This window comes from Beta vulgaris, chromosome 7 (assembly GCF_026745355.1).
Source record: "Beta vulgaris subsp. vulgaris cultivar EL10 chromosome 7, EL10.2, whole genome shotgun sequence".
Lineage (NCBI taxonomy): Eukaryota > Viridiplantae > Streptophyta > Magnoliopsida > Caryophyllales > Amaranthaceae > Beta > Beta vulgaris.
Window position 1 is genome coordinate 26,870,833 of NC_079208.1, and position 72,089 is coordinate 26,942,921.

A 72,089-nucleotide genomic window follows, 5' to 3' on the forward strand; every position below is an offset into this window, starting at 1 on the left:
ACGATTGTGCAAGGTTTAGTTCCCTCTAAATACTCGAGTCCTCTCTCGAATGGTCCTCAAGAGTAATCGCTTAATCTATCAACTAAATCCTCTCTCGAATGGTCTTTAGTTAATTGATTAAGAGATTCAATAAGTTTGGAAAACCCCTAATGAAGGATCCCCTTAATTTCCATCCAATATCTTGGTATAAAATTAAGTTGATTCTTGGGGATGATAAAAGAGTTCAAAATCCGATTTAAGAACATTTGAAATCAAAATACCAAAGTATAAATGTGATCAATATCTATCCTAAGGTCTCAAAACACCAAGATCAATGCATAACCTTCTCCATACATCACAATCACATCAACATCATATTTAAAACCCTAATTCATACTTTCACCCTAACCCTAGATTATGAAACTACTCACTAATCATGGAGTTAAAGCAATTAAACAATGAATCTATGACTAATCTAAGGCTAAACATGATTAAGTAATGATTAAACTAATGAAATCGCAATTATAACTAAGAGAATAAGATCTTAAATAATACAAAAGCAAGAACAAAGACGAAAGAATGAAATAAAAACTAAAACTTTGAATTGAATTGAATGAAAAGTACCTTGAATGTAATCGAATCACAAACTATGATCATAATCTCAATTACAATGAAAACTAAAGTGTTTTCTCTCTAATACAAAACCCTAAAATATTTTGAAAACTAGAATAAAGCGTCAGTCTAAACTAAAAGAGAAAAAGGGTTTAATGAACGAAGTTTAAATTCCGGAACGCATGGTGCGGGCGCACCAAAAGGAGGTGCGGGCGCACCATGCTCAGGTGCGGGCGCACCATGCTCAGGTGCGGGCGTACCTGAGTCTTCTGTTCTTCTGAATTCCTTCGTCAAATGTGCGGGCGCACAAGTAGTTGGTGCGGGCACCAGACGCAGGTGCGGCGCACCTTGTGCTGGGTGCGGGCGCACCAAGTCGTCTGTTTTGTCTCATAATATGTCGATGGTGCGGGCGCACCAGCAGATGTGCGCCACCATCGTGTGCGGGGACTCTAGCGCACCTCATGCTCCTCTCATCCTCTAGCTCGTTCCCTTGTGCCATGTCTCGCATTACTCGCCCCGAAAAGGGTCATACCTGCAATAAAACACGAGCAAACATGGTGAAAGCATATGTGCTAGAAATTCGATCAAAATAGATCGAAAATCTAGCAAAATGTCACTATGATCAAGTATGATCAAGTGAATGAAATAGAAGGGAAAAGTGAGGAGAAAGAGGGAAGAAAAGGAGAAAAAGGGAGCTAAAACAAGCCAAAAGCAAGTCATAAAGTGCATTAGAAACGCACTTATCAGTCAAGCATTGCACTTCCTCGATCTTAACCGGTGACTTCATATCTAGAATGGCTTGGATTTCCTCAGGATTAGCTTAAATTCCTCGGTGGTCTAAAAAACCCAAGAACTTTCTAGCCATGAATCCAAGAATACACCTTTTGGAATTCAACTTTAGCTTGTACTTTCTGAGAGTCTTAGACGTCTCTCACAAATCACTGACATGGTATTTTTCCTGCTGACTCTTTACTATCGTATCATCTATATATGCTTCCATGTTTCTACCTAGTTGTGGCTGAAAAATTAAATTGATTAGAATTTGAAAGGTGGCCGACGCATTTATATACCCAAGGGAATCATCAACCAACCATATAATACTTTTTTCTGTTATGAAAAAGGTTTTCACTAGTAGAACAAAAGATTATTGTTGCAGTCATTAAGTGGCCTATTGCGGCGGTTTTGGCCGCGAAGCAATAGGTAATTAACCTATTGTTGCGATAAAAAACCGCAGCAATAGGCCAAGATATTACTGCGGTTCCTAGCCAAAACCGCAACAATAAGTTTATTTTTTATTAAAATGGTACAACATATGGTTGCGGTTTTGGCTGTGCAGCAATAGGTAATTAACCTATTGATGCGGTTTTTGACCGCAACAATCGGCCAAGATATTACTGCGGTTCCTAGCCAAAACCGCAACAATAGGTTTATTTTTTTATTAAAAAAGTACAACATATTGATGCAATTTTGGCTATGAACCGTAACAATATCTTGGTCTATTGCTGCGGTTGTTGCCCGAAACCGCAATTTTTTTTTTTTTTTTTTTTGCATTTTGCAATTAAATTTGAAAGAATAAAACCAGACAAGTAACCCATCCACTATCCACCAAACTCACAAATGAACTGAAGATGAAATAACATATGAATCTCATTAATATATGAAGATAAAAAACCTAGTTACACAAAAGATCAAAAAGTGCAAAAATAAAAAAACAACGTTTACAACTAAATGACGAGTTACAAAAAAATATAATAAAACAAAAAATATATTAAAAAAAAAAGAAACTGAAAATAAAAAAATCCTTAAACAAAACATATACAAACAGATCTTAAAAAAAGGATAAAAACGAAAAAAAGGAAAAAAACAGAAAACGAAAAAAAAGAATAGTTAGTGTCATGGTGACATGGTGGTTTCGCCAGATGAAGCACCATGTCGATTGAAGCCATCTGCGAACGGCGAACGACGAACGACATTGGCGACTGGCTAATGACGTTGGCGGAGTGGTGCGCCATGGTGTCTTGCTGAGGATGAAAGAAAGAGGTGGACCGGTGAGAGAGTGATAAGGGTCGACGGGTCAGATAGAGAGAGAGGTGTCAGCGTGTGAGAGAAACAAGCCGCCGATTCTTTATAGACGTCGGCGCCAGAATTGCAAACCTCAAAAAGTTTGTTGAAATGTAAACTCAAAAACTATAGAATATTCGAACCCTAAACAACCCCAAATTCTAGCACAAAAGGCCCCAAATTCAAACCCAAAATCAACTGAAGATTTGAAACCAAAATCACTATTTCTCTTTTTTGAAATTTAGTTGAAAAACTGGGCAAATTTGACCAAAAATCTAGGCATATTCGACCCAAAAATCTGGGCAACATCAAGCGGAATTTAACCCTAATTTGTAGATTTTCGTGAGGAAAGACAAGAATTTTTAGTGCGTGAGACGAAGTTGAGGGTGAGGCGCCATGGTGAGAACATGAGAGAGCAGAGGTGAGAGGCGTGAAAGAGAGGATGAGAGAGAATGAAAAAACCCTAGCAGGCATGTGAGAGGCGCTCAATTATAAACCTAGCATCTTTAAATACTTGTTAAGGACATATTGTTGCGGTTTCTTTTTAGAAACCGCAACAATATATTAAAATAATATTAAAAAAAATATTATTTTAATATATTGCTCGGTTCTTGCTAGAAACCGCAGCAATATGTTTGGTCAAATAGTTAAAAAAATTTCAAAAAACTTCCTTGAAACTATATTGCTGCTGTTTTCGGCCGAAACCGCAACAATATGGTTATTTTATATTTTTCCTTTTTTTAATGTAATATATTGCTGCGTATGGGTAAAAACACAATAATATCACCACAATAATAAGCGATTATTCTACTAGTGTTTGTCCTGATCGTCTAGCCACATTGGAATTCGGTGGAAACCATAATAGGCATGCATGGAGCGCAACAAAGCATAAATGGCCGACTGTGGAATCAACCAGTCGATCCAATTTGGCGGAAAGCTGTCCTTAGGACAAGCTTTGTTGAGATCATTGTAGTCCACAGTCCACACACATCCTCCATGTACCATAAGGTTTTGGCACCATGACCACAATAGCTATGGAATATGGATAATAAGTTTCTCTGATGAAACGAGCCTCTAGCTACCTTTGCACCTTTTTATCCACTACTTGGTCTATGGCCGGTCCCAGGTGCCTTTTCTTCTGACGAACTAGCTTCATACTTGGATCAACATTCCATTGGTGAACACTTATCTCTGGATCAATTCTAGGTGTCTCTTCGACACCATAAGCGAACACATCCTGAATCTCCTTGAGCAATATCATCAAAGTTCCTCGTAACTCATGGGAAAAGGAAGGTCCAATCTTGAGGGTCCTTTCTGGACGAGCATCATCTAAACATATATCTTCTAGGACATTGACAGGTTTTGGTCTTGTTCATGTAAGTCACTAAATCCACATCAGTGTGTGCACAAGCCTTCTTTATTGCTTCAAGATACCTCCCAACCTTCCCATGGTGATCTCTCATAGATCCATGCAGCTTCAGTGGCGGATCCAGGAATATATTATAGCGGGATCACTTTTTTAGCATCAATATTATTTTAAAAAATGTGTTTCGCTATTATCAAAATAAAATATCCACAAAAAAAGCACATTATATATAAAAAAATTACAAATCTTCCCAAAAACTTAATCACAATACCACATTTAAGGTAACTCCCCTATATGGTGTTTCATTTTTTAGATTTTCAGTATATTTATATATAGTCAATTGACTGCATCAATTTACAAGAATGACTCATGTAACATACACATCACAATCAATAGAAAATTATTGTACAATTAAAAGTTTACACAGATAAAACATCTAGACTAGGTAAATATAAAAAAATTACATGTGAAGATTAAAAGCTCTACGCAAGATTAGGAGTGAGCAATGAAGAGTTTTTTTTTTTGAATTCTAGCTCTTCAAGAATCCTTGAAAATAAGAAAAGTGTATGTGTAATATCAATTAACTAGCTGTAACTTTCCTAAAAAAAACTAAGATGTAGCAATTCGCCAGCTGTACGCAAGTCATGGTCGCTTCCCATTTTAGTGGGGTCCTTTCAACTGATTCTTAAGATTATTTTATCAGTTTTTATTTGCCCAAAATACTCCATTCCATATTTTTTTCCGCCAAGAGGGTGCACGTGACCCCACTACCCAAAGGGTACATCCGCCACTGTGCAGCTTCCTGTGTGCATAATACTTGACTTTATATGCAAAATCCTTCTTCACTATCACTCTATATGCTCTCCTAACAGTTTCTACTATTTCCTTAGCAAGCCAATGAGGTATGGCCTTGAATACATCTAACAGTTGACCAACCAACCATGTAGATTTGAGCTGTTTGTTCTTCTCCATGTTCCTAAGACATATGTGTGCTCATTCATCACTCTCTTGACCGCAAAAGACCCTCTCCTGGAATCCCAAGAAGCATACAACCAAAAAGGGCACCCCTGACTACACTTGACACCAATTCTTTGCCGCCTTTTTAAATTACCAACAACAATACATAAATTTCTCCCTTGAAAAATAGCAAACTTAGCTACGGCTTGCTTAAATTCTGCCATGGAAGTAAACCTCTGTCCTACCTCACATTATAACTTAGCAAAATCAATATCCGTCCTTACTAACAACCCTCTTTTAGCTCTTCTTTCTGCCAAAGATTCATCCTCATCACCTAGTGTAGGTGTATGTATTTCTTCCTCAGAATCCTCATACTCAGAAACATTGTTTCCCTCCTGTCTAACATCTAAAGTTGACCCTTCTTCTCTCCTTTGTGCAACAAGTTTTCCCTGAGCAGCCTCTACTTGCAGTTTATGTGCAAGTTCTATAATACCACAATTAAAACCATTTACTCTATCCCTAACTACCCTCTGTCATCATCACTTGTATCAAGCAAGCCCATCTTGAACCAGAAGCTCTCTCAAATATTCCAAATCTTCTTCTTCATCAGGTTCCCCATCCTCATCTATACAATCATCGTCCTCATACTCATACACATTTACATTGTACTCTAAAGTTTCATCCAACTGAAATCTGGGTCACTTTGTTCCCCACCCCCACTTAACTCACACTCACCATCCTCACCTAAGGGAATTGGGCTATCAGGCCTGTTATCTTCCTAGTCACAATCCTCAGGAACACTAGATCTCACAAAGTTATCCTCATATGTGTTTTTGGGTTGTTTTTGGCTTTGTGTTAGCTTCAGTGGGGGGTTTCTGAGATAATAGTGTCGCAAAGGGCAGGATTACAAGGTTGACTGCAAGATTTAGATGCTGATGTGGTTTATTTTTAATGCTTTTTGGGTTTGGGAGTGGGGACATGTGTAGGGACAGTATTTTTAGGGACCAGTTCAAGCATCTTGTCTGACATCAAACAAGATTCCTGGGTTGACACTGCTGACCTTCTTGGAGTCATTTTTTGGGTCTTTTGGGCTCAGTTTGTTTTCCAACTGGACTAATCATGGGTTGGGTTGTGGATCCAGTTTGTGAGTGTTGGACTGGGGTTAAAAAGCCAAGTTCATTCCCATCATGAACAACATACAAGTCAATGCATCTACTTTTCAAAACAAGCTCACCCATTGTTCTCACTTCATTGTCATCATACGCACTCCTCAATGCAGACACAAAATCAGGACCAAGCATCAAATAATAAATCTTGTACAAATCAGTATATGGACCACATTTAGCAACTAATTCTTTTAGATAAAACCAACATAATTCATCTGGGTCAACTGCAAATGTCCTACACATACCACCCATATACACCCAAACATCATTTTTCCTTTTCTTAAATGAACCACCATGACATAATTTAAGACTAACACTTTCCCAAACAATCTGATAATCAAAAAGGAGATTTTTCGCAAATTAGGATTCAATAATTCAACATAGATAAATTCGGGTTCACAAGCTTACCTCAAACACACTGAAATGCCGCAATTCTTCTGAAAAAATTCCCACCTTCAATGAATTCTAGTACATATTTCAGACTTCCCTCAATTTTTCTTTCGAAATTTTTAGTTCAAGGTGTAATGGTGTTAACTCGTTGAGGAAGAAAGAGTTAAGTAAGAAAAGGGAGGGAAAAGAAAAAGGTTAACCCTTTTTCAGGTTACCTGGAAAAAGGCGTGTTTTAAGAAGAAAGAGGTACAAAATAGGATTGTTCCGAGATTTCGAAAAGGTAGAACTGTTTTCAGAAGAAGTGGCAAAGGGGATTATTAGATTTCATTTTTTCTTTTTCGAATATCAAGGGCTTAGGCTATTGTTTAGTTCACCTGAAATTTTCTGATATGAACTTATCTGATCTGATCTGAACTTATTTTTTCTGATTTGATCTGATCTGAACTTATTTTTTCTGATTACAAGATCTTATCTTTTAGATTTTTCTCAATATATAAGAAAAATATAGTCATGTGGGGTCTTGTTTGATTCGTCTCAATGAGTACTTTATTAATATTCAATTATTATAATTTTTACTAATATGTAATGAAAGATAAAATAATTTTTAAATATAAGCATGATCTGAACTAATCTGATCTGAACTTATTTTTTCTGATCTGATCTGATCTGATTAGATCTGAAATAAACAAAAATAAGGTGAACTGAACATAGCCTTATTTTCCCTCCAAAACATTAGTAATTTACAATTCTCTCAAATTCCCCGTTCAAAATAAAAACCTGCAATCTTCTCCGGCACTCTTTTGATTACCTACATCATATGTCTGATTTTTCTAGCATTTATTTCAATGGCGCATCCTCTTCATGTTAATTTATTCGGTAATCATACTCTTCTATATAATTGCATATAGTTTCACATTTCAACTTGAAACTACAGTTAAAATATTATCTGATTCTGGGCTTTGTTTCTTTTCCTGGTTTTGCTTAAATTGTGTTTTACTTATTTATGTTGCGTGAAATTGCTCTTGTTTTCATCAATTTAATAAATATTTGTAAATATACGCCTTTGGGTTGTTGTAAATTCAAAATGGGGGTTAAAGGGTTACCAATTCGATTATTATCACTTGGTAAATTGAGGTTTAGCAGTATTGTGAAGAAGTGGTCACTTTTATCAACTCTTTCATTTTTTTTTTTTTTTTTTTTTTGCAAAGTGTGTCGCTAAGTATGTGCATGCATCTTATAGTGTTAAATTATTTTGTAAAAAAGAATATTTGAAATTATCAGGAGCTAATTTTTTGTTTAGGGTCAGAGGATTTGTGATTTTTTTGGAATTAGTTAACTGATAATAAATCTTGTAGCACTTAATTGTTTTCTATTTAAATTTAATAAGTAATCCGAAAAACTTTAATATTTTAATTGAGTTAGAAGAGATATAAGGTATTCCCAACTGTTTGAAGTTATAATAAGGGATTTTAGGACGAAACATGGGGTTTTGGAATGAGTGCTAGTTATGTGAGTTTCTGTGTGTGTTATAACTTATAACAGTTATAAATTTTTGAGTTTCTCAAAGTAAGAATGTATAATTGTTGGCCATCTTTTGATTACCAAATACCACATGCAGTGTATGATGGTCATATACTTTTGCTTAGTGCCTTTCATTATAAATTGTTGTTATACCCTGCTTGCCTCTCTCACCTTTTGGATTTTCGTTGGGGAGGTGCATAAGGTGTTAGGGGAACACTATCCTTGTATACTACTGAAATCATTCATCACCTAAGAGGAGTGTGTCGAGCGCACGAGCTTATTAATTTGCGTCTATTACTGTTAAATTCTGCCGCCAAGAAACCAACCACAAATAGTGAGCTATTGAGAATTTTAGTGTTATGTATCTATGATGTACAATCGGATAACATTATTCTTGCAGTAAAATCTTTGAGTAATAGTCCTACTAATTGTTGTATAATCTATGTTACCTGGACACGATATTTTAGCTCACATATCCATGTTGGAAACATGATCCTCGTACATGGTAGTGACTACTTGGGCACTCAATTTCAGCCAAAGGCACATAAAATGTTTTTAAGGATACTGAGTACAATCTACAGATTTACACCCGTCTCCTATACCGTCCCTCAAAACCATTTAGCTTAGTATATGATTAAGACATTGTCAGATATCTCATGTCAGTTGTCACATGTGGATAATATTGATTTGATACTGTTTACTTGACTTCACTGCCACTAGCTGTCACATTATGTTGATTAGAATATTTATCAAAGTATGTTGTGCTAAGTTGTTTTATATGGTATGTGCTGGTTGTGAATATCAGGAGGTGAAGTTGATGATGTAAATGTGGTTGATACCGAGACTTTAGACAACATCATGGATAATATACTCCATGACACTGACGTCGTTGATGACCCAGATTTTGGTGAAAATTCTAAGACTGAATTGCTGAATGGATACGATACTGAAATTGTTCCTGACAGTGATGATGACATGAAGGACGCCTATGATAGTAAAGGGTTTTCGCTTCGAAGTCGAAGTTTTGTTCAGAGGTTTGCTGCAGCTTCTTCTGATGTGATTTCTCAGTATCAACCTCCTTGCAGGGTACTAGACTATTCAAATTTGAATGCTGATGGAGGATATCTTGGAGGTATATATCTACTCTTGTCTAGTACTTCATTAACTTCATTTTGTGTCTCCAAATTTATATGAGTGTGACCTAATTTTATTAGTATGTGGTGTTAACTACTTAAATTTCTATCTGGAACATTTTTCAGCTCATGTGCACTGAATCATGCATCTCCAGTGGGTTAAATGGGAATCATATACTTCATCCGTTCTGTTTTAAATGAAACATTGGGTAAAATGACACTATTCATTGATCAATTTTGACTCCAATTTATCGCCATTATATAAAGAAAAACATAATCAAGTGGGGTCTTGTTAAATTCGTCTCGATGCATACTGTCAAATTATGACTTTTTTATGTTTTCTACGTGTGCACAACTAAAGATATTAATGATTCAAGAAGCGCGTTATGTTACGTGAAAAAGCAAACGTGTTATTTAAAACATAAAGGAGGAAGTATAATAGTTTTCATTCAGGTTTACCGAGTTTTCTGTATTCTTACGTTTTCCTTTTCCATGTTATGGTTTTAGCTTATGTTTATCAATATATAAATAAAATAAAATCTTTTGGAAAACTGCAGTTTTCGCATTGATGTGTGAAGGTATCATCTTGTAATGGAGTAGATGACTGATGCCCAAAATAGCTCCCCTCATGATTTGGAATTCTTGTGAATTGGAAAGCGCTGTGGTTGTTCTGTAGTCCTCACGAGGTTGGGCTGTAATCCCTTATTTGGATGGATAATTGTATGCACCAATGAGAACTAGTAAGATATGATATGACTAGAACATCAAATTAGCTCCTTGTAAAAACTGATATAATTAAATTTGGTTGGTAGTATAACTGTGTTAATATCTGAAAGAAAAATTTAGCTTTCGAGAATTCTTAATGGGTTGCTACACAAAAACAATGTATCTTCCTTGCGTAAAGGATTATGTCTTCCTCTAACCTTGAGGGAAAATAAATTTTGCTGAAGTACTTGATGACTAACGCGGTAACGCTTTACTGGTACCATGCTTTTCTCACTCAGGACTAGCCACGGTGTTGAGTGTTTTCCCGAGAAATCAAGTTAGCTCCTCGAATTTCCAAAATGACATGCAAGCTGCAGAGCTACATATTCAAGATAGGAAGATATCTGATGTAAAAGAACCTTGCCTAGCTGATTTTGCTTGTTGTGATGTTGGCTGTGTTGATAGTATGAAGCTAAGCGAGGGAAGTGAAATTGATGAAGATGTCAAGAGTATTCAACGTAAGACAAGAGAAGTAAGTATTGTTTACACACGAAAGAAGAAAAGATGTCATGATTCAGAAAACAAAGAAGTGCAAATATTAGAAAAATTAAACGATGACCTCAATGATTCTGGAGGATTGAGCTATGTTGGATCTCAAGAACCTGAAGATCTATCTGATGCACTTCTCTTTGTCGATCAATATGTTTATGGTAATGCCATAGCAATGCCACCCACCCCTACTACTGCTGTCATTATGAATGAGATATCACCTCCTGTATTAAGTGCAAAAGGTGTTCAAAATATGGCGAGGTTGGCTAAAATTAGAAACAGCAAGGTGAAAACTGGTTTCTTTGAATGGAATGGGAGTGAAGGAGGTTCAGAATCTGTGGCTTCAGGCAACAAAGTTGACCTGTCCTTTAAGGGCAATAGATATGGTCAGACATATGTTAGAAGATCTCCAAGTGTGAGAAGTTTGGTGCTTAAGGAACTTAGGAGCCCAGGTGTCCTGTTGACGGAGACTGCTGGGACGAGAGAGAGCTCAAACAGCAAGAGAGAGCTAAATGTTTTGACCTTCTTAGATACCAAATTGGCAGTTTATGAACTCAAAAAGGACAAAATGGCAAAGCAAAGTTATGAAGAAAAAGACAGCAAAGAATGTAACAAATTGCTGGATCAACTGGCTAATAGAGAAGCTATAGAGTTGGAAGCAGGTGCTGGTGATCAGGAGCAGGAAGATGTTTGTGATGTTGGCACTGGTACACAGATAGCTGCTGAAGCTATACAAGCTTTGTCATATAGTGTTTTTGCTGACTACAGTGAGGTCAATTCTAATAAATGTCCAAATAGGATGCTTGATGATCCATTAGGAGGTAATCAGAAGAATGTCAATTCATGCATATGGTCCTTCCCTAAGAAAGCTCGCTCTGTAGCTAGAGGCAGTGCGGGCTGGCCAAAATGTAGTAGAAAGAACTCTTGGCATTATAAGGATAACATGCAAGCATCAAAACTCAAATTAAGAAGAAATTGGGTGCAATTAGCATCCAGTGAATGCATGAATGAAAGGAGCTTCAAAGATCATATGAAGATAAATTTTGCAAAGAGAAGAAAGTTACATGATGCCAAAGAGGCTGAAGTGGACGGTTTTAAAGAAAATATAGATGCACCCATAATGGCTGCTGATATACCTCTTTGTAACTTGAAGTACAGAAGGATGCGTACAAATATTTTTCCATCCCCTGGCAGCTTGAAATCTTCTAGCTTATATAATATAAATGATCATATCGTGAGTAATTCTATGGATGAAAAGGGTGCAGCTTTGAAGGCTCGTCCCCGAAGACAAGGCAGGGGTAGTATTGATAATATGTTAAATGTTTCAGCTCAGAAGAGAAACCAGTCAAAGCTCTTCTATGGAAAGTCCTGTAAGACAAGAAAGTTACTGGGTGAAGAAAACAAAGGAGACCGTACAGGTAATACGTCTCTTGCGAAAATGGACCCCATACAAAAAGGTCCCTACACTAAAGGTAAATTTGGATGTACCCGTTCAGATATGTTGGAGGTTTCACAATCTGGAAGCTGGTATCTGACTAATTATCCTAGGGATAAAAGAACATGTAGAACCAGGCTTGACAATTCTGATGGCTCTTCTCATCTAGGTAATTCAGTTCCTAGAGCATGTATGGAAGAGCGCAATCATTATCCTTTGACAAGCCATTTGAACTCAGAAAGCTGCTTTAGTGATGCTACAAAGAATGGGGCTTCTCTTGAACAGCTGTCTGAGAGTGCAGTCAATCTGCAACTTAACCGGAAATATAACATTGGTTCAGTTCCCGTTGCTGATAGTGCAACCCATAAATCTAATTACAATATGCATTCACTTGATGCTGATTGTCGAACATCCACAGACGATATACCTATCAACATGTATGATGATCATCATGACCAAAATTACAAGAAAAGGAGACCAACGTCAGCTCTTTCAAGAGAGCTAGCCCGATTAGGCTTCAGAGATTCGATGCCAGAATTTAATTCTGAATATTTGCGACAGCGGAAGACATTGGCTGATATGTGTGTCTTATTGAGCCATAATTTGGATGAAAGTACTCGGAAGCAACAGCTTAAGGTTTGTGTTTCTCACCTCATGCTTTTCTTTTTCTTAATGTTATCTCTTCTTTGATCCTGCTTGACATTATTAATCACAGTGTGGTATTATATCAGATTTTGATGCGGCTGGGTGTTCCCTTGGCATATTCCGCTTCATACGCAACTCATTTTGTGACGGATAAATTTGCCCGCACCAGGAACATCTTGGAATTCATTGCTCAAGGTAAACCTGTGGTAACACATTTATGGCTCGAGAGTTGTGACCGAGCAGGTTCTTACATTTCTGACACAAATTACATTCTGAGGGACTTGAAGAGAGAAAAGGAACTTGGTTTTACACTACCTACTTCATTGGATCGGGCAAGGCAATGCCCACTTTTAAAAGTACCTTTTCGAACTCTTTCTTTTTCTGATTCTCATTGATGATGATAAATGATGAGCTTTATCATTACCTAATTATCCCCTCTGTTTTATCCTCCGAACAGGGATACAGGGTCTTTATTACTCAAAATGCCAAACCTGGTAAAGAAATTCTTGCTTGCTTGGTGAAGGCTGTGCACGGCCAGGTAACACCGTAACATAGCTTCATAACTGACATTTCAGTCTTTCCTCTTCCTTTATTATTTGTGAAATATGATGAAGTCATTTGTTCAATTTTAGGTACTAGATGTCGACCTAGACAGTGTATCGAAAGATGATATAATTATGGACGACATGATGATTCTCTCGTGTGAAGAAGATGAAGCTTATTGTAGATTGTTACTTGAGAAAGGTAGGTCCCCTTGTTCCCTTTCCTTTTTGAACCTCTAAAATGAGCTAATGATTTTGTTTGAAGGGCTTACTTGTTCTGAACCTCAAATATGCAATTCATGCAAAGCGTTTAATATTCTTGGGAGCCTTAACTTTCCAATTGTAGCTGAAAGTAGGTGGTTATTGCAGACATTCAACTTTTGAAATTTAATCTCATTTTGCATAAACTGCTGGTCTATTCTTAGTGTTCTATTATAATTTGGAGGATGATAAATCACTGATTGAAGTCTAACAGCTTATTTAACAGGTGCACCAGTTTATAGCTCTGAGATTCTACTGAATGGCATTATTATTCAGAAACTAGAGTTCGAGAGGTAAGCCAAATCAAAGACTCAGAGTTCTCTCTTTTTTTTCAATTTAGACAGGTTATTGTGGAGCAATCATCTATTCTAATTTAAATATACGTCTTGTGTTTTGCTCAGAATATTTTCTATTTCAACAAATCAAATGATGAAAGTCAAAGATCTGTGTTTGCATTCACATTTTATCTTATGATTAGCTTATTCTTCCTTCATTACAGTATAATTTTGTCTCACAAGTAATGCATTTCTTTTTTCAATTTATTCTTTGTTTTGTGTGTGGAAATTCAGCTGTCTGCTGTTCTCTTCACATATAAATATTCCTGTTGATCTGTCATCAATTGCATATATTCGGTAACAAGAAGTTGCAAATGTTCTCTTTTTTTTTTTTTTTTGCAAATGTTCTCTTTATGTGTACTTTACATTTCGGATAATTTTCTTACTTCCGGTGGGTGCTGCAATCTATGCAGGCATCAACTCTTCACAAACCATGTAAAAAGGCACAAGTATGATGCTTCATAGGATGATTGATGTCTTCTTGCCGAGATTTAGAGACTGGTGGTAGTACGAATCTTGTGGCCTGTCTATATAATTGCTCTGCTATATGCACAGTTTGGCAGTCATCTATAATATTACAAATCATTATTAACTTCTTGTTCTCTATTCATCAATGGATTTGATTCCACATCCTAATCGGGAGGCCAATGGATGACTTGATACTGCACAAGTTGTGGGATTCATAGTTATTAACAAACTGGTTTTTTTTCCTCATTCGGTGCTGTGGTTTTGTGATTCCTTTCAAGGGAAACTGATTCTTCAAAAGTTTGGCTTGGTGTTTTGATCCTTCTGAAGGCATGTTTTTCCATAGTCAAATGGTCCAGTAGAACTGTACAGGACATAAAATTGTCACTAATGAGATAAGCCACTGCTGTGGGACTTTCATGCCTTAACTAGTTACTACATTATGAAAGAAATCGGCTCAAGATCAATTGAAGATCGAGCGATTGGATTTGAAGGAGGAAATTAGACGATATTCTAGGTTGTAAGTAGTAGCACAATTTCGATATTCTGAAGCTGTTGATTGCAAACTCAAAAGGATGATCGAACATTTATACTTCCTCCGTTCCATAAGTGAAATACTTCTCTAAAAAAGCTTTCACATAAAAGAGAGAAGTGTTTCACTTATGATGGAACGGAGGAAGTATAAAAAATGCATTTCTGTCTTTTTAGGAGGAATATCAAGTTGCCATATCCACCAGAATTGGCATGGCGGGTTAATGCATATATACTACTATCCAACATTCATCTGCTATATGTTAATACATGAATGTAAAGTTTGGTGCTTTTCCATAAGAAAATGAAGTAAAAAAAAAAAATTAAGGCTTGGTGCTTCCTCACTTGGGGCATTGTGCATGCTAACTGATATATTTTCTCCGTTTTTGAATACATGTAACATCGGCAAATGGCACATGAACCAAGGACAAAGAGAGTGAAATATTACTCATGTTTTTTTAATAAGGTAAAAAAAAAAAATAACATTAGCAGACTCTTTCCGTGAGGGGAACTCTTAATGCATTGTTTACAAGGATGGAGGAAAGGAGAGAATTATTACAAAGATATATCAAAAAGAAGAATCTAGCTAGAGACTAGAAATGACCTACATTTACTATCCAATCTGCTACTTTTATTTGCCTCTTGAAAAATGTGTATGATATGTCACTAGTGGAAGTTGTTAAGTAGTAGGTGAATATCTTGAATAATGTGAGCTATTTGTTAAGGAGGATTCCAAACTTCTTTGACTGCATTGATGACGAGAAGATTGTCCCCTTTAATGAAAATATTCTTGTTTTGAGGGTTAACAAGAGGCTATGATGGAGAGTTGAGGCCTCGATATTATTGGTAGGGGTAAGTCGAGGTTGTAAGTGGATGCCTTGATCAAGCTACCGGTGTGACTGCAAATGATGATACCTGCTGCTGCTAACGAATTTTTCTTCGAACCATCAAAATTAGGTTTGAAGGAGTTGAAGCCACCATGATGGAATTTGAATGAGAGGAAAGGAGAAAGGGCAAAGGGGAAGGGGTAATGCTTCAGATGAGGGAGAGTTGGGAGATTGTAGACCGTCGATGGAGTTTCGATCCTCCATTTCTTCTGAGCATAATTGGTGCTGAAAAGTAATAGAATTCCATTCTTTCCATATACATCAAATTGAGAACATGAACTTGTTAATCACATTTTTCCGTGATTTAAGGCTTTCTAGTAGTTCTAAAATAGGTGTGTGGCTTATGATCTCACCCAACCAAGAAGATACCTTCCTAAGGTCTAGTAAGGTTACAATGGGGAAAGTGATGAAAAGATTTGTCTAAAGACTCCGCACGGATATCACAGAGAGGGAAATTGTTAAAAGGAATGATTTTCGTTTGTGGAGATTGTTTCTAACTCCTATGCTAATATGACATATTTGCCACAAGAAGATTTGTAGTTAAGGAGGAATATCAAGGCGCCATATCTAGTAGAATTGACATGGTGGGTTCGGAGGGAGATTATGGGATAAATACGTAGCAGATTTGACATAAAACTATCCATTAGTCATGGGACCCCAAATGGAAACACCCACCATGTCATTAATGAGAATAAGAATACCTTTAATTCTAGAGACAAAATGAGGTGGAAGGACAATTTGCAATTTGGCCATATCCCAAGAATGGTTTGTAAGGATAAAGGCGACCACTGCAAGATTTAAGTCGAGGTGGCCGGGATGGAGATTAAGCATTCCAATGAGGCTATCATTGTTGACACAATTATCTAATCAGAAACTTATACTTTTACCATTACCAAATTTCCATTTTGTACCCTTAAAAAGACTTCTCTTTGTGCTATGATTTTTCGCCATATGGTGGAGAGTTAGTAGGTTCAGGGGCATATTGAAAAAAGGGGGATTTGGACAAGTCCTTTTATTTAATTAATTGGACCCAAAGGCTATTAGGGTCCGTGAGGATTTTCCAACCTAGTTTAGCAATAAAAGCTTTGTTTAAAGGCAATGTTTTGCGAAGTCCGAGTCCCCCTAGAGACTTTGGACGACATATTTTTTACCAAGAGACAAGAGTAGTAGTATTCTTGTCTTTTTCCTTTTTCCAAAAGAAGAATTTGTGTACCGTATCAATAGAATGACAAATATCCATAGGAAGGAGGGAGGAGGAACATGAGTAAGCTGGTAGGGCTTCAACTGTATGAGCGTATGATGACCAGCTTTAGATAGGAAACCATTTTTCTATTGGTGGATATTATCACGTGTTTTGGTTAGGATATGTGTATACTTTTCCTTCCTAGGATAATACGAGCTAAAGAAATCTCCAAGATAGGCAAGTTTTAGGAATCAAGTGGAATGAACTGGCTAAATAAGTTTTCCTTTTGTTTGATATTTTTTTAGAAAATAATGTGGCCGATTTATGGCATTTGGAAGATCAGAGCAAAGTTCTTGTTCAAGGAGACTTTGGAAGTTAGCTATTTGAGTTTTTAGAACACTACTTTGTAACTAGTCATCGATCTTTTGTAAATGGATTTTTTGTTTTAGATCGTGCACATCACTTTATTTTCGATTGATAAGAGAATTTATCTAAATATTACAAATGGAACTTGCCTATATAATGTAGAGATTCCTTGTCTTTGGTTTTTCTAAGAAAAGAAATTCAAGTCTTTTATTTTTGGTTTTGATGGATATCCCATCATAATTGACATTTTAAGGGGTTATTATATATATGGGTGTTCCTAAGATTAATGAATGATATATATTGGTAACAAGGACAAAATGCTTTTTAGTAAAAGGCCTTGATTTAATATGCTTCCATGTGTTTTTCCTTCTATTTGCATTTTGGTGTTATTAGGAGAGATAAGTCTTTCAGAAGTTTATTGATGAAAGCATTTCCCCTAAGTTTTTATATCATTGAAAACCACTAAGTTTCTTGCATTTAAAATTAGACAAAAGATCTGTGTTTTTTCCCCTAAAAGGAAGGAATTTGCAATGAAATGTAGCGATAAGGTAAAAATTAGGGATGAGACAGAATCTTGGATTGGTTCTCCATTATGGTTGAGAATGAGAACCCCATCTTGTGTTGCTTGGATCAAGAAATCAAATTGATGTTGTTTGGTGAGATAGAAATCCCACCATCCTTTTAGCTGGCTACAGAAGCATGCAATCAAGGATTATGCAACCTTTTTAACTAACGTACCAAATAGGATTTTGTAAGCATTTGAAGCCACGGTCATTTGTTGCAAGAGGTTTAATATTTGGTGCTCACTCATGCCTCTATATTTCATTCATACATGGAAAATGCATTATATTGTGGTTGAGCAATTATGTTAGGCTGACTTCCAACTTGGAATTCACTAGACCTTATAGGAATAATATCAATAGGTCAAGTACTTTACCAAGAGAGTTTAGCTAATTCAGGTATTTTGTCATCGTTGGGGCTAGTCTTGTGTCATAACTTAAATCTAGGACACTGACAATATTACTCTGGACTGTTTCTTCCTCAACTATTCGTGAGGTAGAAGGTTTAACCCTGCTAATTTTTTCTTTGATAGTTGAAGAAATTCTGTTTTGAAATCATGACTTCTTTTTGTGTCTTTTAGGAAATCTAAAATGGTTTTAAAATCGGAGTTCGGAGGATCTTTTCCATAGGAGTAGACACTAAGCTTGTCTCTGCTTTAAGGTTTTGTTTCTCAATTCTAAAAACTGCTTTCCTAAAGTGTTAAGGCTAATGTTTGTAAGATTGTTTTGTAGAACAATATTTTTGACTTTTATGGTGGCTTATTCCTGAGGTTTCTTAAGAGGAGAAGCCCCTTCCTTATTCTCACTTATGGAGAAGGTAATTTGTCCCAACTGAGGATGGTAAGCTTGAATAGTGCCACCTGGAGTCTCCGAGACGGGTGTTGTAGACACTTAGTCGTGTCTCCCAATTTGAGAATATGATGATGAAACATAATGTGGTCTTAATTGATCCGACCAAGGAGGGAGCAGTCTGAAGAGCCATCCCAAAACTATTTCACAAAAGTGTTAAAGTTCTATTTTAAAACCCAACTAATTACTCATAATAAATAATTGTATTTTGAGCCCAATTTTTTGAAGAGCCCAATTAATTGTTTAACAATAATAATTAATTGCTTCATTTAAATAAGATAAATGATTTCAAAGATATTATAATAATAGGATTTTATCCCGTAAAACTAGTTTTTCGAACTTAAAAGATAAAAGAAAATCTTTAAAACTCGTTTATAAAAAAAAGATGTCAAAACGTGTCAAAAGCAAGGTGGTGCGCTGACCACACCAACGTGCGCCGAGCGCAACTGCTGCGCTAACCGCACAAGACTGCCACGCAAGCATGCGCCTAGCGCACAGTAGTGCGTCAAGCACAAGACTGCCACGTTGACCTGTGTGTCACACAAAGTCCTGCGTCGAGGGCACTTTTCTGTGGGAGACACATCTTTTTCTTTCTTATATTTTTGAAAGCGTGTACCACATGTATGCTTTCTACGTACTAGGCTTGCCACGTTAGGGATTTACGCTTGACATGTCATCCTGCGCCTAGCGCAAATGGCGCGTGAAGCGCATTTTCGTTTTCTCTATAAATAGGCTTTTATTTTCCGAATTAAAACATGATCTTTTCCACACGCAACACTCGACTTTTATATTATGAATACCATTACGAACCTCTGTACAAAATACATATCCTCCCTATAAAACACATACAAACTCATTCAAATCTTTCAAACATTCAGATTTTCAGGCTTCACGATTGGTCGTCTCGAAGGTTGTCAATCTCGCAGACCCAAGGCATGATATAATCCTAATGGTAAATAAATAAATTCTCTATTTTTATATTGAATTACTAGCCATTTATTTCATGATGTAGATCTTTGATAGAAAATCGTCCAATTGTGCATTCATATTCTTGTTTTTATCTAGTTTCATACATGATTATATGCTTGCCTGATTTTTCCTATATATATTATATGATTGTTCTATGATAACTTTTATCACTGTAGGCGTCGATTTCTACTTTTATGCCTACCGTGGTGTGAGCGCATTTATTTGACTATCTCATTGTTAAGGTTTTATCAAAATACATTTTTAAAGACGCCAACAAGTCGTTAAGAGAAGACTCATAAACCTAATTGGATATTAACATTGTAGGGACATCTTAGGGACTTGTCCAATATAAATTTTCCCGTCTTAATTCCCTGAATTGTCAAAATGAACCAACGATTCATTTCGAAGGTGAGGGTACAACTCAGTTAGGACCATGTTCTCCATTACGGGACTCTACTAAATATTGATTCATTACAAATTTTATACAAAAGAATAAACATACATTATTTTAAACACCCTAAAAATAATTAGTCTATGTTGGTTTAAGAAATATAAAAAACATGTGAGTGATAAATATTGCAATCACACATAAAAATATAATATGATCATGGAAAGAAACAAAAATATGAAAATAAAATAATGCACAGTCAATATAATATGTACAATACTTACAATCACATGAATATATTAATAACCTACATCGCGGATATAATGTTAGTAACTTTAATAAAATAATAATGATAAAGAAAGAGATAAAATAAAATAAAGTTTTTAATTTAATTAACCCTCACAAAGTATACCGCCGTAGGGGGTCATTGATGTGTAAGAATCTTGGAAAGTTGAATTGTAGGCTTTAAAAAAGAAAAAGATATGTTGATTGCGGCTTGCGTTGTATATTGTGTGAGAGTAATATATAAATGTCTGTAGATGAGGTGGAATTTGGTATTTCAGTTATATGGGTGTGGTGAGATTAGGGAGATTAAAGGGATGATGGCACTCATGGCAGTATAGTGTTGTAGGTGATGAATGATTTATGTGGCAGCAAATAGGGAGGTGTGGTGATGTGGCGAATTGGTGTTAGGCGTAGGTGTAGTGTTGAAGGTTGGTGGATGAAGATCAGCGTCGGGTATTGCTCTATGGGGCGAGAGATTTGCCTAGTGAATTGTATGAGGCTTTGGGTTTTGTGCCGTGGAGTTATCTGAAGTGAGAGGTTTCGATGAGTAATGTTAAGGGGGTAATATAAATACGTTTATGGCATGTTTGGATTCTGGAATTTCATTTGAAATTCTGGAATTGGGCCAAATCACTTGTTTGGATCATCTAAGAATTTAGAATTGTATTTGGCCCAAATCCAAGACTCATAAGAAGTAAGGCATAATTGGAAAATTTGAAATCCAACCAAAATATATGTCATTTCAAATCCAAAATAAGTGTCAGTTTATTTCTATCTCCTCTCTCATCACTCTCCCCCTTCTTCTCTCTCCCACCATTAACAATACCATTACAAACATCTCTGATCTCTCATCACTCTCCCTCTTCTTCTCTCTCCCACCATTAACAATACCATTACAAACATGTTCAAATTATGCATTTGAAATTCCTAATTTTTCCCAAACAAATCATTTGGACTTGAATGTGGGGATTTACAATTCTAGAATTGAAATGAAATCCATATTCCCAAACACAACATTAGGTAATTGAGTTGCAATCAATATTTTGAAAGATATAAGGTCTCTAAAAAAATTTTATTAAAAAAGATTTTAGAAAATAATTAGTAGACGTATTTAAAAATACATTTAGAAAAAGATTATTTTTATAAAAGATATTATTATTATTTAACTAATCAACTAATTTATTACTTAATTACATTAATTAAATTGGGCTAGAAAAGGGGTTTTAAAAATCGGGTTTTCGTAAAAACTAATTTTAAAAGTTTTTCAAATATGGACTTTTAAATAATTTTTTTAAAAACGTTTTAGAAAGTGGGCTTAGTAAAATTGTTTATAAAAAATGTTTTCAAAAATGAGTTTATAAAAAGAGTTGGAAAATGATTTTGCGCTTAAAACATTGTATTTTAGACTCGTTCTTTATTCTTTCCTCGATCCGACTAATTGGAGCGCGGTATTAGTAATATAGGGTACTAAATGGAGAGACACAATTATGTGTATATACAGAAGCCCCAACTTTGACTGAGGTTTGCAAAACCAAAAGTCATAGTATACTTGTCTGGACGGAGAATGATTCTAGATGCTATGCAATCCAAAATCAATCTTTTACGCCAGTAACTGCAAAACAAGCAAAAGTTTCAGGAACTGTGGAACATATTTGTAAATATGTAAAAATGACATAATGTGTGAAAAAAGGTATCATGAGCTATTTTAGTCAGGCTTAAGACGAAATAGAGTTGCCTCCGCTCCAGGGCTGTTGTAACGCCCCGAAAATTCATAACCTTAATAAAACACAATTGCTCATACTTAGCAGCAGAAATGGAACTTAAGCCTGTGGGATATGGCCCACTAATACAATGCAACCTTAAATAGTCCTTAATAACTATACATAAATGCTCGACTCAAATAATAATAATAATTTCTCCAACACCAGATACCGCACACTTTCCCTTGAACAAGTTCCTTATTAATAGTGCACTTGCAATGGCTATGCTCATACCTAAAACAAAAAACAAAACATCATGAGCCGAAGCTCAGTAACATACTACCCTAACAGCGTAAGTTCATTTCAATTCATTTTATTTGCAAACAGGGAGAAGAGAATATAGTAAAACATATTTCAAATTCATAATGAAATAATAGCAAAGTAAACAATTATAAATAGCATCTTGATACTTATAAGTTCCCATTATCTTTTCATCTTTTAGCTTGGTAACTGGCGAGTATAGACATGTGATGACCCTCAAGGAGCCCAGCTCCCTTTTTGGGTACACCACCATGTGATGATCTCAAGGAGCCCAGCTCCCTTTTTGGATACACCACCATGCGATGATCCTCAAGGAGCCCCACTTCCTTTTTGGATACACCGCTCGCACCAAAATAGCATGCGCTACCCCTCAAGGAGCCCAGCTCCCTTTTTCGGTGTACGGCGGGTGCGAAGGTACGTGCACGACCATAAAATAGATAAGCGTAACATTATACTGCTAGAACCTCTTTCACTTTTATTTATCATGTTTCGTTCGTTTAGCATTCATCGACATAAGCCATAGATCTTTCATCAATCATACTTGAGCATCAATAACTCATAAGATCATCATTTACGAAACTCATTCGAAAACAATTTAATTATCCCACAATCCATATAAGAATCACATCGCAAAATCCTTAACATAATTATAAACATCATTTCACAAACACATTTTGAAGGGGATCGTGGGTGTTAGCAATATATGTTACCTGGATTCCTGCTTAATAACCTTGAAAGCCGGGGGAGGCTGTAATATCCTTTCCCTTTAATCTAACCATGAAATGACGCAACAAAAATGTAAATATTCGATTTCTTTTTAACAAATGTCCTTTAGTTATTATTATTAATTTTATTATGGAGTACCGTTGGTGACGTTACAAAGATTCATTATTTAAGCTTTTATAATTAATTTTACTTATGTTATTATAATTAATAGAATTATAATTTAACTTATCATTTGTTTATACTACTAGGTACCTTATTCATTTTAATAAGTAAATTAGCTTCAACAAGTTTTATAATAATTTAAGTTATCGTAGCCCAACTAATTATAAATTACTAATATTCATTTGCGATTTCAGATTACAGGAGTAAATTGATATTATTAAGTGATGTTATTGCTAAATTTTCTCGTCAATTCGTCATATTATACGTTTATCATAAATAGTTGTCATAAATTTATAATTTAATATATAAACTTAAGTGAATCTAACCAATTTCATATTACAAAAATAAGGTGAACCATTGATGATAATTAACTAAATTAGTTTAGGCCTTGTTGCTTGATTAGAACAACTAATTAAAGAAGTAATAACCTAATTAATTAGTCCATTAGGCCTAATCAATATTAATTACATGGATTTTATTAGTTAGTTGAACTAAAACTAAAACCAATTTTAGGCCCATATTATAACTATTTCATTCTTGTAATCCAAACTATATAAGTACTTGCTATTGTGTGATTATACTTTAATTTTTATTCTTGCTAATAATTCATTCACTAGAAACTTGAGTGGAACTATTATTACTAATAATCACTTTATTCAACTCATATTATAATTTATACCTAAATAGTACTAAGCTAAAGTGATTGCTAACATAATATTAATTTGCTCAAACATAATCATAATTAAGACTTGAATATTTGTAATATAAGCTTAGAGAGTAATTTTACATTAGGATAACTAGATATTATACTCAAATCTCATATTATAAGAATTAGTGATTATTAATTAATTTAGCCTAATAAAAGTGAGTTTCGTTTTTTTTTATTACAATATTAGTCCAAGCATTTTTCCTAATATAAGTTTAGTTTAATTAAAAAAATCAGCTTGTTGGTCCAAGTGAGTAACATGGCCTAACCTATTTGGGCTTAACTCATTTAAACAAATGAAAACAAAGTTGGAGAGGTATATCATACCTTTGCTCAGTTGAGCAGTTCACGAAAACAGGGGAGGGAGGAGGGAGGTTGGCAGCAGGTTCAAGCTCCGGCGACAGGTGGCGGCACGGAGGTGGTTCGTCGGCGCGAAATTCCGGCAGTGCTGGGCTCGTGTTCGTCGGCGCACGAGGAGAGAGAGGGAAGCACGAGAGAGAGATGGGAAGCAAGAGAGAGAAAAAGAAGAAAGGCGAGAGAAGGAGGGGACGAGCGAAGGTGCAGGCGAGGTGGTGTGGTGGTGGCGCACAGGAGGCGCGGCGATGGTCTGGTGTGGCAGGTAATGCGGCGGCGCCGCGGTGGTACGAGGGTGGTGGTGGCCGAAAAAGAAAAACAGAGGAAAGAAAGAGTTGCGAAAAAAAAACAGAAGCTTTAGGGCGTTTTTGGTGGCTTTTTCCGGCGATGGTGGTGGAACTCCGGAGAAGATAGTGGAATGGTGGTGATGGTGATTTTGAGGGAGGCAATAATGGGTATTTATAGGCATAGTTGGGGGATAATTTTCATGAATTTGGGTGGGTTGATTTGATGAAGAAAAACTGAAATATTGGTGGGTTTGATTATAAAAATCAGATTTCTAGGTGGGTTTGAATTGAATTGTGGTTTTTAATTGAAGTATAGATTGTTTGTGCATAAGAATTCATGAGTGGAGTTAAAATTCCATTGTTGGGTATTTGGTTGGTTGTGAAGAAAAGTGAAATGGGTTGTTGATGAAACGTATTTTGTGCTTTGCTTGAGTTTTCTTTTTCTTTTTCCTTTTTCTTTTTCTTTTCTTTTCTCTTTTTCTTTTCCTTCTTTATTTCTAATACTAACAAATTTGTTCTAACATTAGATTAGTAGTACTTACAAACTTTTAGTGTTAATTTCATTATTATTCATTTTCTTGTTTTAACTAATACAATTATTAACATAACTTGTTATTATTTGCAACATCTATTTATTTAACGAATTAATTATCATTACGTGCATATAGAGTGACAAAAATTTAGTCATACCTTATAATTAAAGGAAAATTTTAATCACTAATTATTATTAATTTAATTTAAGCAAAGTCTAAATATTCGGGATATTACAGCTGTGTTACAAAAAAGAGTTGTCTCTGCTCCAGGTATGTGAGCTATTTTAGTCCTATCACGACGGAATAAAGCTGCCTTCGCTCAGGGGCTGTAATACGATATAGAGCCGCCTCCACTCTAGGGCTATGTTACGAAATAGAGCTGCCTCCACTCTTGGGCTATGTTACAAAATACTTGCCTACACTCCAGGGCTGTGTTCCGAGCTATTTTAGTCCAGCTCATGAAGGAATAGATGGTCCGTGGACCCGACGATTATATGTCGCCTTTCTGCTTGATGATAGTCTGTAGACTCGACGATTGTATGTCGCCTTTTTGTTTGATGATGGTTCGCGGACCCGACAATTGTTTCTTGGCTATAAATCCCCTAAGCACATTGTAGAGGCTTGTCGGACGCAAAAGCCTGCACTTGGTGTAGCATATTGGCTGGATGCAGTTTGTTGCACGTGGCATAGCATTGTCGATGCGCCGGACGCCCCATGTACATAGCGCTTGTCTTCCGTTGTTAAATCGTAATGGTCCGTAGTTCTTGGCGAAACATAACTCGTATAGAGTCGTTTAATGTTGGCTACCTGTGAATAAAAATAACACACAAATATATAGGTGCTAGTGTATGGATAGGAAAAGAGTTGACCTTAAAGAGTGACCTCTAATACTTTAGAATTAAAGGTGCTGTCGTGTGTGCATACGCGTGTGTGTATATATGCGTGAGCGACTCGATGATTGCTGCTAGGATCCTATGGCTAAGGACGAAGGATGCAATGCTTGACAGAATATTTGGATGATGCAGATATTTAATGCAAATGCAGAGATGTGACACTAATGGTGATACATAACACTAATGTAGATGATATGATTTGATGATTTGATCGTTCCATTAGAAGATCAAATTTTCGTTTCGAAAACTATCTTTGAAAGAGGAGAAATGAGAAGCCCCCCAAGGATGATTCACGTAGGCTATGTTTAATTCGAAATGCGTTGAAGTTGTTACATGTCTAAGTGAGCCCATAAAACAATTAGGATCTCGTATAGGTCTGAAGCCCACAATCTTTTGTATCGACTCGTAATAAAGTCCTTATCAAGGTACACATGGAGCCCAAGGATGATCTATTCAGTTAATATACTAGGTTGGATTTTAAATACGTTATAGAACGAGTTTTTGTAGCGATTGAGTTGTACGTGCTTCGAGTTTTGTATGATAAGGGCCTAAGTGAGCCCATAAAGTAGTAGGTTCAATCTTGTATCAATGTGGGTTTTAAAACCCAAGCAGTAGTGGAAAAAACCCATCTGATGTGATCAAAATCGGGCTTACCAATGCGGTTTTGGTCTACATCAAATGGCACTCGCAGTAGTTCCCATTAATTTACTAATCCGGTCAAAAACGCATCAGTAAATGATTTACTGATGCGGTTCTAAAGGAAAACCGCATCAGTTAATTTGATTAGCTAATGCGGTTTTCCTTAACAACGTACCGCATCAACTTGTTGGAATATAATGTCAAAAAAAAGTTGTAGACCTCCAGGCTGCAGGTCTGCACTACTTTTCAGCCTTCAACCAAAACAATCCTTTAGGTATTTACAAACCTCTACCTCCTTTACTAAAAAAAAAAATATTAGATACAAATTGTATACAACTAGAAACAAAACACATTCACATTAATTCAACCAAAACAGTGAAATAGAACAAGTTGTATACGAAACATATACAAAACAAAATACAACTAAAAACTCAGTGAAATACATTCACATTAATTCCAAACTAAAACGAAGTTAAAAGATCTGAAATTAAATATACACCATCTACAATAGAAAGGCAAAATAGAAATAGCCTAAATCTTAAATTAAATACACAAAATTAAGAAAACAAACAAACCGTAAAAACGAAAATAAACAACGAAACTAAGAATATATCTGAAATTACAAACTAAAATATACAAAATCTGCAATTAAATATAAAACGAAAACAAACTAAAATACAGAAAATTAATAAAACGAACAAATCTAAAAAAAAGAGGACTTCAGATCCCTAAATTAATTCTTAAAAAATAAAACAAACGAATTAATCATGAGCGAAAAAACTTAATTTCGGATTAAAAAAGTTGAATAAAAGAGGACTTCAAATAAAAAAAATTGAAAAAACTGAAAATTTACAATGAGATCTGAAATTACAATTAAATTAAAAAACGAAAAAACTCATATCCGGAATCACGAGCGACGAATATTGAGTGAGGAGATATCATTTCGTTTCTTTGTTTCTGTTGTTCGTTTCTTTGTCTTCACTTCTTCGTTTTCGTTCTTCATTCGTGAGGGATGAGTAGAAATGAGAGAGAGAGGTGGAATGAGGCGGTGGCGTTTGTGAGAGGAGATATGAGTTTAGGGTTTTAGTCGCGTGTATGAGGGAGGAATAGAGAGGTGAGAGAGAGGAAAGGACTGAGGTGTCGTGGGTTTGAGACGGAGGAGGGATTAGGGTTGAGTGAGGAGGAAGAGGAGGGATTAGGGTTTAGTGAGGAGAGAGAGAGGGCCGTGTGAGAGAGAGAGGGGAAATGGGTTATGAAAAGGAAATGGGTTAGGTGGGCTTGGGTAGTAAGGGAAGGAAATGGGCCACGGGGACTGGGCCATGAGGTTGTGTTTTTCATATAGAAAATCTGATGTGGTCCTAGGAACCGCATCAGATTTAAAAAAAACCGCATCAGATTTTTTAATCTGCTGCGCTCCACAAGAGGACCGCATAAGATTTTCCTTCCCATTTCTTTAATTGATTTTCTGATGCGATTTTGTCTGTTACTAAGTGACATATGAGGTTTTTTCCGTTGGTGAATTAAGATTTCATGTATGGACGCGTAATAAAGTCCTTATTACGATAGGCCTAGACTTGAAGCTTATGATTTTCTGTGTGGATCACTGATGAAGCCCCCCAGTAAGATGGAATATACGAAGTACTCAGCTTGATTGCTTGATATTGAAGATATCTTGTCACGCTTAGTGGAAGTTTCGACCAAAAATTCCATATAGGGTTCCTAAGGTGAGAAGGTAAGAAAGGCCAAACAAAGGAACACTAAAAGATGAAGCGCGGTCATAGCGTTGAGTGTTGAAAGGTCATGCTATGGTTGGCTTAGAAGCAGTAATGTGGTTTTGAAGAAGGAAGTGATTAGAATAAGAAAAAGGCAGAGCCATAATAAATCAACTCACGCAATGAGGTAGGCTGATGATGTAGGTTCAAATCCTAGTCTAGTTCTAAAGGTAGGGAGGAACATTGAAAATTCGTGATTTTTTGGGTGATCGTGCTTTTCTCATGGGCCTAGGAGAGCCTTAATAATATGTTTTGAATTAAAATGGTCGGGTCACAAAAGAGGTTGCCTACGTATCGAAGATGGAATCAGGCCAGTCGTAGTTTAGGCTAATGAATGAGAATGTGCCCTGGCTTTTACCTAAGTCGCCCTTATGAGTTTTCGCCTAGTAGGCTTTGGTTTGTCTATTTATGGCTTATTGGGATGCAATGTGGTTACGGGTTGCTTGAGGGAAGGTTTATTACAAAGGTATGATTTGACTTGTAAAGGTTTTTAATTGAAGGTAAAAGAAAGTACATTTGACAAAGCTATTGATGGGCTTATTTGTAACACTTCTTTTTTAAAAAAACATATTTTGTACTTTTTGCATCATTTTTTTTGCTTTTGCTTTGATTTTTGTTTTGTTGCTCTTTTTTTTTACTTGCCCTTTACATTGAATTGTTGTCAATTGTACTTCCTATGAGGTGGGTCAAAGGGATAGGGGGTTATTGTAGGCGTGTTTTTATTTCACCTACGCGGTGTGAGTGCATATTATATTTGACTACCCCATTATAAAGGTTTTATTGAAATTTTTGAAAGAAGTCGCCAACAATTCATTGTAGGAAGAATCATAAACCTAATTGGATATGGAAAAATCGTAGGGACAAAATAGGGACCTATCCAATGTAAATTTCTCCGTCATGACTCCGTAGATGGTCAAAACGAACCAAAGATTGAGTTCGGGGGTAAAGGTACAATACAGTCAAAAACTATATTGCACATTACTGGCCTCTACTAAATAATCGATTCATCACTACAGAGTTTATGCCAAAAAATAATCATATAATATTTATATACACCCTAAAAATAAATTAGTCTAAGTTGGTTCAGGAAACACATTAAAAGACTAATTTAGTGATATGTTATTAGGCAATCAAATTACAAGGTTCTTAACAAGTTGTCCAAATTAATCTGATTAATATTAGAATAATTTTTTAGGTCCTGTTTAGCAATAATAATATGTTGGTGATAATAATCATGCAATACAATAATATGATATGAATAGAACAATCAGGTGGGCATATAATATACAAAAAAAAATTAAAAAAAAGGTTTAGAAAATACGTTAGAACGATTATATATTAAAGATCTACATCATGAAAGAAACAGTTAGTAACTTTAATATAAAATTAGAGAATTTATTTTAGGACCCTAAGGAATCATACCAATGCGGTTTAGATTGAAAGCACAACGATTTTTTAGGCGTAGCAATTGTGGAACCAAGAACGCAATCTAATTAGGAATAGATTGAAAGTATTTGAGTGTTTGGGTATTTTGAGAGTGGAAGTGTATTCGTAAGTATTCGTAAGGATTTATCGTAATTGTAAAATAATAATGAAAAGCCGTCTTTGATTCGGGAAATCATGAGTATTTATAGGCAGAACGACACTATGCCACTGGCGCAACTGACGTGTTAAGCGCATGACGCGACATGGCCAGTAAAAAGCATACACGTGGCACGCGTTTTGAAAAAGATAAGAAAGAAATTTCATGTCTCAAGCCGAGAACTGCACTTGACATAGGACTCTACATGAAATAGAATTTTACGTGGCAGTTCTGGTGCTCTTAGCACAGGTTGTGCGCTAGGCGCTCAGTGCACAGCTTGTTTCTGACATATCTTAATAATTTGTTTGATAAAAACGCATTCTAAAAGATTTTCTTTTGTCTTTTGACTGTGGATATCTGATTTTACGGGATAAAATCTTATTTTAACTTATAAAAAATATCTTTTAAAGATATTTATTTACTAAAAAATAAATAAATTATTAATTAATTGAGTTTCTCAAAGAATTAGGCTCAAATACAATTAATGATCATGAATAATTAATTGGGCTTTAGAATATTATTTCGAAACACAATTTTGGAGTGGTTCTTTAAATTGCTCTTCCGTTGGATCGTTCGACTAATACCGCAGTATGTTTCATCATTTGTTCCTTAAATGGGGAGACACAATTATGTGTCTACAAAAGCCCCCACTTTGACTGAGGTTCAGGAAACAGAAAGTCAAAGTATACGGTGTCAGGATAAAGAATGATCCTAAACGCTATACAGTTTAGAACACAGCTATAACCACCGGTCTCTACAGAAACAAAGTTAGTATACAGGACAATAACTAAAAGCAATTTGATTACCTGCAGAATAAGATGCTAGCAGATAGGTGCAAACAACTCAGATAAGGCACATAATGATGCAATAATGCAAACTTATACTCTCTAAGGATACATGAGACGTAATGTAAGAATTAAAGTTATGCAAAGCTAATGGATAATAGGTCATGCAAGGTCAGGGTTATGCAATACTAGAATCTAGTCAATGCAAGGTTAGGGTTATGCAAGGCTGCAATGCAAGGTCAGGATTTTGCAAGGCTAGAAGATGTGTAGAGTGATAGGGTGATTAGAAATGCATAGAATGATTTTCGAAAATCGTACTTAGTAAATTATCGGGGTTACGTAAACGAGGTCCGCTGATTTCAACTCTTCGGGAGTTTGATTTGGAGGAACCACCACACGTAGGAAGCCCCCACTTTGGGTGAGTTGCCTTGAATTAGACTTGAGCCTTAATGAAACACACTTGTAGTTGATCTGTTTCGAACGTTTGAAAGTTGTTACTAGGTATTCTTTTTTGGGAAGTTGATATAGGTAAATGTTATTTCACTATTTTGATAATGACATATAATTAATGTTTTATTAGTTTAATTCGCTTTTTAGGTTCCTTGTTAGAAGTAACTTGTTTATGTCTTAGTTCTAGTTCTCTAGTTTGTTTTTGTTTTATTTATTTTATTTGTCTAGTTTTAATACGGATAAATGTTCTTAAGGTTCACAAATAAAATGGTAAATATTTTATGAAGGTTTGATTAAGTATTTAATCAAGTTTAAAATTATTTATTATTTACTTGTGTTATCCGATTTATATTATGGTGATAACTAATGAAATATATGAAGATTCCATAATATCTTGTTTAGTGAAATGTATGCGCAGCTTTGATATTTTCCTAGAAATATGGAGCCGCCAAACATTAACCTAAGCAACATCGCCAACAAAGTGAACGTTGAGGTAGTTCCTAGAATTTAGGAACCATAACAACCTAACTATATGTAAGGCGTGTGATAATGGAGAAGTGGCTGAGATCATGGAGAAGATCGTGGAAGCCCAACAAACTCAACTGCCAACGATAGATTACAACGGACTAAAATGGAGAAGTGGCTAAGTGGACGTGTGTTCATGGAGAAGAACATGGAGAAGTTCGTGGAGAAGAAATCAAGTAAATAGGTCTCTACAAATAGATGTTTGTAATGATCTCTTAGAATAACTTTCAGAATTTTTATGTAATATTCTTAGTGAAAGTTTGCTCGGTTTTTCTTCTTCTTAGACATTGATGTATTATAGATTGGGTTGAGAGAATCAAAATCTGTAATCATTCTTGAGAGAAAGAGAGAAAGAGAAAGAGAAGAGAGAAAGAGAAAAGACTTCGAGTGAAGTCAAGGGAGAAGTCAACTGTTAGGGGGAAAAGCTGACTGGGAACAAGTTCCTAGAGGAACAGAGTTGGTCCAAGTTTAGGTTGTACAAAAGAGAGTCTTTTGGCCTAAAAGTGATTAAAGAGAATTGAGTCAAAATCCCTAGTGGTCAAGGTTTTTCTTCCTATTAGGCCTAGAAAGTTTTCCTTGTAAAAATCTCGTGTTCCTAGTTCTTTCTTTATTCGTGCAATTAGTTCCTTCTTACTTATTCATCCTTTTATTTCCGCAAAAAGTTTGAAAATCTCTTCAACTACAATTCACCCCCCCTCTTGTAGTTGCTTAAGTGTTCGTCCAAGACTAACAATTGGTATCAGAGCCTAGTTCCTCCAAAATCAGTTAACACTGAGGAGCTAGTTCCTGGAAACGATGAACACATTAGGAGAAAGATTGGAAGAAGGTTACTCAACTCAGCGTCCACCCATGTTTAATGGCAAGTATTACCCATACTGGAAGAATCGTATGGAAATCTTCATCAAGGCCGAAAACTATCAAGTTTGGAGAGTAATAGAGATTGGTGACTTCAAAGTCACAGAGAAAAATGAAAAAGGTGAAGACATCCCTAAACCTCTCACCAAATTTGATAAAGGTGACTTCGACAAAATGGAGATGAACAACTTGGCGAAGAAAATTCTTCACTGTTGTCTTGGTCCCCACGAACACAATCGAATTATGGGATGCAAGTCAACCAAGCAAACGTGGGAACTTCTTCAAGTAACTCATGAAGGAACAAGCGAAGTCAAGCGATCGAAGATTGACATGCTCATGCACAAATATGAGCTATTTCAAATGAAACCTAAGGAGTCTGTTCAAGAGATGCTCACAAGATTCTCCAACATTATAAATGAGCTTGAATCTCTAGGAAAGATCATCACCCCTGAGGAACAAGTACGTAAAGTTCTACGAAGTCTTCCTCAGGATGAAAAATGGATGGCAAAGGTCACTACCTTTCTCGAAACTAAAGATTTCACCACATTCAATATCGAGCAACTTTCCGGTTCCTTGTTAACTCATGAAATCCATCTAGGAACTCATGAAGTTGACTCAAATAGACCTAAGGCCTTGGCTCTCAAGTTCGATGATCTGGAGGATTCAGATACTGATGATGAAGTGATATTATGGTTTTATATAGAGTTTTCTCCCCTATTTATGTGCTAAAAGTTATGGTTATGGTGCTCTTAGGAGCCATTTGGTACTAACTCTCTCCATCTAGTTGTGGTTTGCTGTTTTGTATTGGATTGTAGGTTTTAGGTAGTTATTACCTACTTTATATGATTGCACACTGGATTAGAGAGGTTAGACGCTGAGTTTCAAGATCCCGAGGATGCTTTCCGGGACTTTGAGCAAAGGAAGAACAAGGAACGCGCATAACCTGATCGGCCCGATAGGATCGGGCGGCCCAGCCCGATCGGGAGAAGAGATAACTTTTATGGTTTTGCTGCGGGCCCGATCGGGCGTTCAACGCCCAGTCGTATTTCGTTGTTTCGCCCGATTGGGCGTCCTGGCCCGACGTCGGGCGCCCCTGCCAGCTACTTCTGCCTACCATGTTATCAGACCGCCCGATGTCATCGGGCGGGTCAGCCGACTCATCGGGTCTGATGGTTTTTCCTTCGCTTTGGAGCCCGATTCCATGGGCATCTTTGGCCCGATCGGCGACTGACGAACGCGGTTTTTTAATGAATACGGGCCCTTCTTTCGAGACTTTTGCTATTGTTTTAGGGCTTGTATAAATAGAAAAATCAGAATTATTAGCTCTTCTAGTTTTTATTAGTTTTCTTTAGAGAGTGTTTCAAGAACCGGAATTCAGTGCTTTGTGATTTCAATTCAAGATCAAACCTTTTGCTTATTCATAGTTCAATATAATTCGGTAATCTTTCTTCATTATTTCTTTGTTATTTCTTCCATTGTTAATTAATTATTTTCTTAGTTATTTGCCATGTTTCAAAGTATGAGTTTTTATATGATTCTTGTTATTGTTTTCATGATTATGAGTGAGTAGTTCTATATCTAGAATTGTGGAGATCTATGTATGCAATGAGGGATTGATAGATTAGTTTGATTATCTTGTATTTCAACTGTTTCCTTTGATTGATTCTTCATGCTAGGATTATAAGTTAGGCCTGATTTATATTTCTACTGTTGCAATACTGAATCTACTTCGAGAGGAGAGATACCGTATAGGCTTTCAATTATTAGGCAAAGTGACCCTTGACTATGCGAGAGCGGCTGGGTGATCTTTGAGGGAGGTAATGTTCGAGAGAAATTACATGTGCCCTAGACAGTTGACTTACTAGGTGGTTATTTTTATCCTGATTTCCCGAATTGTATGCATAGTGATCCATGATTCTAGTACTTTATTATATATTTACACCTTCTATTTAATTCTGCTATCTGTTTAGCTTAGTAACACAACCATTCATCTGATTTCGTTAGTGTAATATTAGAGTTCAGATACGTATATAACTTCTCCCTGTGGATTCGATCCTGACTTCCCTGACTACTAGTTAGTGGACCTTAGGTTATTTTTGATTAGGTGATACGACTTTAGCCTTCAAATTTTGGCGCCGTTGCCGGGGAGACGGTTTATTTTATTTTGTCTGAATTATAGTATTAAACTAACCTCTACTCTGAAGAACACCTGTTCTTTGGAGCATCTCACGTTTGTTTTAGTGTTTTTGGTGTATGAGCAGGAAATTGAAATCCCAAATCTCATCCCGTTCGATCCGGAGATTGAAAAGACCCTCGTAGACTCAGAAAGAAAACTAAACAAGCTAAGCTGTCTGCAGGGACACCCTCCCAAAAGACACCTTCTCCACCATCTTCCCCACACCAAGAAACCCCACCTCACCTATTCTCAACATGGGTGAGAATGTTACTCGAACCTTCAGAGACTATGCACAACCATCTCCTGATAACGTGCCTACTGGGGTACGGATGCCCACTATTGCTGCTACAAATTTTGAGATCAAGTCTCATGTTCTGAATATGGTTCAGAACAATCAGTTCGCTGGGTTACCATCTGAAGACCCAAATCAGCACTGCAGAGATTTTTACAGTGTTGTGCTACTCAGAAGCAAGCTGGTGTTACTCCTGATGAGATGAAACTCCTCCTATTTGGTTTCTCTCTGCGCGATAAAGCTTTGTTCTGGTATAAAAGCTGCCTTCCACCATCACCACCTGGCCAGAACTTTCCAAGATTTTTCATCAAGTGGTACCCTTACCAGAAAACTGCAGATATGAGACATGCCTAGTTACTTTCACCCAAGATCCTGGTGAATCTCTATATGAAGCTTGGGAGCGGTTCAAGGATCTGCAGCGTCTATGTCCTCATCATGGGTTGGACCAGTGGTACTTGTGTCAGATTTTCTACACTAGAGTTGATGCAGATACACGACGGGTAATTGATGGAGCATCTGGTGGGTTCTTCATGGATAAAGCAATTGAGGAAGGGTATGAACTTTTGGAGAAGCTAGCATCTAATCAAGCCTCTACCATTCGTCCTCTTTGAAAAAGGGAGGTAAACATGATGTTGAAGCCATTTCCTACTGTCTGGGCAACTAGCTGCTCTAACTCAGAAAGATTGATTCCCTGAAGTTAGGTAATGATTCCTCACATGAGTGTTAATGCGATGGCTAGTGCTTCTAACTATAATGTGCATATATGTGATGCTTGTGGAATATCTGGGCACAACTCTCAAGAGTGTCCTGCCTGGGAAATAACTGTGAGGCCGTCAATGCTTTCCAGCACAACCTAGGAACCAGTTCAACCCTATTCCAACACCTATAATCCTGGGTTAAGACACACCCAACCTCTCATATAGGAGTACTAATGTGTTGAACCCTCAACCTCAACAACCATATCCACCTCAACAACAGGGTCAACAATACCAACCTCCACAACAAGCTCCACCTGGTTTTCAGAGAAATCAAGCACCTCCACAGCCTGCCCCTCTTGCTGACCCAGCCATGACAGAGTTGAAGAATATGATGTTCCAGATGCAGAAAGGGTTCAATGCTTTTCAAGCTGACACAAAAGCTCAACTGGAAAATTTGGGCACGCATAACAAGATGTTGGAGACTCAACTAGCTCAGTTGGCTAGTTCTTCTGCTAGTAGGCCACCTGGGGCCTTACCTTCACAATCAATGCAACCAAGGGACACTGCCAATGCCATCACTCTTAGGAGTGGAACACATTATGATGGTCCCCCAATGCCTAAGGATGGTCCGGTTGAGCCAGAAAAAAATGCAGACGTTACTGAAACTTCGTCAGCTCCTGAGGCTACCACCAACACATCTGCAGAGAAGCAGATAGTACCTGAAAAAATTCCTCCACCACTCCTGCGATAAAGGTACCATTCCCACTCGTCTATCAAAGAATAAGCTGGATCACCAACTTGGTAAGTTTATGGAGGTAGTGAAGAATCTTCAGGTAACTGTCCATTTACTGAACTCATTACTCAAGTACCTGCATATGCTAAATTTTTGAAGGAAATTTTGACTAGGAAAAGAGCCTTTAATGCAGTAGAAACTGTTGCCTTTACTGAAGAATGTAGTGCTCTTTTGCAAAATCAATCCCCTCCTAAATTGAAAGATCCGGGGAGTTTCTCCATCCCTTGTAATATTGGCACCATATTTTTGACAAAGCCTTATGTGATTTAGGTGCTAGTGTTAGTGTCATGCCCTTGACTGTTTTAAAAAGCTTGACATGGGAGATTTAAAATGTACCAACATTACTCTTCAAATGGCTGACCGTTCTGTTAAATACCCCCTAGGTATCTTAGAGGACGTTCCTGTGAGGGTAGGTAAATTTTACATTCCTGTGGATTTTGTTGTGCTTGACATGGAAGAGGATACTCAAATCCCAATCATTTTAGGGAGACCATTCCTTCATACTGCTGGAGCTGTCATAGATGTTAAAAATGGGAAATTGACTTTGACTGTGGGGGATGATAAGGTAACTTTTAGTTTGACCAATGCTTTGAAAAGTCCCATGCTAGAGGAAGCCTGTTACAGAATAGATGTCATTGATGTGCTGGTTAATGATGACATGCCTCAATCCAATCTGCGGGATCCACTGGAGGCTTTGCTTTGTTTTACCTCTTCCACAGGTGATGATATTATCCGGACTACTGAAGTGGATGCTTGGGAAGCAGCTTTTACCTGTGTCGAGCTTGATGGTATTACCACTCATGAGGATGAACGGTTAGTATGTGCTACTCAACCGGTAGAGGTAAAGAAACCTGAACTGAAACCCCTTCCCCCTTCTCTGCGATATGCTTTTTTGGATGATTCTGAAAATTGCCCTGTGATTGTTAGTGCTGCATTAAATGATGGTCAAATGTCTCAACTTTTGTCTGTTTTGCGACAACATAAAAAGGCCATTGGATATAATGATGATTTGAAAGGCATAAACCCTGACTTTTGCATGCATAAAATTCATCTTGAGGATGATCATCGTCCTAGTATACAAGGTCAGCGTCGTTTGAACCCGAATATGCAGGAAGTTGTCAAAAAAGAGGTTATGAAATTGCTTGATGCTGGGATTATCTATCCTATTTCTGATTCTAAGTGGGTGAGTCCAGTTCAAGTGGTTCCTAAAAAGGGTGGTACTACTGTAGTTAAAAATGAGAAAAATGAATTAATTGCTACAAGAGTAGTTACTGGGTGGCGTATGTGCATTGATTATAGGAAATTAAATGTTGCCACTAAGAAAGACCATTTTCCCCTTCCCTTCATTGATCAGATGTTGGAACGTCTAGCTTGTCATTCTCATTTTGTTATCTAGATGGTTATTCTGGTTTCTTCCAAATCCCTATCCACCCAGATGACCAGGAGAAGACCACCTTTACATGTCCTTATGGTACCTTTGCATATCGAAGGATGCCCTTTGGCCTATGTAATGCCCCTGCTACTTTCCAACGTTGTATGATGGCCATATTTTCTGAATTTATTGAGTCCATCATGGAAGTATTTATGGATGACTTTAGTGTGTATGGCATTGATTTTGATGCATGTTTGCTGAATTTGACTAAAGTACTGAAAAGATGTGAGGATGTCCACCTTGTTTTGAACTGGGAGAAGTGCCACTTCATGGTTACTGAAGGAGTGGTACTTGGTCATATTATTTCTGAACGAGGCATCCAGGTGGACAAAGCAAAAATTCAAGTGATTGAGCAATTACCCCTCCTGTGAATGTTAAGGGTGTTAGAGGTTTTCTTGGTCATGCGGGATTTTATCGCCGCTTTATCAAGGACTTCTCTAAAATTGCTAAACCACTTACTCAGTTGCTCCTCAAGGATGCCCCGTTCCTGTTTACTGATGAGTGTCTAGTGTCTTTTAACAGGATCAAGCAAGCTCTGATTACTGCTCCTATCATCCGATCTCCAGATTGGACCCTCCCATTTGAGATTATGTGTGATGCCAGTGATTATGCTGTGGGAGCTGTCCTTGGTCAGAGAAAAGACAACATCCTCCATGCCATCTACTATGCTAGCAAGACACTCGATGAAGCTCAAGTTAATTATGCCACATAAGAAAGAGCTCTAGCTGTGGTCTATGCACTTGGACAAGTTCAGGACCTATCTGCTTGGGTCTAAAGTCATTGTCTACACCGATCATGCTGCATTGAAGTACCTCCTCGCCAAAAAGGAGGCCAAGCCTCGACTCATTCGGTGGATTTTGCTGCTCCAAGAATTCGACTTGGAGATCAGAGATAAAAAGGGTGCAGAAAATGTAGTGGCTGACCATTTGTCCCGATTGCAGTATGAAGATATGGAAGAAGGTCTACCCATTGATGACTCCTTTCCTGATGATAAGCTCCTGGCAGTCACTTCTGTTACCCCGTGGTATGCGGACTTCGCCAACTTTTGTGTGAGTGGACAAACCCCTCCAGAGCTGAGCTACCAGCAGAGAAAGAAATTTCTCCATGATGCCAAACAGTACTTTTGGGATGACCCTTTGCTTTACAAGCTCTGTGCTGACACCATCTATAGGCGATGTATCCCAGAGTGGGAGGTGCATGACATTCTGAAGCACTCTCACTCCCTTCCATGTGGAGGCCATGCTGGGCCCTCCAAAACAGTAGCAAAGGTACTTCAATCTGGTTTTTATTGGCCAACACTTTTTCATGATGCTAGTACTTTTGTTAAGTCTTGTGATGCATGCCAACGAACAGGAAATATTTCCCGTAGACATGAGATGCCCCAAACCCCATCCTAGAAGTTGAACTATTTGATGTGTGGGGTATTGATTTTATGGGTCCTTTTCCCTCTTCCTCAGGCAACAATTTCATACTTGTTGCTGTTGACTATGTCTCTAAGTGGGTAGAAGCTATTGCATCACCAACCAATGACTCTAAGGTTGTCATGAAAATGTTCAAAAGATTATCTTTCCACGGTTTGGGGTACCAAGAGTTGTCATTAGTGATGGGGTCCCACTTTCACAAAAGAACCTTTGAAGCCCTACTCAAAAAGTATGGTGTCTACCATAGGACTGGCCTAGCATACCACCCAGACAAGTGGGCAAGTAGAAGTGTCTAACCGTGAAATAAAGTCTATTTTGGAGAAAGTGGTAGCTAAATCAGAAAAGATTGGAGTGATAAGTTAGATGACACCTTATGGGCTTATAGAACTGCTTTTAAGACCCCTATTGGTACCACCCCTTATCGACTAGTCTATGGAAAAGCATGCCACCTACCTGTCGAACTAGAGTATAAGGCTTTTTGGGCGGTTAAAGAGTTGAACCTTGATGCTAAATTAGCAGGAGAAAAGCGTTTATTGCAAATCAATGAGCTTGATGAACTTAGACTAAATGCTTATGATAGTTCGCGTCTCTACAAAGAGCGCACTAAGAGATGGCATGATAAGAAAATTCTGAGAGGGAGTTCAATATTGGTGACAAGGTTTTATTGTACAACTCTAGACTAAAGCTTTTTCCTGGTAAGTTGAAGTCTAGGTGGTCTGGTCCTTTTTCTGTCACTAACAAGTTTGGTTCTATTGAGGTGATGAATGCAACAGGTGAGAAGTTCAAAGTTAATGGACAACGTCTGAAGTTGTACTATACCGGAATCCCTGTTGGATCTGTGGAGGAGTTATACCTTCAACCCCCATCCCCTTCTGTTTGAGGGATGAAGCATTATGGTCGTGCGGGACCTTTATAAACCAGCGCTAATCGGGAGGCAACCCGATTTCTTTCCTTTTCTTTCGTAGTTTTTTCTAGATTTTTATTTTTTACTTTGCTATTTTTGTAGTTGGTGAGAGAGTACCGATGTTCCTCTTCAGGTTACATGTGTGCAGGAGTGCTTACCAACTGGAAACTACTCAAAATACGAGCCATTGCTTACTGGGATAGCCCGAGCCATCGGGCGAGGAGCTCCGATCGGGCGCGCAACGAAACATAAAACGATGAAAGAAAAGCGCCCGATGGATCGGGCTGACGCCTGATCGGGCGAAGTTCCGTCAACTCATTTTACGACAAAATTGGCAGACGCCCGATGGGATCGGGCGACCACGCCCGATCGAGCCCGCAACCAGAACTGGAAAGACAAAAAAAATCGCCCGATCGGGCGTGGACACCCGATCAGGCCCGCAACCAATTCCATTTTGGCGAAGAAACTGACAGACTCCCGATGCCATCGGGCGCACAACGAATTTCGGAAAATTTCAAAGACAAAAAAACACGCCTGATTGCATCGGGCCAGGCACGCCCGATCGGGCTCGGGATCCGGCTGGCAAATTAAAGGGTTTTTTTCCCTTCTTTTCACTCACTTCCTCTCACATTTCTCTCTCTCCAAACCCTAACCCCCAAATTCTCCATCTTCTTCTCCAAATCCCCTTTCCACCATTGAAGACCCTCCTCAAACCTTCAAATTCTCACCAATTTTTCTCTTATCACTTTCTACTCATCTCTCACTCTATTTTCTTCACTTTTCTCCCACTCTATCTCTCCCCTTCATCTTCTTCTTCATCTTTTCCACCATTAAAGTGAGGATTTGAGTGATACTAGTTTTCCCCTCTCTTTCCCCATTAGAGAGTAGTTGAAGCTTCATCTTTTGCACATCTAGAACATGTTCACAAGGCGACGAAAATCTACAACGGGCTCACAACCACCACCACCACCACCACCGGAAATTCCCCGAGATGAGACCTTCCCGGACGTCATCTTCTCCACGGAGGAACAAAGAGAACGATTTCAGCGCCTCAAGGGGCGCGAGGTAAGTCCTACAACGTTCCTTGATGAATTTTTGGATAAATTGGGAATTGCTAATGAATTTAGAGATTTATGAAAATAATTGGTATGGAATCCCTTTTTCTGTTCATGTCAACACATATCCGTGCTTGTGTATGAATTTCTACAGTAGCTTAAATGTGACCCACCTCGCTCAGGACCAATTTCGCATGTTTCCTTAGGCTCTTAAATAGGGACTTCACCCTCACCCTCCGGAGTTTGCTCGCATACTCCGTGTCCTCAACCGGGGGTAGATTGGGCACCCCCTGACTATCATCACAGGGACATTTACTATGCCATAACAGGGGACGAAACTGATTTTACCTTGCAACATTGTCATGCTAGGTACATACACCAACCCATCTTTAAAATTTGGGTTCGTTTATGTCAAAGACTTGTTTGGGAGGGTTGAAGGGCAACTCATTCGAGGGGATGAGCTTTATCTGATAGGTAGCTACATGTATCGGGGCACTCCCCGCCGCTTCCACTACAACATCCCTCATCATGTTGCGCTCCAAATGGAGCGTATTGCCACCACATACCCTAAGCGGCGCGCCGATGGGACGTTTTCCTCTCGGCCCATCGTGAACGGGGGCTAGTCACTCTTTTTGCTAGGGCCATTCCGACTTTGACGAGACTGTTATCAGCCGGCCTTAGGACCTACCCTATTGGACTATGCCTATTGCACTCGCCTTCATTGGTTGGACCGGGGTGGGGATACATACCAGTGGCAAGTTAACGGAATGCCTTCCATTGAACTGCCCAACCCTTTGGCCAAAATCAAACTTGGCCAACCTCACTATCACCTCCCCATTGCCGGTTCTGACTTTTCCACCCCTCACCCCAGATTCCTGAGCGTACCTACTACCGTCGTCCACCCCATGTTGAGGATATCCCCTCATCTTCTGATGCCCCCCCTCCAGCGTATGGATACCGGCATTGCAGCCAACACAACGGCCATCCATTGCATCAGCCAGCAGGTTTATGCTAATGGTGTACTTCTTCAGAATCTCAGTCAACGGGTTGATACATTGGCCAATGATCAGCACCTGGCTTTGTATTCGATGTACGACGAGAACTGCCGCCTGCATCGCATTGCTGAGCATGATGCACATCCCTCTTGGTATACTTGGAACCCGAGCTACAGTCAGCCCGGCGGTGAGGTGGATGGAGATGAGGCTAGTGAGGATGTGCAGATGGATGACTGATATCCATGTCTCTCCTTCCCCTTGTTGCAATGAGGTCATTGCCACGTTCAGCTTGGGGGAGGACTTCTGCAAGTACCACCCTCACTATTATTGCTTTTTAGATAGATTAGTTTTACTGTATGCTTAGGCTAGTTAAGTTAGTTAATTAGTTAACTGTTTTTTCCTTTTCATAAAAACAAATACAACAAAAAAAATGAAATATTGCTGAAAAAAATACCAAAAATACGAGTTGAACATGAATAGTCTAATTGCTTCCCTGTGCCCCAAACTTTGCCTTGAAAAATGATTTAACTCATTATACTGGATAGTCGGGCATTCGTGATTGGGATGTTGTGATGTGATCTTTGATTGCCTTGGTCTTGAGTAGATTTTGATGATACAACACCTACTTTAACTACATGCTTGAACTGGTTACATTATAAGGATTCATTTGAGCCTTCGGATGCATATTTACGTCCGAATTATTCTTGTGTGTTAGTTCCTCATATCATTCTTATTTTGACTTTGGCATTGTACTCGTTGATTTCTGACGACTTTGGACATTGTGCTGTGATAGAGGCGTTCAATTGTTTGATTTTTGGCCTCGGAATTTTCTAAAAAAAAGAATCATTTCCCTCCTAGCCCCGCTGAGTCTAATGACTTTTTGGATCTATATCAAGCCACATTACATGCCTTGAGCCTTTTCAATGTTTATTGTCCCAAGCCTAGCTTGGGAGAGCATTCGTTAGGTTAGAACTATGTTGTGTGGTTGATTTTCGGGTTGATTGGAAATAATATGTTTATGTTGACATGAGGTGAAGTGAATAGTGAAGTGAATAAGAGAAAAGAAAACAAAGAAAAAAAAATAGAAAATAACACATGAAAAGAATCAAGAAGTCACGAGTCATGAAAAGAAAAAAGAGTAAAAATCAGAACAATACATTTTGCTGAAAACTATCAAGGAGACAATTGTTGGTTGGTTCGAAGAATCTAAAGTTGATCATTATTTTGGGTATGTGATTGAGACCATGGAAGTTTTTACCGCACCTAGTTCTACTAGTGTTGATTGCTCCCCTTTTCTGGGCTTTTCCACCACATTCCCCAAAAAATTCTCATACCTTTACCCGAGCCCCATTACAACCCTCAGAAAGACCTTTTGAGCACTTGTTTGAATGTTTATTGGAATGATACAGAGTGTGAGAGGAAAGGGATATTATGGTTGGGTTGGTGAGTGCTCGGGCACACTTTATGCTCGCCACAAAAATTGAGAGGAGTGACACCCTGGTGAGTCCCTTTTCAAGATATGCAAGTTATGTATGGCTGCTATTTCGGACAATTTGCTTAAGTGATTGGTAGTCAAAAGTGATCTGATTCAACTGAACTTGAACTTTGCTTGCTTGAAGGTTATTGAGGTCAAAATGTTTGAGTTTCATACTTTGAGGGGTGAAGCAAATTCTATTCATATTCATGTTGTGCTTTGCTTAGGGACAAGCAAAGGTTTAGCTTGGGGGAGTTTGATATTATGGTTATGGTGCTCTTAGGAGCCATTTGGTACTAACTCTCTCCATCTAGTTGTGGTTTGCTATTTTGTATTGGATTGTAGGTTTTAGGTAGTTATTACCTACTTTATACGATTGCACACTGGATTAGAGAGGTTAGACGCTGAGTTTCAAGATCCCGAGGATGCTTTCCGGGACTTTGAGCAAAGGAAGAACAAGGAACGCGCATAACCTGATCGGCCCGATAGGATCGGGTGGCCCAGCCCGATCGGGCGAAGAGACAACTTTTATGGTTCTGCTGCGGGCCCGATCGGGCGTTCAACGCCCAGTCGTATTTCAGTGTTTTACCCGATCGGGCGCCCCTGCCAGCTACTTCTGCCTACCATGTTATCAGACCGCCCGATGTCATCGGGCGGGTCAGCCCGATCTCATCGGGCGTCTGATGGTTTTTGGTTTTTTCCTTCGCTTTGGTGCCCGATTCCATCGGGCATCTTTGGCCCGATCGGGCGACTGACGAGACGCGGTTTTTTAATGAATACGGGCCCTTCTTTCGAGACTTTTGGCTATTGTTTTAGGGCTTGTATAAATAGAAAAATCAAAATTATTAGCTTTTATCTTGGTTTTTTTTATTAGTTATCTCTAGAGAGTGTTTCAAGAATCGGAATTTAGTGCTTTGTGATTTCAATTCAAGATCAAACCTTTTGCTTATTCATAGTTCAATATAATTCGGTAATCTTTCTTCATTATTTCTTGGTTATTTCTTCCATTGTTAATTAGATTATTTTCTTAGTTGTTTGCCATGTTTCAAAGTATGAGTTTTTATATGACTTTTGTTATTGTTTTCATGATTATGAGTGAGTAGTTCTATATCTAGAATTGTGGAGATCTATGTATGCAATGAGGGATTGATAGATTAGTCTGATTATCTTGTATTTCAACTGTTTCCGTTGATTGATTCTTCATGCTAGGATTATAAGTTAGGCCTGATTTATATTTCTACTGTTGCAATACTGAATCTACTGCGAGAGGAGAGATACCGTATAGGCTTTCAATTATTAGGCAAAGTGACCCTTGACTATGCGAGAGCGGCTGGGTGATGTTTGAGGGAGGTAATGTTCGAGAGAAATTACATGTGCCCTAGACAGTTGACTTACTAGGTGGTTATTATTTATCCCTGATTTCCCGAATTGTATGCATAGTGATCCATGATTCTAGTACTTTATTAATATATTTACACCTTCATATTTAATTCTGCTATCTGCTTAGTTTAGTAACACAACCATTCATCTGATTTCGTTAGTGTAATATTAGTGTTCAGATACAATATTATAACTTCTCCCTGTGGATTCGATCCTGACTTCCCTGACTACTAGTTAGTGGACCTTAGGTTATTTTTGATTAGGTGATACGGCTTTAGCCTATCATGAAGAAGCAGCACTGATCGTGAAAAGATTCAAAAAGTTCTTCAACAAGAACTACAAAGGGAAGAACTTGAAAAAGCCTGGAAAGTTAAGCTGTCACAAGTGTGGAAGTCCGGATCACTTCATAAAAGAATGCCCTCTCTGGGAAAATGAAAAAGGCAAAGGCAAGTACAAGGAGAAGGGAAATGAACAACAAAAACCTTTCTCAAAAGTTGATATGAGAAGGGCCATGGCAGCTGCCTGGGGAGAATCCGACTCAGACGAGGAGCAGAAACAACCAGAAGAGGAGACAACACACTTATGTCTCATGACAAAAACAGACGAAGAAGAAGACTTGCCAGACAACAAGGTACGCATAAATGTTATAGTAGAAGAGTTAAAAGAACTTTCAAAGAATCAACTAATAAAACTACTTTTGGAAACCTTAGATGACTACAAGGCAATTTGTGTTAGAGAAGAAAATTTAGAAAAAGCCTTGGAAGTCCCCAAAGGACATTCAAATTGGTTTAAAACAGTGAATGCAAACATTGAAGATAGATTCTTTGTAGTATTTGATGAAAACCGACGTATTCGAGAAGCTTTTGAAAATGCTAAAAATGAAAACTACTTCTTGAATATGGAAATGGCTGAATTGAAACTATTTATTCCTGAAGGAACCAGTTCCTCTATAAATACAAGATCCGAGTTCGAAAAATTAAAATTCGAACATAAAAAGTTTTGAGTAAATATTTGTACTTAAAGAGAAAATGGAAGCTTAAGAACAACTCTTCCTGATCCAGCAAGTTGGATACAAAAATATAAAAATGAAGGAAGAAGTGGGCTAGGTTTCAATCACAAGAAGAAAAACAAAATGAAAAAATATGTTGATCTTCCAAGCAGCCGAATATGCTCTTATTGTGGGAACAGTGGACACTTAGTGTCTGACTGTTCCTCCAGAGAAGAACATATTGAAATGAATACCCACTTAATCAAACAAGTCTTGGAAAGCTAAGAGAAATATTAGCCCAACAGAGGAACCCAAGTCAAACTGGGTTCCTACCACTGACTGATTGCTTTGATGCAGGCTAAAGTGAGGGGGAACAACCTGTGGTACCTCGACAGCGGTTGTTCTAAACACATGACAGGAGATAAAGAGAAATTCCTCTCGCTTTCAGCCTATGATGGAGAACTGTGACCTTTGGAGACAATCTTACCGTAACATAGTTGCAATCGGGAAGGTAGGAAAGTCTAAGTCACATTCCATAGACAATGTATTTTTGGTCGAGGGTTTAAAACATAATCTGCTTAGTATTTCTCAATTTTGCGACAAAGGGAACAATGTAAATTTTACAGATGAACATTGTATAGTAAGCAATACAGGAACAAGTACCAAAATTCTAGAAGGAACAAGGAAAGGAAACACCTATGTTGTTGATCTCAACCTTGTTCCTAGGAACAACCTAACATGTTTAAGTGCCGTTGATAATGAACCACTTCTTTGGCATAAAAGATGTGGTAATGCAAGCATGACATTACTCCAGAAGGTAAGTGGTAAGGACTTGGTGATTGGATTACCAACTATCAAAGTCTCAAACCATGAAGTTTGTGGACCCTGTGCAAAAGGTAAACAAGTTAGATCCTTGTTCAAGTCAAAGAAAATGGTAAGCTCATAAAGTCCCCTTGAATTGATTCATATGGACTTGTGTCGCCCTGTTCGAATCCAAAGTCGATCTGGTAAGAGATATGTACTTGTAATAGTTGATGATTTTTCAAGGTACACTTGGGTTATTTTTCTTCATAGCAAAGATGAGACATTTGACGAATTTGTTAACTTTGCTAAAAGAACTCAAAGAATAAGTGGTTTTAAGATTAAACACTTGCGTTCTGATCATGGTAGAGAGTTTGAAAACTCAAATTTTGACGAGTTTTGCAGGCATGAAGGTCTCGATCACAACTTCTCAACCCCTAGAACCCCACAACAAAATGGCGTGGTAGAACGGAAGAATCGCACCTTGGAGGACATGGCAAGAACGATGATAATAGCAAGCAATCTTCCGAAGAATTTATGGGCCGAAGCAGTGAATACGGCATGCTATATTATCAATAGAGTCATGCTAAGACCTATCATCTTAAAGACCCCTTATGAGCTACTTAAAGGAAGAAAACCCAATGTCTCATACTTTAGAGTCTTTGGTTGTAAATGCTTTGTACATAATAATGGTAAAGACAATTTAGGAAAGTTTGATGCTAAAAGCGATGAGACTGTCTTTATTGGATATGCCTTAAGTAGTAAGGCATATAGAGTTTACAACAAACGAACAATGTGTGTTGAGGAAAGTATCCATGTCATTTTCGATAAACCTAACTCTCTGTAGGAACCAAGTCATGAAAATGACTTTGAAATAGGACTGACTCGTATTAAGGAGTTAGTAAACATTGATGAGGAACTAACACCTACAGGTAACGACAAAAAGCATATTTCTGGAGAAGAGATAGCTGTTCCTGATCCTGTTATACAGGAGGAACATGCACCAGAAATTCATCCAGAAGACGAGACGAATGATGCTCCTCAAACTGGAGGAGCAGAGACAAGAAGAATTGAACCAAGACCGTGGAAACACTTAAAATCCCATCCTTCGGGACGAAGGAGAGTGTGGATTGAAAAATAAAAATTTTGAATTTGTGACTTAAACGAATGCAAGAGGGAAAAGGCTTTGACAAGGCTAGGTGCATACTCGAGTCTATGTCGGGATCTAGAAAGAGATTATGCTCCTAAATTCTAGAAAATCAAATCATTTGAACTTGATTAATTTTATTTTATTAGAGCGGTCGGACCTCGAGATGAAGATTCCTACGTATCCTTGCAAAATCAGACCATTCATAGTTCCAGATCTGACTTTTTTTGTTCATCATTTTTTTCTATGTCCTAACTTTTGCCTAGGCCGCCTGTTTCGGGTTTTCAACATAGCGGGCTTGGACATAACTTGGAGAAGGAATTATGGTTGAATATGAAAAGTTTAAAGGTTTAAGAATTGAAGCTTTGATGAATGTTTAATTGGTTTGCCAAATGTAAGGATCATGGATTTTGATTATATAGGCTAAGCTTTTGATAGGTTGAAGGATTTGACTAAAGGGGTAGAACTTGTGTGCAAGCCCCCTAGCTTGACTTTTTATTTCTTTGCCTTTGGCTCTTTCTTCTTCTTTTTTTGAATTTTTTTTTCCTTTTTGTCATATCAACTTCTTTTGCTTTTGCTTTTTTCGCACTTTGAATATTTTACTTTTTTAATTTGCCTGACATTGATTTATTTTTATGTAGTGAGGCTTGCACAAAAGTTTTTTATTATTTATGTTTAGAGTATTGGAATGCTTGAAGGATTTTTGGGGAGCTTTGATTAATGGAAGGTTATTTGACTAATGGAGATGATAGTTTAAAGGATTTTTGTTTTTCCTTGGTTATATGAGGATGGCTTATGAAAGCTAATGGAAGAGAGAGGGGAATAACTCCTGATCTAAAGTATGTCATTTTTTATTTAAGATATCCTTTTATTATAATTAGTCAAGTTCATTAGGTGATTAAGTTTCATCAATGAAGTAGAAGCATAAATAAAATGATGGAAAAAGGCCAATGAAAATGAGAATGCAATTATGTTATTAGTTAAAAATAAAGAAAACAAGGCTTATTAAAAATAAAATCCTAAATGAAATAGACTTGACATGAAAGGAAATGAAAAAGCTATAGGAGGGACTTTGGAACTCAACCTAGAAAACTAGCATCAAATGACTATTCCCCGGCAATATTTAGGCACTTCCCAAGGGGTTGCTGCAATTGCTGACTTTTGCTGCGGGCGGAACTGACAATCTACCGTCTTCAACCATATCATGCAGATGATGCTTCAAATTCCAACATTGTGATGTCGTATGACCATTCCTTTGATGGTAATTGCAATAGGCATTAGGATTCCATTTGTTGGATCTTTTCTCAGAAGGAGGGTCTGGAGTAGGGCATATAGGTTGAACCGCTGCTTTTGCATGAAGCCTAGTGAAGGCTTCTTTTAGAGTCATGCCCAATGGTGTGAATGTCCTTTGAGGTCCTTTATAACCTCTCTTGTCAGTAGTTAGGGCATTGACATTAGAGCTAGAAGGGTTGCTATTATTACTCCTCTTGAAAGAGTTGTTGTTTTTGGAACCCTTGTTCTTGTTGGCATGTACCTCTTCTTCAATTAACAGGCCTATCTTATAGAGTTTCGTGAAAGAATTTATGGGTTGGAACTTGATATGATCCCATACTTAAGTTGCAGTTATGAATCACCAGTCGGACTTAATCCTCTTAGGATGGCCTATTGCTCATTTGTGCAGCTTTTTCCCTCCCTCTGTTATGGAAGGTGACAAAATCTTTGTTGGAATTATGTTTAGTTAATTCCAACTTGCGAAGGCCAACGGGAGCTGAGTATTGTATATGTATTACTTGTGGAACTCTTCTCTGATATAGTCCCAGTCAATTAACTTAGTTTTGTTCAGTGATGTGGACCACTTGGATGGATGTACATCCGATGTTAAAGAAAAGACAAAAGCAAATGATCATTTGGGTGTTCGACCCCCTTGAATTTTGGGAGGTCACCCAATGTTACCTTTTTAGGGAGCTTGTCTCTTAATTCTAGACCAATGATGTCATGACCCCGGCCCCCGAGCGCTGGAATTGACTGGATCAATTGCTCGAGTTTCTCAAACATCCGTTCGGTCTTTATCTTATCGGGAGGTGGTGGTGGTGGCGGAGGAGTGTCATCTTCCTCAGTCAGTTTCTCTCTTTGTGCTTTAATCTCTTTGTTTTGTTCTATAAGACGAGAGTTTATCAGTTGAAGTTGGGCCATAATGGCACTGAGCTGTTCATTGGCATCTCCCATTTTAGATGATGATTTAGGCAAGTCAGAGCATTCGTTAGAGAATGTGAGAATGCGTTTAACGAGTCTGGGAGTAGGTCGACCTTGTATCCTCTCTGTCGGGAGTTCCCAAGTTATAATCTCACGATCCGTCCTGAACAGAAATCGAATGGACCTCGTAAATTTTAAGAAATGATGCTTTGAAAATTAGACATGGATATGAGGGATGGAGAGATGGGAATGGAGATGGGAAATGAGAAATGAAAAATGAGAGGTGAGAAATGAGGATGCAAGTGGACATGGTAATGGGAAATGACTAGAAATGGGTATGATTATGGTTGTGATGGCGACATGGGCCTAACTATATGCATATGCAGATGTGAACTGAACTGGACTTGACTATGCAAGCAAAATAGCCTGAATGACTGGGGTTTTATGCTAGTTTCACTAGACTTAATGGATTGCCTTTATGAACTTATGGGTGATTGGCTTCGGCATACTTGATGATTTTGGGCGATTATGGACTTAGGGTAGAGTAGCTTCGCTAGATTGAAGGATTTGGATTGCTATGATAGGAGTAGCTTCGCGAAACTCGAAGGGTGCCTTTATGGTCTTGGGGATGACTAGCTTTGCTAGCTCAAGGTGTCGTTATGGTCGTATAGGGTGTCGTTATGGACATAGAAGGTGCTGTTATGGAGTTAAAGGGGTGTCGTTATGGACTTAAAGGGATGACTAGGTTCGCTAGGTCAAGGTGCCGTTATGGACTTAAAGGGTGCCGTTATAGTCGTATAGGGTGCCGTTATGGAATTGAAGGGTGTCGTTATGGTTTTAGTGGTGTCGTTATGGTCTTATAGGGTGTCATTATAGACTTAAAGGGTGTCATTATGGACTTAAAGGGTGCCATTATGGTCTTATAGGGTGCCGTTATTGACTTAAAGGGTGTCGTTACGGACTTACAGGGTGCTGTTATGGACTTAAAGGGTTAGCTTCGCTAGACTCATTGGTTTGGACTTCGTCCTATATGGTTTGACATTGGAGTTGACTAGACTTAGGAAATGGTTGGGCCTTATATGTACCTAATTTGGACTTAGTTCTATATTGGTTTGAAGTTAGACTTGAAAGTGTACAGGGGATTGACATTGGATTGAACTAGAGTTGGATTAGACTTGGACTAGACTTGACATAGACTAGGGTTCACCTAGATTTGACTTGAATAATTAGACTTATATGGGACTAAGATAGACTTTAATGCTAGGGGGCCGAATATGAGTGCCTGCACTCAAATTAGAGGGACCTAATATGAATGCAAAATGGACTCTAATGCATATGGGCCTAGATTGAATGCAAGTGAATTCTAATGCATATGGGCCTAAAGAATGAATGCAAATGGATAGAATAGATTAGACTGAATTTGGTTTATTGGATTGAATTATATTGGAATCAAGGTGTTTGAACTGGGTTTAGAATTTTCGAAATTCGTTTTTGAAAGGAACCCCTTGTTTTTATCATTTGTTAGGAACATATGGTGGATTAATTTTGAATTTTCTTTTATGGAAATGTCGTGATATGATGATGATTGTTAAATATTTCCGGAAAAGGTAGAATAGAAGAAGGTATAGGATTGATTTTGAAAAAAGTAAGTTTTTTGAAATTGATGAATATGGTAAGGTAATAGGAAGATTAGAAGGGATGAAATGTGAAGAGGTAAACATGCATGATGACTCTAACTCTACATGTCCATGTTTCTTAGATGCATCTTTTTAGGACAGACTCGACCTTGCATGAAAAGACTGTACCCTTTTTTTATACTAAGCGAATGCAAACAAACAAACATGGGACCAAACACACTACGTGCCATGCAGCATTACTACACGCAACGCATAGTTGTGCGTCTGGCGCAGGGGTGGTGTGCCAGGCGCAACTTAATGCACTTTGCACACTACTCCCCCGACATTTTTTCGGAGATTTAGGCGAAGTTTTGGTCATTGATGATTTTTCTTGTTTCTAGACGCGATTTTTAGGAACAACGCATAATAATGACAAATTGACAGGATAATATCAGGTAAAAATTGCAATCACAAGCAAATGTCATATATTATGGATTTAAAAGTTCCAACCTAAAGTCTAGTTCTATGTTTGAAACTATCGGTCAGGTTTAGGTTTAGTCTGAAAAGGGTCCATGACTAAGAGATTGATCCCACGCTTCGTACCCCTACTTAAAGAGGTGGCCACGTGTAAGACACACTCCAATGTCTAGTCAGTAACAAGAGAACAATGCCATGGTTAGGTAGGTTTGCTTATAACTAAGACCCAACACTATTGCTCAGGAAACATTTTGGAAGGACAAAGCGCAAACCCCCAAGGGGTGACCTCGCACATAAAACATGTGCTAATGAGACAAGGTAGATTGTCCTTATGGTGGCTGATCAAAAGACATGCATATGCAAAACTGTATATTATTATTCAAAGGCATAAAAGGAAAGTGAATCATAATTTTCAAGTTTCACGAACTCATTTAAAAAGATTATAGGCGTGGTCAAATCCTCCCCAGTGAAGTCGCCAAAATAGTAGGCGTGTTTTTATTTCACGAACGCGGTGTGAACGCTTATTATATTTGACTATCCCATTGTAAAGGTTTTAATGAAAATTGTTTTGGAAGAAGTCGACAACAATTCTTTTTAGGAAGAATCATAAACCTATTGGATATTGGGATCGTAGGTACAAAAATGGAATTATCTAATGTAGATTTCCCTATCATGACTCCATTGATGGTCAAAATGAACCAAAGATTGAGTTCGGGGGTGAGGGTATAATACAGTCAGGAACTATATTGCCCACTGTTGGCGTCTAATAAATAATCGATTCATTACAAATTTTATGCAAAGAATAATCGTATAATATTTTTATACACCATAAAAATAAATTAGTCTAAGTTGGTTCACGAAAAACATAAAAGACTAATTTTAGTTATATGTTATTAGACAATCAAATTACAATGTTCCTAAAAGGTTGTCCAAATTAATCTGATTAATGTCAGAATAGTTAATTAGGTCTTGTTTAGCAATAATAACACGTGGGTGATAACAATCACGAAGGACAATATGAATAGAACGATAAGGCAAGTATATAATATACAAAAATAAATAATAAGAAAGAAAAAAGTTTAGAATATACGTTAGAACGATTATATATTAAAGATCTACATCATGAAACAAACAATTAGTAACTTCAATATAAAATAGAGAATTTATTTAAGGACCCTCAAGAATTATATCTACGCGGTTTAGAATGAAGAGCACAACGATCTTTAGGTGGAGCAATCATGGAACCAAGAACGCAATGTGATTAGGAATAGATTGAAAGTGTTTGAGTGTTTGGGTATTTTGAGAGTCGAATTGTATTCGTAAAATAACAATGAAAAGTTGTGTTTGATTCGGGAAATCAGGAATATTTATAGGCAGAATGACACTGCGTTGCACGCGCCAGCTACGCCTGACACATCTGACGTGTCAAGCGCATGAAGCGACATGCCGAGTAAAAAGCATACACGTGGCACATGTTTTGAAAAAGATATGAAAGAAATTCTGAGTCTAACGTAAAGAACTGCGCTTGACGCAGGCTCTACATGAAACAGAAGTCTATGTGGTCGTTCTGGTGCGCTTAACACAGGATGTGCGCTAGGCGCGGCTTACGTGAAAGCCCACTTCTCGGGATACGTGCGCTTGGCGCAGGACTTGATAATTGTATTTTTTTTTTTGATAAAAATGCGTTCTAAAAGATTTTCTTTTATCTTTTGACTACGGATATATGATATTACGTGATAAAATATAATTTTAACTTATAAAAAATATCTTTTGAAAATATTGATTTATTAAAATATATCAATTAATTATCAATTAATTGGGATTTCCAAATAATTTGGCTCAAATGCAATTAATTATCATGAATGATTAATTAGGCTTTAGAGTATTATTTTGAAACATAATTTTGGAGTAGTTCTTTAGATTGCTCTACCGTTGGATCATACTGACTAATATCGCGGTATGTTTCATAATTGGATACTTAAATGGGGAGACACGATTATGTGACTACAATTATGCGTTTAGGTTGAAGTGTAGGAATAGTTTGCCTTTATTAGATAAGTCATGAGAATCATGAATTCATTTTCTTTTAAGGCGACAATCGTGATTTCCATTGATGATTATTAGTGCAAGGGTATATTAGAAATTCTCATTTATTAATTGAAAATTATGAGTACATGCAGTAAGAGAGAAAATCCTATATTAGAATGGGTACAATAAGAGAGATGAAACAGATTATGAAATCCCAAGTCTAGACTCCTAGTCACTTGATGAAACAGCTTTGTTGCTTCGGTCTTCATGAGGTCTATTTTTAAATGAAAATAGAGGAAGTGTATTTTGTGTGTGTTAGTTGGACCTAGACGAGTCCAAATCCTTTAATGCATGGTTAGGCTCAGAGATGTGTCTAGTTCTATGAAATTAAGGTCATTTTCGGCCTTTTTCAGCAGTAGGCAATGAAAGCCTCCCCTTGTCTATCATGTCTTGGATAACCTCTTTTAACTTTTTGCAGGAAGCAGTCTTACGTCCATGGTCTCTATGGTATTTGCAATAGGCATCCTTATCCCATGTTAGTCCTTTTTAATTTTCATGAGGGTCTAGTGTGGGCCCAATAGAAGCAATTGCACCTTTAGCATGAAGGTGGTCAAAACAAACCTCATAACTCATGTTTAGTGAGGTATACTTCCTTTGCGGTTTCTTTTTAGGCCTGATGGCATTAAGTATAGGTCCATGTGAGACACCAACATGAAGGTGCTTATGAGGTATTCCAATTAGAGTAATGGTGAAGTCGAACTTAAACGAAGGCCCTAGAATTGAGCTATGTGATATGATGTTGTTAAGTTCATTGATCCTTTGTGGGTCATCTACCATTGTATCGAAGTTATCTAATGCCTCGTTATCTGCACTATAATTCTCTTTGTTGAACCCTAGTTTTGATGATGACAAAGAAACAAAGATGCAAACTAAGTAGTGAACTAATGAGTTATTTAAGTGTATGATGTTTAAGGTATCAATGAAAGGAACTGGAAGAATACGAAGTCAAGGAAGAAGTCAAGAGAGGATTTCAAAGGCTAAGTAAAGAAGTTTCTCTAAGTTGATACTGGAGCAAGCATTGGATCAAGAAGATAAAGCTAGGCGTTTTATTTTCTAGTTCCAATGTAAAGGAACAAAGAAGAATGGTAAGGAACAGTGGCAGTTTATTTGAGAATGAGAGTTTGTTCCTTTCTAAGGAACAAACTAAGTGGCACTAAACGAATTGTTAAAGGAACTTGTTATAAAAGGAACTAGACTTAGGCGTGCAAATTATAACGGTTAAATATGAAATTGAGTAAGTCATGCCTAAATTATAGGAAATTAGTTTATCTAATTTAAAATTCAGTTTTAAAAGAAAATCTGTTTAAGGAAAAGATTTTTTTTTTCGGAAAATATAAGAAAATAAATATCCGGTTTTAGAAGAATTTGTTTAAAAGATATTATTTTCTTAAAGATTAAAAATTCAGTTTTAATGATAAAGTGTTTTTATAAAAACTGATTTTCGGATAAAGCTCAAGGAACTCCTATTACTTAGGAGTTGTGGCTAAATATATCCACGTTCATTATTAGATCATGGGATCATGGGACATGATGAGAAACGTGTTCCTTAGGGGAAGGAACATCATGGGTAATGGACTTAACATGTAATCAGTTTTAACTCCCACGTTCTTTTGATTATCACTATAAATATTGAAAGTCTAGATAAGTTCCAAATGTGTCTGACTAAGTAATTAAGTGAGTTTAACTAATTAAGTGTCAGTGCCTTCATTCTCTCATAATAGCCATTTGTTCTTTGCTTCTTACTCTAATTCCACTAAGCTTATTTCGATCAATTGTATTTTGGTTTTTGGGGTAAGGGAACTTTGAGTGAAGTTCTGTAAGAGAGAAGGCTTTGAGTGAAGCTTGTATGGTGAGAAAACTTCGAGTGAAGTTGAGAGGAACTGCTGTTAAGGGAACAGTGGCTCAGGAACTTGAGTTTAGGAACTCAAGGTGTGGCTCGAGTTAGAATTAGGTTGTAACAAGTTGTTTGGCCTAATTAGTGAAAGGTTGAGTTTAAAATCCCTAGTGGTCGAGGTTGTTTCTTCTTGTTGGGCCCAAGAAGTTTTTCCTCGTAAAAATCCCTTGTGTTCCTTTAGCTTGTTTATTCGTTTAAGTTTTAATTTCCGCAAAAAGTTACGTTTATTTCTACACCTACAATTCACCCCCCCTCTTGTAGTGTTCCTAGGAAATAATAATTGGTATCGGAGCTAGAACTCACGTAAGATAGGAAACCCTATTGAGAAAAAGATCCAAGGAACAATGAATACCACGAGAAACTTGAAGAAGGTTATTCCACTCAAAGGCCTCCTATGTTCAATGGGAAGTACTACAACTATTGGAAGAACCGCATGGAGATATTCATCAAAGCTGAAAACTATCAGGTATGGAGAGTCATTGAAGTTGGTGATTTCGAAGTCACAACTACAAATGACAAAAATGAGGTAACTCTTAAAACCCCTCTCTGATTATGACAAATCTGATTTTAAAAAATGGAAGTAAATGCCATGGCTATTAAACTGTGCATTGTGGACTTGGACCCCATGAACATAATAGGATCATGGGATGCAAATCCGCAAAGCAAATATGGGATTTACTAGAAGTAACCCAGAAGGAACTAATGAAGTTAAAAGATCGAAAATTGATTTACTTATGAATCAATATGAACTGTTCTGCATGAAATCAAAGAAAGCATCCGAGACATGTTTACTCGTTTTACTAACATTATTAATGAGTTGGCTTCTCTTGGAAAGTTTATTTCATCTGAGGAACAGGTTCGAAAGGTTCTTAGGAGTCTTCCTAAGGACAGATGGATGGCTAAAGTCACTGCTCTTCAAGAAACAAAAGACTTCACTAAGTTCAACTTAGAACAGCTGGCAGGGTCACTTATGACTCATGAGCTTCACCTTGATACTGAATATGGTGAAAGCTCCAAATCAAAATCAATTGCTCTCAAAGCAGATGATGAAGATGATTCGGACTCAGAAGAAGAAGAAGCAGCCCTCATGGTTCGAAAATTTCGAAAGATGTACAGGAACATGAAGAATGGAAACTTCAAAGGTAAAACTAAGAAATTTTCTAACAAAGCTGCTTGTCATAAATGTGGTAGTACAGATCACTTCATCAAGGAATGTCCTCTTTGGGAAAATGACAAAACCAAAGAAAGGAACAAGGAACGCTTTGCTGAAAGGAACAAAGAATCAAAAGCACCTTTCTCTAAGGCAAATGTGCGCAAAGCTATGATAGCTGCTTGGGGAGATTCAGAGACGGAAGAAGAAGAGGAACAACCAACTGAAGAAACAGCAAACCTTTGCCTCATGGCAAACATGACGAAAAAGAAGATGAAGAAAAAAATTGAGGTAAGTCAACATGGCTTGAGTCAGACTAGATGGTAAAACTAGGCTGAAATATATGATCTTCTTTATGATGCAATTCTTGAATGTAGAGATGAACGTGAAAAACGAAACAAACGGAACAAGCCTTAAAGGTTTGCAAGGAACACATAGAATGGCTTAAGAAAATGAGAACAGATGTTGAAACAAGATTCTTTTGATTTATTTGATAAAAACTTAAAAATCAAAGAATTTATGAAAGTTTAAAAATGAAAATTATCTAATTAATTTAGAGATTTCACACTTGAAGGAATTTGTCCCTGTTCTGAGTTCCTTTGATATAAGATCAACCCCTTTGAAAGGATACAGATCTGAGATTGAAAAATAAATAAAGAGAAAAATATTTTAAAGGAACAGATCTGTAATCTTAAAAAGGAACTGGTTGTCGCAAGGAACAGAGGCAAAATCATGAAAGTTCCTAAGTGGATTGAGAAACCACAGACCAAGAGGAAGGAAGGTCTTGGTTTTGAAAACTACAAGAAAAGGAACAAGACAAAGAAATATGTTGATCTACCTAGTGATAAGTTTTGTATGTATTGTGGCAAGGTAGGTCATTACATAAATCAATGTCAACTAAAATCTGAGATGATTGGGAAAAATGTGACAATAAGTAAGAAAAAATGGGTTGTAAAAACAAATCATAGTCAAGAACAGGAACCCACGAAAGATGGGGTTCCTATAACTAACACCTAGTCGATTTTTGCAGGTTGGAGTGAGGGGGAACAACACATGATATCTCGATAGTGGTTGTTCCAAGCACATGACAGGAGACAAAACAAGTTTCTCTCACTCACAACCTATGAAGGTGGAAGTGTAACATTTGGTGATAATAAGAAAGGTAACATAGTTGCTATGGGTAAGGTGGTAAGTCACCATTACACTCCATTGAAAATGTTTTTTAGTTGAAGGTCTAAAACATAATCTATTAAGCATTTCTCAATTCCGTGACAGGAAATACTGTAAAATTTGATAAAGAAAAATGCTTGATCATCAACATTAAAACTAAGAAGGTTATCTTGGAAGGAACAAGGAAAGGGAACACATACATTGTGGATCTAGACCTTGTTCCTCAAATCAATTTAACTTGTCTTAGTGTTATTGAAGATGATTCACTTCTTTGGCACAAGCGTCTAGGACATGCTAGCTTTTCATTACTTGAGAAACTTAGATCAAAAGATCTTGTTTTAGGATTACCATCCATAAAATTTCATATTGATCAAGTTTGTGATGCATGTGCACGAGGTAAGCAAGTAAGATCCTCTTTCAAATCTAAAACGATTGTAAGTACCACTAAACCATTAGAATTAATTCATATGGACTTATGTGGACCCATGAGAATTCAAAGCAGAAGTGGAAAGAGGTATGTACTTGTGATTGTAGATGACTACTCTAGATACACTTGGGTTATTTTTCTCACTAGTAAAGATGAAACTTATGATGAGTTCCTTGTCTTTGCTAAAAGAGTTCAAAACTTAAGTGGATCATAAAATAATGCACATTAGATCAGATCATGGCAAGGAATTCGAAAATTATAAATTTGATGACTTAAGCAGAGATAATGGCCTAGATCATAATTTTTCTGCCCCTAGAACACCACAACAAAATGGTGTTGTAGAAAGGAAAAATAGAACTTTGGAGGAAATGTCTAGAACCATGTTAATTGCTAGTGAACTTCCAAGGAACTTTTGGGCTGAAGCTGTTAATACTGCTTGTCACATAATTAATCGTGCCATGATGAGACCTATCATTAATAAAACTCCTTATGAACTTTATTTTGGAAAGAAACCAAATATACCTATTTTAGAACATTTGGTGCAAATGTTATGTGCATAATAATGGAAAAGATAATCTTGGAAAATTTGATGCAAGGAGTGATGAAGCAATATTTTTAGGATACTTCACATAGTAAAGCTTATAGAGTATATAACAAAGAACTATGTGTGTTGAAGAAAGCATTCATGTAATCTTTGATGAATCTGACAAATATAATCCAAGCATACAGGTTGATGACTATGAGATGGGTTGGTACAACCAAGTAAAGGAAGCAGATTCACAAGAAGAAGAAGAAGTGAAAGAGGAAAGGAACGAGGAATTGAAAATAATGACATCAATGATGTTCCTGTTCCTCAAGGAGGAGAAGATGTTCCTGTTCCTCAAATGAAGGAACTGAGTCCACCGAGGCTAACAGAGGAACAACTGAGCAGAGTTCCTCATCTACTCAAGGAACTCATGAGGAACAACATGTTCCTATAAGAGAGTTTCAACCAAAACCTTGGAGATTACAAAAGTCACATCCATGGAACTCATAATCAGCGACATATCCAAAGGTACGCAAACTAGATCTCAGTTAAGGAACTTTTGTGCATTTCATCGTTTAAACTATCAAATGAAGAAGCCTTAACTGACTCTGATTGGATTACTGCAATGCAAGCTGAATTAAATGAGTTTGAAAGAAACAAGGTATGGCATCTAGTTCCTCATCTAAACAACAAAAAGTAATTGGCTTAAAATGGGTGTTTAGAAACAAACTAGATGAATATGGAACCATTGTAAGAAACAAAGCTAGACTTGTAGTAAAAGGTTATAATCAACAAGAAGGAATGGATTATGAAGAAACCTTTGCTCCTGTAGCTAGATTAGAAGCCATTAGAATTTTAATTGCATTTGCTGCTTACATGGGATTTAAATATTATCAAATGGATGTTAAGTGTGCATTTTTAAATGGCTATCTAAACGAAGATGATATGTTGAACAACCCCCTGGTTTGAAAATAATAATCTCCCAAATCATGTCTACAAGCTTGATAAAGCTCTTTATGGGTTAAAACAAGCACCTAGATCATGGTATGAGAGATTATCAAAGTTCCTTTTAGAAAACAATTTTAAAAGAGGAAAGGTTGATAAAACCTTGTTCCTAAAATCTAAAGGAACTGACATTTTGCTTGTTCAAATATATGTTGATGACATCATATTTGGAGCTACTAATGAAACTTTGTGCAAAGAATTCTTAAGTCTCAGGCCTCGAAAACTCAAAGATAAATCACACTCTTATGGGAACTTCAACTAGATTAGATGAGGACTCCATAGGAACAAGTGTTGATCAAACAAAATATAGAGGAATGATTGGTTCACTTTTGTATCTAACTGCTAGTCGTCCAGACATAGCTTTCAGTGTTGGTTTGTGTGCTAGATTTCAAGCAAATCCAAAGGAGTCTCACCTTACTGCTGTAAAGAGAATTCTTAGATATCTTAAAGGAACAGATGATCTTGGATTCTACTATCCAAGAAGTGATACATTCGAGCTAAAAGGATACGCGGATGCAGATTATGCTGGAGATCTTGTAAATAGGAAAAGGACCTCAGGTATGGCACAATTCCTTAGTCATAGTTTAGTTTCCTGGAGTACCAAGAAACAAAACACAGTTGCTTTATCCACTGCTGAAGCAGAATATGTAGCAGCTGCTGCATGTTGCTCTCAAATGCTTTGAATAAAACAACAGCTTAGTGACTATGGAATAAACTTTGATTGTGTTCCTATTTATTGTGATAATACAAGTGCTATCAGTAATTCTAAAGATCCAGTGCATCATTCTAGAGTTAAGCATATACATATCAGACATCACTTTTTAAGAGAAAATGTTGAAAAAGGTTTGATTAAACTTGAGTTTTGTCAAACTGAGAATCAGATTGCTCATATTCTAACCAAGCCTTTGCAAAGGGATAGATATGAAAAATTAAGGCTTGAGTTAGGGTTAATAAAAATTAAGTGATTGTTCCTATGTCATTCCCCCATGCTTGAATCAATTTGAGTTACTTCGTGTGCTAAAAATAATTGTGTTTAATTGCCTAAGACCATTGCAAAATGGAATGTTATATAACATAAACATGAATTTAAAGGAATTAAATAACTCACAAATGTCACATAATACTCCCCTTACTGTTCCTAAGGTTAAGAAACATGCATGATATGAAGGACATTGATATGTAGCATTAGTTGTTCCTATAGCACAAGTTCCTTAGCATTTATTTTCTTTCAAAAATTAAAACTCATAAAAATCCGAAAAATCCGAAAAATCCCAAAATAAAAGGAATCAGATTTAATTAAATCTTGATTCTTATTTATCATCTTTTCGTTTTCTTTTTTCTTTTTATTTTTATTTGCTTTATTTTTTTCCCGCGTGTCAAAGACACTATTACATGCAAACTCCCTCCTTAATTCACCATTATTAGAAACCGTGTTCCTCCAACCTTTCATCTTCACCATAGCCGAAAATTCTTCACACCTCTTCAAACTCCATAAAAACCTCAACTCTTCCTCAAAACATGGCAAAAACCTCACGCAACTCTCCTTTTCCAACATCAAAAACTACCAACACTTCAAAAATGGAAAATTCTCCTTCTCCAACCAAAACCCTTGAAAACGACCCAATTCAAGAAACCCCCATAAAAGAACAACAATTAGAATCTCCAAGAAGGAGCATGCGTAGAAGAAAATTAATTGGGGAAGATGATGAAGAAGAAACCCCGGAACAAACACAGGGGAAGAAGAAGAAATTACGCCTGTTCCTTCCAAAGGAACTGTTTCTTCATCTTCCAAGAAACGGGTCGAAAGAAGCGAATCTAGGTATGTATTGGGTTTTTGTGTAGATTTAGAATGGGCCAATAAGGTAGAATTTTATGAATTAACTTCCATTCTAAAGGAACAGGGCATGGAATTCTTGTTTGAATTCGCCTTTAACAACGCACTTGTTCCTTTAGCTATGGATGAATTTTGTGCAAATTTTACTAACACTAATGGTCTTTGCACAACTGAGGTTAGAGGAAAGAAAATTAAGTTTAATCAAGCCACATTGGGCAAAGTTTGGGAAGTTCCTTGCAAAGGAACTGATTTGTACTTTATACGGAAAAGAACAGTCTGTTTTCTGAATTTTCCTCAGGACAAAATTGTGGAATACTTTGGAGGAACTGCTGGTCAAAACAAACTAAACCATAACCTACTCTCTCCCCTTCACAAAGTCCTATTCAACTTGGTATGGAGAGCACTCATTCCTCGTACTGAAAAAAGAGGAATGAAGTGGGTCTCTTAGATATGTGTTATATGTTTTGTTTAGACCACCACATTCAAATCAACTTCCCTTCTCTCTTTATCCAACATCTTACTCACTGTATTGAAAATAATTGTGTTATTGGGTATGGTGCTTTGATAACTTCTCTACTTCATCACTTTGAAGTAAGACTTACTGGTTGGCCTACATTAGGAGTAAAACAAGGGAACATCTTGAATGAGAAGACTCTTAATGGACTTGGTCTTTCTGTCCAAGAAGGAGTACTCATTCAAGGGAGAATAGCTCCAAGTTCCTCAAGTAAAAGGAAATTGCCTAAGGTTGACATAGAGGAAGAAGATAATGATGTTATCTTGGAGGAACCTGTTCCTAAGCCAGAGGAACCAAAACCAAAGAGGCGCAAACACATTGCCACCAAGCCTAGATTTCCTGTTCCTCAGAGGGTGAGGAAGAGCAATCGTTTAAAGATTGCTCCTACTGTTTCTGTTCCTTCCAACAAGGACTCCCCTTTAGTCCTTTCGGATGCTGAGGAACAGGAACCCTCCACTCTCAAGGAACCCACTCCACCAACATCCCCAAAACTCTCTGTTCCTTTCACAAAACTGACCTCCATTTCTCCCTCATCCTTTTCTGTTCCTTCCAGCTTTGAGCAGATAAAGGATGAAATAAAAAGGACCTAATCCTTTTGCTTCCACCTCCACAACTCTTCCACCAACGCCACCATTTCTCCCTCCAATTTACAACCCTTCTTCTTCTGCTTCCATCACTAGTAGAATAAATGCTATTTGCTGCGGTGATATTGCTGCGGTTTTACCCATACGCAGCAATATATCACGTAAAAAGAAAAAAAAAATATAAAAACCATATTGCTGCGGTTTCAATAGAAAAGCGCAGCAATATGGTTTCAACGATTTTATTTTGAAAAAGTTTGACTATTTGACCGAGACATATTGCTGCGGTTTTTAGCAAAAACCGCAGCAAAATATTAAAATAATATTAAAAAATAGTATTTTAAATATTGTTGCGGTTTTTAAAAGGAACCGCAGCAATATAATAAAAAAAAGATATAAAAGACATGAGTTAGGTTTTTTTTTTTTTTTGTTTCCTGCCTTTCTCTCGCACACGCCGTTCTCCCTCTTCTCCTCTCATCTCTCTCAACCTCTCCCTCATCTCTCTTCAACTATCGGTCATCTCTCTCTCAACCTCTCATCTCTCTCAACCTCTCTCTTCAACAGTCGATCTCTTCTCAACGGTCGGCCGTTATCCTTCGTCGGCCCACCGGCCTCAACGCATCCCGTCAATCTTCGAAGCCAAAGAAACGAAGCGACGCCAACTCTTCAACAGTCGATCTCTTCTCAACGGTCGGCCATTATCCTTCATCGGCCCACCGGCCTCAACGCATCTCGTCAATCTTCGAAGCCAACGAAACGAAGCGACGCCGACGAAGCCTACGAAGCCGCCAGGCCCACTACCTCGACGCAAGTCACGAATCGCTTCGTCGTTGTCGCTCCTCTACTCCGCCGTGCGATTTAACTTTTGTCGCAGTCGAGTGGATTTGTCGCCATTGAAGGAAGTTCTCCGGCGACTGTGTGGATGTGTGTGAATGTGTTGGACTTGAATCTGTGGAAGTTTAACCGTTCGACCGTCAAATTTCATTTTCAGTTTCTTAGTTTTTTTTAAGGATTTTTCAGTTTGTTTTTTTTTAATACATTTTTTATTTTTATTATATTTTTTGTAATTTGTTATTTAGTTATTGTTTTTATTTTTGCTTTCCATTTTACTGTATTTTTTGTATTATATATTGAAGAAATTCATGTCATTTTATTGAGTTATTGTTTTTTTATTTTTGCTTTTCATTTTACTGTATTTTTTGTATTATATATTAAAGAGATTCATGTCATTTTATTGAGTTCAATTTGGTGGATAAGGGATAATATTTAAAATTTGATTGCAAAATAAAAAAATAAAAAAAAATTTACCTGTACCTCGACCTATTGCTGCGGTTTCAGACAACAGCCGCAGCAATAGGCCACCTTACTTTTCGCCAAAAAATTCATAAATTGCTGCGGTTTGGCTTAAAAAACCGCAACAATATTGGTATATATTGCTGCGGTTTAAAACCGCAGCAATATTATTAATACCTATTGCTGCGCCCTTAATTGCTGCGCTCCCCAAACCGCAGCAATAGCGCACTTTTTAACCGCAAGATCAACCTTCTGCCTCAGGTTCTAAAGGTAAGGAACAAGAATCTCCGGATGACTGTAGCTGGGTTAATGATGTTTGTCTTCCTGCTCAACACATGATCAAATTTTATAATCATCTTCACTAGACTTTGGATGCTAAAACTGATAAAATGATGAGTCTTATGAAGATCCTAAGTGATACGGTGATTGCGCAACAAAAGAAGATGGACTCTATGGCCCTCGCTTTGGAGGAGTTGAAAGAACAAGTTGGACACAATCATGGGGTGGTGATGAAGAAGCTAGAGGATGTGGTTGAAGAAGAGGTTGTAGAGGAACACCATTCCCCTTCCCTTTCTTAGTTTTTTTTTTGTTGTTCCTGTTTCCTTTTCAAGGAACATAACTTTTGTTTAATCCTTTTTCTTTTTCTTTCTTTGTTTGTTATGGAACAAGTGCTATATATAATCAATGACTTTTGCTATTATGTCTGTGTTTCCAAATGTTTTTGCATAATTTCTTCCTTGGAATGGCTAGTATTATGTGATTGATGTTTGAGCAAGTTTACTCTTTGAAATTCTAACTTAACCACCAATGGTGCTTGTATATGGTCTTACGGTGTTAACTTCATTTATCAATACATGTAGAGTCTATTCTTCTTGAGGATGACAAAGGGGGAAAAAGATTTAAGGAACAAACTGTACATAACTTGAAAAATTAGAAAAATAAAAAATTTTAAAAATTAGGATAAGGTAAATGAAAAATCAAAAATAGGTTAAGGTAAATGAAAAATCAAAATTCAGTTACTTACATAATTGTGTTTTATTTTTTTCATTTTCTTCTTTATTATTTTATCATTTTCATTCACTTATATTATTTGTTATTGCCTTAGTTTGTACCTTTGTTGTCATCATCAAAAAGGGGAAAATTGTTGAACGCTAGTTTTGATGATGACAAAGAAACAAAGATGCAAACTAAGTAGTGAACTAATGAGTTATTTAAGTGTATGATGTTTAAGGTATCAATGAAAGGAACTGGAAGAATACGAAGTCAAGGAAGAAGTCAAGAGAGGATTTCAAAGGCTAAGTAAAGAAGTTTCTCTAAGTTGATACTGGAGCAAGCATTGGATCAAGAAGAATAAAAGCTAGGTGTTTTATTTTCTAGTTCCAGTGTAAAGGAACAAAGTAAGGATGGTAAAGAGCAGCGGCAGTTTTATTTGAGAATGAGAGTTTGTTCCTTTCTAAGGAACAAACTAAGTGGCACTAAACGAATCTGTTAAAGGAACTTGGTTTGTAAAAGGAATTAGACTTAGGCGTGCAAAAGTATAACGGTACAATTATGAAATTGAGTAAGTCATGCCTAAATTATAGGAAATTAGTTTTATCTAATTTAAAATCAGTTTTAATGATAAAATCAGTTTTTAAATAGAAAATCTGTTTAAGGAAAAGATTTTGTTTTTCGGAAAATATAAGAAAATAATTATCCGGTTTTTAAGAAGAATTTGTTTAGAAGATATTATTTTCTTAAAGATTAAAAATTCAGTTTTAATGATAAAGCTGTTTTTATTACTAACTGATTTTCGGATAAAGCTCAAGGAACTCCTATTACTTAGGAGTTGTGGCTAAAATATATCCACGTTCATATTGAGATCATGGGATCATGGGACATGATGAGAAACGTGTTCCTTAGGGGAAGGAACATCATGGGTTAATGGACTTAACATGTAGTCGAGTTTTACTCCCACGTTCTTTGTGATTATCACTATAAATATTGAAGTCTAGATGAGTTCCAAAATGTGTCTGACAAAGTAATTAAGTGAGTTTAACTAATTAAGTGTCAGTGCCTTCATTCTCTCATAATAGCCATTTCTTCTTTGCTTTCTTACTCTAATTCCACTAAGCTTATTTCGATCAATTGTATTTTTTTGGTTTTTGGGGTAAGGGAACTTTGAGTGAAGTTCTGTAAGAGAGAAGCTTTGAGTGAAGCTTGTATGAGTGAGATAACTTCGAGTGAAGTTGAGAGGAACTACTGTTAAGGGAACAGTGGCTCAGGAACTTGAGTTTAGGAACTCAAGGTGTGGCTCGAGTTAGAATTAGGTTGTAACAAAGTTGTTTGGCCTAATTAGTGAAAGAGTTGTGTTTAAAATCCCTAGTGGTCGAGGTTGTTTCTTCTTGTTGGGCCCAAGAAGTTTTTCCTCGTAAAAATCCCTTGTGTTCTTTAGCTTGTTTATTCGTTTAAGTTTTAATTTCCGCAAAAAGTTAAGTTTATTTCTACACCTACAATTCACCCCCCCCTCTTGTAGTGTTCTTAGGGAAATAACACTCTTGAAAAACAATGTAGTTTTCCTCTAGTCAGCCGACACGTGCTACAAGATCTACTAGTATACTCGTCAAGTCATAAATCTACTCTTGAAGTATTCTTGACATATTATGTATATCCGACAATGGATCATCCAACAGAAGATTAGAGATTGAGTGATGATGGAGATAAAGGAATGGAATAGGAGAATGTATGCTTGTTTTAGAAAAGCTGAGCTTCTAGGAACGAATCTGAATATCCTATATGAATGATGATTTTTTTTTGGGATACAACAGACCTAATCCATGTATGCATGACTCAATCTATGCATTCGAACCTGTATAGGCTGCCTACATATCCCAAGGGGAAGTCCTAATTAATATGAAATTTTAACGACTTCAGAATTCTAAACTTGATAGGCTTCTAATTTTAAGAGTTCTAGATTCGACGAAATTTCAGGTATGCTAGAAATCTAATATGAATGAAACTCTAGTGGACCTAGATTCCTAAAATGGACAAAATTGTAATGGATTTGGACTTTTGATATGGGCAAAACTCTAATGGATTCGAGAATCCTAAGATGAACGAAATTCTCATGGATTTAAACTCCTAAGATGGACAGAATGCTACGATATTAAACTCCTATTATGCATGGACTTTCTACGGATTATAGATTTCTAAGATTGATGAGACTCAACCGAATGAAGACTCCTAACATGGATAGAGTTAGACGGGTTTAATAACTCCAAGTGGAGTGAAACTGGATGATGCTAAACATATGAGCTAGATGGACTTCCAATGGAGTTAGAATTCTTAAGTGGATGAGACTTTTACAACAAGATGGACACTAAAAATAATCCTAGATGATGTACATAAATGATAGATAATATACATGGAAAGATAGGATAGAGAAAAATGATGAATTTTCAAAAAAAGATATGTGATAGGAAAAAAGATGGATATATATATTTTTTTAAAAGGCGGAGATAGATTTTTTGAAGTAGATGATAGATTAAAGATGGGATGAAATTTTCAAAAAGATATAAGAACTATTTTTTTGAAAAAAAAATGAGGCTGAATTTTTTTTTTAAAAATGGGAGATCATTTTTCGAAAAAAGATGGGAGATATACTTTTTGGTAAAAGATAATGATTGGGTGTGAAACATGAAGACCACGCAATAGCGTGTAGCACGCATGGCTACGCATAAGGAATGCGCCACGCACAAAAAAGTATATGCGTGACACGCAGGTGAACACGTCAGACGCAGGAAAGCTGTGTGGTGCAAAGGAGGAATGCACGGTACACAACTAGGCGCGCAACGCACAACTATAACGAACACGCTTTCTGGAATTTCGCTTGATTCGTTCGACCATTATGACTCGAAACTCGTGTAGTGCCAAAACAATTAGATGCAAGCACACATATAATATATGCACATGTAGGATACTGATATGCAAAGTTCTAACCTAAAGTCAAGTTCTACGTTCGACTATTGTCAGGTTTAGGTTAAGGCTAAAAGGGTCCATGACTAAGAGATTGAACCGACGCTTCATACCTTTGCTTAAAAAGGTGGTCACCTGTAAAACACACTCCAGTTCTCAAGTCAAGAACAAGAGAATAATTCCATAGTTGGGTAGGTTTGCTTATAACTAAGATCCAACACAATCGCCCAGGAAGCTTTCTGGAAGGATAAAGCACAAACCCCCCGGGGTGACCTCACACATAAAACATGTGCTAATGAGCAAAGATAGATTGTCCTTTGAAAGTGCAAGTGACACTCAAGAGGGGGGGGGGGGTGAATTGAGTGTTTGTCCGAATGTTGTAGATTTTTCGATTATAGTAAGAACAGTAAAAGAACAGTTCTCTAGCAGCGGAAATAAAAGCAATGAATAAACAACACAAGGATTTAACGAGGTTCGACTTCTAATAAGTCTACGTCCTCTACTCACTCACTCTTTTATTAATCAACTCAGAATAACGAAAGAATTACACTTAATAACTTATGCACCTATGCACAAGATGATTCCCCAACTTCCACCTATGGAAGTTCGACCCAACCACCAACTATGATGGTTCAAATGAAGTTAATCCTCGATCAACTTCTCTAGCAAATTGAACTTACAATTTTCTCACTTACAACAAATTTTCTCTCAAGAACAATCAGCCTTACACGCTTAGAATGAGAGTAATTTAAGATCAATGTGGTATTCGGGTTTATGCTTAGATTTGAGAGTTCAAGAGATGAAGTGCTTTTGCTTAGAGTGTTCTGAAAATATGCGTGCAAAAGCTTAACGTTTGTGTGCTAGCGAAACTCCTTACATAAGCCTTTGGTAAGTAAATGTTACATGATATTATGAGAGTATATTTTCCTCGGAAATATGGAAATTATTCCAAGGAAAATATACTCAGTATAATATCATATAACACACTTACCATACTTAAGAAATCTTGCTCACACAACAAACCATGCATCCGTGTATTTTGAAAATCAATTTTGCGCTGAAAGAAAACTTTCCTAAAATACTAATGCATGAAGTAAATCCTAGAGGACTGGTTCAGATCTGTTCCCAGACTGTTTCAATTAACCAAGTTTTACCTGTAGTTGTGTATGATAAGTAACCGAGGTTTCTTGTCATCCACAACTAGCTCATCTCTCTAGTTTCAAACCTTTATAGTGCATCAAAACCTTTATACCACTTACATTGCATCTAAGACCTAAATGCTACAACTTGATCTTGGTCTTCATGCAATTCTTCAAGACTTGGCTTCACTAGCTTCGTCTTTCTATCCATTGAACTTGTACTTTGGCACCTACACATGCAAACAGAAACATGCATGCAATATAATAGTTCAATGTGGTTTGTCATCACTCAAAACTGAAAACAGGGAACTCAACAAATTCCCCCTTTTTGATGATGACAAACCCTGAAGTTCCCCCTGCTAATAATATCATTAGTTTTGAGAACTTTTTCAAACAAATTGAATTCTTAAGATAAGAACTCAAGGCACTGGTCTCGTACTGTTCCTGCAGATTAAGCATCATTTACAAGTACACCAGTTCACAACTAACTAATAGCAGTTTACGAAAGAGTTTCTAAGTACCATAGGCAAATACTAATTAGACTCAAGCTCTTAGACTTGAACATGCATTCGCAAGAAGAACATCAGTAGTTGTTCAGACTTATTTCTAAGCCATTAGGGTGAAAAGAAGTAAAGTGCTTTGAATACACTCACTTCCAGACCACTTCTGGTCTGTCACCTGTAACAAGGCACTTAGCCTTGCTCTAGTTGCTGCAACACACACAGATTGTAGCACTAGACCTGTTTCCCCCTAAGAGTAGGTGGAAAAGATCACAGAACTTCACACCTGCTTCCCCCTTTTGGCATCATCAAAATAGATCAAGGAACCAAATAAATTAACAAATAACAAAACACAACCAGTAGATAAACTACCAATCATATGAAGTTCATGCTAAATAGGCGGCTCAAACAACATTATAGGGATGCTGATGCTACCATTGTTCCTGCAAAGTACCAAAAGCTACGAGTCCTAAATAAGAGTTATTACAGACCAGTAGTAGACCAAATTACATAAGATAAAATGTTTTTGTAATTTTGGGAAGGGGGGAACCAGATAGAAAGTTCCATAAAAGAGAGGTGTTAGCAATAAAATAGAATAAGAAGAAAAGAGAGGAAATCAATCAGCTCCAGAGTCGTTTTCAGTCCCATCATCTTCTTCCTCCTCAAGATTCTCTGAAACATCTTTAGCATTTTCTTCCTCCTCCTCTTCTCCTTGCTCTTCCTCCTCCTCTTCTTCTTGCTCTTCCTCATCCTCTTCTACCTTCTCTCCCTCGGAAACCAGTTCATCATCATCTTCATCACCAGCAGCATTGGATGACTCTTTCTTTGCCTCAGAATCCTCTCTACCCTAAATACCAGCTTTGTCAAGGCGAACCTCAACTCTCCTGTAGGATTCCTGAAGGGCAGTGCAAAGTTGAGTAACACTATTCAGCATATTCTGCATCATCTGGTTCTGGTCACTCAACTGCTTGACCAAAGCATAAGTAGCCTGAACTGATTCCATACTGGTCCCTGCACCAACTGCATCACCCTTCATTTTCAGAACACCGTCTACATAGGACATGCCCTTCTGACCTATAATCTGATTCGTAAGATGAGACATGGTACCATAGTCTCCCACCATACGAATTTTCCAATGCTTGAATACTAAGGTCAGCCATCCTCCATAGGGCAGTGCATGCTTAGCCTTCTCCACACAGCAGATCATATGACCCAACATCATAGCAGGGACGTTGACTGGAATATGTTCCATGAGACAGTATATGAGAACACTATCCATCAATCGTACACTCATGCGGCCTTGTGCTATGTGAAACACAATCCTGGAGGCTATGGTATGAAATATCCTCATGATTGGCTCCCTTAAGTGACCAATGGTGTACCCCTGCTTAGGGTCAGGTGGACCAGTGAACAACCTGGTCTGGATCTTTTCTGCTGTGATTCCTTTAATTGTGGGCCAGTTCTCCCTTGAGTACTCATCAAGTCCCTTGTTTGGGACTTTGAGAATTTCAGCCAAAAGCTTCTCAGATAAATTAATGGGAGTACCCTTAACAAAAACAAAGTAGGACCCATCGTCCTTAGTATGCAGGTGTTATTTAAATTCCTCGACCAAAGGCATAAACAGATCAAGTCCTTTTGCAAACAAAACAGACCATTTCTGAAATGCTAAAGCTTCCTTAACCTCATGCAAGAATTTCTGATCAACCCAACTCTTGGCAACAGAAAAACCAACCAGAATAGAC

The 72,089-nt window shown here is 37.3% G+C and overlaps 1 protein-coding gene and 1 pseudogene across 4 annotated transcripts; one reads left to right on the forward strand and one right to left on the reverse strand.

Annotated features, from left to right (window-relative positions):
• Positions 1-7,268: 7,268 nt before the first annotated feature.
• Positions 7,269-14,425, forward strand: LOC104899077 (uncharacterized). 4 transcript variants are annotated; one of them, XM_010686208.4, is made up of 8 exons: positions 7,269-7,407; positions 8,858-9,184; positions 10,190-12,510; positions 12,606-12,875; positions 12,977-13,057; positions 13,152-13,263; positions 13,537-13,615; positions 14,071-14,425. In XM_010686208.4, exons 1-8 carry the CDS (start codon positions 7,377-7,379, stop codon positions 14,120-14,122), a joined length of 3,273 nt encoding a protein of 1,090 aa, XP_010684510.1. In that variant the 5' UTR covers positions 7,269-7,376; the 3' UTR covers positions 14,123-14,425. The 4 variants fall into 4 exon arrangements, with proteins under 4 accessions (XP_010684510.1, XP_010684511.1, XP_010684512.1 ...); XM_010686209.4 differs by having other exon boundaries at positions 13,549-13,615; XM_048648430.2 differs by lacking the exon at positions 7,269-7,407 and adding an exon at positions 9,743-9,871 and having other exon boundaries at positions 9,075-9,184.
• A 20,802-nt stretch (positions 14,426-35,227) lies between these two features.
• On the reverse strand, positions 35,228-35,340 carry LOC125492073 (small nucleolar RNA R71; annotated as a pseudogene).
• Between the last annotated feature and the right edge of the window lie 36,749 nt (positions 35,341-72,089).

What these genes read in the sequence shown, in the direction of transcription:
- LOC104899077 (XM_010686208.4), top strand. Translation starts at nt 7,377, where the DNA reads ATGGCGCATCCTCTTCATGTTAATTTATTCG. An exon ending in TAGATTGTTACTTGAGAAAG is followed by an intron (nt 13,264 to 13,536) that starts GTAGGTCCCCTT and finishes GAAGTCTAACAG; the next exon opens with CTTATTTAACAGGTGCACCA. An exon ending in CAGAAACTAGAGTTCGAGAG is followed by an intron (nt 13,616 to 14,070) that starts GTAAGCCAAATC and finishes CAATCTATGCAG; the next exon opens with GCATCAACTCTTCACAAACC.